This window comes from Diabrotica virgifera, chromosome 2, assembly GCF_917563875.1.
Source record: "Diabrotica virgifera virgifera chromosome 2, PGI_DIABVI_V3a".
NCBI classification, from domain to species: domain Eukaryota; kingdom Metazoa; phylum Arthropoda; class Insecta; order Coleoptera; family Chrysomelidae; genus Diabrotica; species Diabrotica virgifera.
The window spans coordinates 89,417,841-89,489,929 of NC_065444.1; the positions used below are offsets into that span (position 1 = coordinate 89,417,841).

Consider the following 72,089-nt stretch of genomic DNA (forward strand, 5'->3'; position numbering starts at 1 on the left):
TCTTAGACTACTAGTTTGGTTCACTGCATACGCAGCACTTGTTCATTGTGTACAACCCGTGGGACACAATGAACCAACGACACCTAAAGGAAAAAAACAATATTAACTCAAAAAAATTAATCTTTATTCATAACTAAATTATGTGTAATATTATTACCAATATGTGTTTATTACACTCGTACAATTTCGTGCTTAAAGGTTAAAAGGGGGCTGATATAAACAATTTTATATTTTGAGTGGTTCGTTATTGAACACATGACCCATATGACATATGACATATGACCCATATGACATATGACATACCATAAGAATAAGCTAAAATTATATTTTTTTAATTTGTAACGTATACTGTTATTTTTGTATTTTTTGGGTTCCTCAGCTCCTAGTTTAGTGATATATAATATTATCTCTAAAATGAGAGAAAAGAGATTTTCAAATGGTACAGAAACTGATCTATAACTTCTAGTTTAGTATTGCGTAGAAAAATAATCCTCTAAATGTTCATCCCATAGATACAACTATAACCTATAACTTTAAATATTTTTATTAGCACCCTACAGTGTAGGGGCTACACATTTTATTTTATAATTTTGGATATAGTCTTCCATCGTCTATTCAACACAATTTTAAAAATATAATTGGTTGGTAAGTAATCAAGAAAATATTGTTCGTCCGCTATAACTTTTCCCATGCGTCCCGATTAATGTTCAAATAAATTAAGTCAAAACATAAAGTGAAACGTACGCCGATGTTTGTAGTATATAGTATACAATATAGAAAATGTATATATACATCGACGTTCGTTTCAATTTATGTTTTGACTTAATTTGTTTAAAAATAAATCGTGACGCATGGGAAAAGTTATAGTGGGCGAACAATATCAGTTTAATTTTTATTTTTGTTAATTTAATCAAGAAAGACTTGAAGTTTAAATGAACAATAAGATAAAATTTATCCTATTGTTCCTTTAAATTCTAACTACGTTTTTGTAATAAAAATGACATGAAAAACTTTAAAAATATAACAATTAACTAATTAATATTATTTACATTAGATGTTCGAATTATTGTTGTTTACATGCTGCAACACAGGTTTCCAACCGTGCCAAAATATTTCTGGTACGTAGGTAAATCGTGCTCAATTTGTCATTTTTCAGTTTTTCACATTTTCAGAAAAATGTTTCGATTGAAGAAAAAACTTCAGATAGAAAAATGTTTAACCATTATACTATGATACTTGCTTCTACAAACATTTTTTTGTTAAATTTTTGTTATTTTTAATTTTTTTTAACCACTATCTTTTATTTTTCAAAATTTGAGCTTCGTATACATTATTATCCTCCAAATGAGTGTGTAAAAATTCAAAAAAATACCTCTTATAACAAAAGTCACAATAATTGAAAAAAATTTGCGATTAATGCAGGTTGCCATAATTTGACCTGTCAAATCAAAAATAATTAGCATTCTTGACGTTTGGAATAAAAGTATTAGGGCAGTAATAATTATATGTGTTGAAATTGTGTATAACATTTCAATGTACCTTATTTATTTTCACCTAAAAAATACGTTGCTATGATACTGATTTATGGAGAATTCCTGAAAAATAAGAGGGTTTCTCGACAATTATATCAAGAAAGGTTTCCAAATTCAGGCATTTTAAGTGAAGCAACATTTAAGAATTTGGAACGCTCAATTAGACAGGGACGTGTTCCAAAGAATAAACGAGGTACAATTGAATCCACAGTAGATGGGACCAAAATCTTAATTTATGTAATAGCATAATGTAAATTTTAATACCAAGGTACCTATCAGAACCCTCGCCAATGAAAGTGATATCTCAAGAAGTAGTTCATAGAATTCTAAATGATGTTAATTACCATCCTTTTAAAGTGCCCTTAGTTCAAGGATTACAACCTGGTGATTAACAAAGACATCTTGATTTTAAAACAAGAATAACGTTAGAATTAATGATGATTTTTATTTATCAAAAATATTTTGGAACGATAAGACTAGAATTCATAATAATGATGTAGTCAACCGTCATAATTCAAATTATTGGTCTCTCGTGAACCAACATTGCATGATGGAAACATGATTTCAAAATATAGCCCAGTAAATGAACGGGAAATTCGGCGATACCGTGTAATTTTCAGGGGCAACTCCGAATTGTATGAAAATTTGGATTTAGATTCTACTTACCCTCCACTTTAAAGTTGAAATTGTGCAATTGGTTGATTTTACTGGGGGGGTGACAGTCACCCCTTATCATGGGTGAAAAAACACACGTTCAAGATAAGACTGGAAATGGATAAATTGACTGATTTTAAGCAACTTTTGTTCTATAGAGTTTTTTACGTAAGTCAATACTTTTCGAGTTATTTGCCATTGAAAATGTTGATTTTTCGACAAAAAACTACGTTTTCAGACGGTTTTTCGCAAATAACTCAAAAAGTAAATATTATATCGAAAAACATATCCTTAGAAAAAGTGTAGCTTATGAAAAACCCAAAAAAATGGTGTATCAGTAAAGTATATCAATCAAATAAAAACAAAGTTGTAGCTCATTAAATATACGTTATTATTCGTCTAATTTAAAATCCAATATTTCAAGGTGAAATCACCGAAAAATTAAGCACTTTTCGGGAAAAACCCATTAAGGGCCGGTTGTTTGAACGCTAATCAGAAACGATCATTATCAAATATTTAATTACTGTCACAACTGTCAATCTCAACTTTGATTGGGATGCTGAAAACATAATTATTGATTACAATTATGAAACTAGTTAATCAATTATGTTAATAGTTGTTATGTTAATTGATTAACTAATCTTATAATTATAATCAATTATGTTTTCAGCAACCCAACCAAAGTTGACATTGACAGTTGTGACAGTAATTAAATATTTGATAGTAATCATGATCATTGTTGATTAGCGTTCGAACAACCGGCCTTTAAACTTTTTTAAAGTGTTTATAAAAAGCTTAACAAAAATATGAAAATTATAATAGACAAAGGACAAAAGTTAAAGAGATAGTTAAGAAAGAGAAAAAGAAAATTTGGGAAAAATTCGGAGAAAAAATGGAAGAAAACAGCACAGAAAACCTAAAATTATTTTATAGAACACTGAAAAACCTAAGAAGCAACAAATAAACGAAACTGAAACAAATAATGAACAAGGAAGGAACAATAATAAATGACGATAAAACAGTAATGGAAAGATGGAGGGAACATTTCCAGCTGATACTGAATGGAAATCAAGCAAATACAATGGAGAAGGAAAGCCACATCAAGAGAGTATCCATGAGAAACGCATCCAGAAGCTATAGAAAAAGAAGAACTAGAAGAAGCAATAAGAAAGATAAAGATTGGAAAAGCACCAGGAAGCGATGAAGTAGCACCAGAAATGATGAAATATATAGGAGTAAAAGCAAAAGAAAAATTGTTATACATATATAACCTAATATGGAAGAGAAAAGTAATACCCAGAGAATGGACAAATGCAGTAATTATACCTATATACAAGAAAGGAAACACAAGAGACTGTAAGAACTATAGAGGTAAATCACTACTATGTGTAGCAGCAAAAGTATATGAAACCATAATAGAAAGGAAAATCAGAAAAGAAATAGACATAAATTAAAGGAAGTACACAGTGGATTCAGGAAAGGACACAACGCACAAGACCATATATTCACCATGCAACAAGTAATAGAAAAAGCAATAAAGAAAAATAGAGAAATATATCTGAGCTTTATAGACATGGAAAAAGCCTTCGACTCAGTCAAAAGAAAAATATATGGGAAAGCCTAAAGAAGAAGGAAGTAAGTGAAGAACTGATAGAAGCAACAAAGAGTATATACATGAAAACAACAAATACAGTATGAATGTTATACAAGAATGTTAAATATACAGTCAGAACCATTTGAAATAACTCAAGGAGTTAGAGAAGGGGGAAGTCTCAGCCCAGTGCTATTCATAAATGTAATAGATGAGATAGTGAAAGAATGTAAGAAAACTTTCAAGAAATACTGCATCGGTTGGAATAGAATGCAAATGATAAACGCTGAGATGTGTATATTTGCAGACGACATAGTATTAATTGCGGAAACAGCAGAAAAACTGAAATACAACTTAGAAAAATGGAACCTAGAAGCAAGCAAATACAACTTAAACGTAAACAAGGAGAAGACTCAGATAATGAAAATATCAAGGAAACAAGGGACGGAAGATCAAATAGAAGTAATGATAGACCAACATCAAATAATACAGACAAATTCATACCAATACTTAGGAACAGTAATCAACAACAAATGAGACACAGAGGACGATCTTAACAACAGAATGGAAAACACAGGAAATCTATTCCAAACACTAAATAGAGGATTCCTTAATAACAAAGAAATATCTACAAAGACCAAGATGACAATCTGCAAAACAATGTATAGACCTACAGTAACATATGGAGCAGAAAATTGGATATTAAACAAAAGACATCAGAGCAGAATACAGGCATCAGAGATGAAATACCTCAGAAGAACGATCGGAGTAAAAAGAACTGATAGAATCAGAAATGAAGAAATAAGAGAAAGACTCAAAATCGAACTGATACTCGACTCAATCAAGGAGAATAAATTGGCATGGTTCGGACATCTAACCCGGATGGACAATAATAGACAAGTGAAAAGAGTGTGGGACGCCAAACCAATAGGTAAGAATAAAATACGAAGACCCATTAAAGAATGGAACAGTGACATTTCGCAGATACTGTGGAGTAAGGGTAAGACTTGGCAGGAAGCAACACAGATAGCATCCAATAAGAAGGAATGTAGAAAGTTCGTTAAGAGCTAGGACAATTCAGAAGATTGTAAAATATTGTAATTTAATGAATTGTATTATAAATGGCCCAACTCCGAAAGGTAAAAATGGGTCTACTGATTAAGTAAGTAAGTATAAAAAGCTTTGCTTTAATTGTTAACAAAAGTTTTAGCGTTTAAAATAAGAGAGTTACGCTCAAAATAAAGTTGGCCCTCTTTTTTTTGTAAAAACTCATGAAAATCTCGCCGTGTTTAGCTCCCCAAATGAAATTAATCGCTACCGCTTTACAAACAATTTACTTACCTATCTCTCTTTTATATGATCTGTCAGTCTCGCCGGTTTAAAGTGTTTATTTTTGAAAGGGTTATAATTGAGATAGCTTGAATGGGTCACTAATCAGGAGTGTATGCAAATTTTGAACAGCCATATCTTAATCAATTTTTGTGTTACGGAGAAACAAAATGAAACTAGCATATTTATAATAGGAAAACCTATATTTTTTTACTCTTTAAGATTTTTCTTGTCACTAATATTTTTTAAGTTATTTTGAAAAAATTAAATTTTTCAAAAATTTTTAGAAAATTTTTTTTAATATAAAACCAAATGTTTTCAAAAATAAGCACTTCAAACCAATCAAACTTACAGATCATATAAACAATACGTATACAGTTACAATAGATGGTAAAACCAAACGATTAATTTCATTTAGGGTGCTAAATAGAGGGAGGTTTTCACGATTTTCTTTACCAAAAAAAAAGGGGCCAACTTTTTTTCAGTGTAACTCGTTTATTTTTGATGCTGTAAACTTTTGTAAAAATCAAATAATAAACTTTTTTTCGATACTTTAAAAATGTTAATAAGGTTTTCCCGAAAAACACTTCTTTCTTCTGTGATTTCGCGTTGAATTATTCGATTTGGAATTAGACGAATAAGAACGTATTTTTCATGAGCTACAACTTTGTTTCTACTCAATTTGTAGACTTTACTGGTACACCATTTATTTCGTTTTTTTTTTATAGACTACAGTTTTGCTAAAAATATTTTTTTCGATAAAATATTTACTTTTTGAGTTATTTGGGAAGAACGGTCTGAAAACGTAGTTGTTTTTTGTCGAAAAATCAACATTTTAAATCGCGAATAACTCGAAAAGTATTGACTTACGTAAAAAACTTTATGTAACAAAAGGTGCTTAAAATAAGTAAATTTATCCATTTCCGGCCTTATTTAAACACGCGTTTTTCATCCCTCGAGAAGCGGTAAATGTCACCCCTCAAGTAAAAGCAACCAACGGCACAAATTCAACTTTGAAGTGGAGGGTAAGCAAAACGTAAATCCAAATTTTCATGCAATTCGGAGTTGCCCCTGAAAATTACACTCCAAAACGGTCATTTATTGGGCTAATATTTGTAGTATAAATATGTGGTGCGGTATATTTAATGGCCGTGCTATAGGTCCTTACTTTTTAAACGGCACTCTAACAGGTGTTCGATATTTAGATTTTTTAGAAAACATACTTTCCGATTTGCTAGAAGATTGAAGCACAATTAATTTTATGAAACAGCCCCACGCATGGAAGCCATTTGATGAAACACGACAAAGAATGGAACTCATATTGGGCCATTTTAATGTAAGACAAAAGATAGCCCCTGTTGTTTTATGAAACATGACTAATTAAGAATTGGACAAAATTCGTGCTAGATAATTTATTAAGTACCTCGGTTGCTACTGTCTCAGAGATTTTAGGGAGTGGATTCTTTAATAGATGTTATGATATATTCTTATTAGCTTAGAAAAATTAGAAAGATAGAAAAATCGAAATAAGGATGTGAAATAAAAAATAAAGAAAAATACAAAAAATAGAATATTGGGCGCCATTGGTTACCTAAGGGAAACCAAACTTTATACAAAAAAAATAGAAATAAAACAAAGAAAGATAAATTAAAATAAAACAAAGAAACATAGTCAAATAAAATGATATACATAATATACAAAATGTTATAATGTAACTTACCTCCTTTACTTTACACTCAAAATTATATACTCAGTCAATGTTTTATCGTTCTTACGATTCAAGAGAGAAGGAAAGAAATAATAAATTATAGGTTGAAAATCAAACATTATTTAATTAAAACAAAAAAATTAATCTCTGATCTCTCTGTTACAAATAGAGACCAGATTACCAATTAATCAAAGATGAAACGAACAGTTTTACAAATATAAAAATTATACCTTAACAATTAGTGTCCTGGCTTCTTCCTCGTAGCTTGATTCGAAAGTCCAAGGCGCTATTGCACTCGCGAAACACTTACTTCACTGTCGTTAATTACAGCAAACAGCAAACAGTACATTGTTTATAAACAAACATTATTATAGAAAAATTCAGCTTTCACTTGAAGATAAATAGTTTAAAAGTTCGTTAAACTGGATCAAAATTTTACTTTTACTCGAATAAAATTATTTAGTTAGACTCGAACGTGATTATTGAAAGTTCATTAACTTTGACCAAAATAAAGTATGTGAGCATACTACATGTTTTAACTGCACTGTTAAACATAGTAATGAGAAAATTGAACTCTTCTCTCCTACTTCTTATTCTGACTGCTTAAATGAAATTAGTGGATACCAAAATTGGTATAAAATGATAACGACGATTTGCTTAGAAACAGCGGGAAAATCGCCGGGGTTCACGATACACCATCACCATCGCCGGGCTGGAATTAACCTAGCCGGCTGGGAAACTGGAAAACTACATTCCTTTACACTCAATTGAACTCTACTCCATGACGATGGCCCTAAGGGAACCAAAACTCAACTTAACTCGATTATGGCCCTTGTGGAACTAAACTGAACATGATGATAGCTTATACGGAACTGATTTCTAGGACCGCTAACTCGATCCTTCTCAAACTTGGGTTTCTTCTCCCAAAAAAAGTGACTTCCTACTTAGACCAATAGGAATCATACCAGATATTTCCCTACCAATCAAATGGTCAGAAAAAACTCTCAAGACATCCCTCGAACGCCATGATGGTCCTACCTTCAACCAATTACAAGTACTTAAACTTCGCAATAACAAAATCTCTCGAGTTTACACGAAATGCGATGACTCATAATTTTACAGTTAGTTTTGAGAACCAATATTACTAAAGACATCGGCTTATTTTAGGTTGAGCCTTCCGGTTGCAATACACCCTCAATAAATTTGTGTCTGAGAAAGTCATAAAAATCTTTCATCTTCTAGACTGCAACAGCCTAACAGCATAGCAGGGGTTCTTCCTGTAGCTATTTGGATATACCGACGAACATATAACCGACAAACCAAAACTGTAAATATCATAAAAACCTTTTAATACTCTTGAGTCCCTACTTAACGTGGAACCTCTTTGAAAAATATTCCGTTTACAATTTTGTAGGATATAAACAATTTGGGGCACCTTTGTACACCAAATTTCAAAGAATCGCAAAAACCGAAATAAACATCCAAATCCCGTGAGAATTGAAAAACGCCATACTCTGCCTATGCGGAAGATCGATATACAGGGCGTAGCGAAAGTATTACTGTGTCGGAATTTCAAATATTTAGACGGAGGACTTTCAGCGTGTTTCAAGATACTCCTCTTAACGAACGTCAATAAATGTGATGGTAACCAGACAGAGCCCTTCCACACCATGCCAGAATCGTTAGCGAACACATACAAAACCGTTTTGATAACCACTGTGTAGCAAACAATTCTCCAGACATTAAACAAGGGTGAACCCCGCTCCGTGTAGCAGCTCAAATGGATACGGCATGCGCTCCCCAGTGTTGCCAACCGTCAAGCAAACTTTTACCTCAACTTACCTTAAAGGTTCCCACTTTTATGAAAAAATTCCCTCCTGTTTACAAAATCTGAGAAGACATGTTACATTATTTTCAAATATTTTGATTTGTTTAAAATATTTTACAATTTAAACTGGGGCAAAAATATCCTTTTGAGTTAACCCTCCGTGACTAGGGATGGGGAAAACCTACCGGTTTAAACCTAAAACCGGTTTTTTTACTTCGCAATAACCGGTTTTACCGGTTGTTTTTTTGTCCCGGTTATAACCGGTTTTTTCTTTTTAAAGTAAACACCGGTTATTAGGTTTTTACGGTGATTAGGATTAGGTTATGTATTATTTCGGATGCCAATAATAATCATTATTCTCAAGTAATTATTCCAAACAAAACCATAATTCAAATTTTATTCTATTTTATAAAATACAGAAGCAAACTGAAAGTGCAATCCCACATCAGCCAGAAACAATTATTAAGTTTTATTATACTATTTCCTTGAAAAGGTATTTATAATCATAATATTTACATAAGAAGTGATCTGGTTGAATTAGATGCACACATCATCTATTTTTCATACTTAACTCTTGATATTGAAAGTGGGTGAATGACTTTTTCTGATTACCAGAAATAATGCTCTCACTATGAATATCGAATTACTGATTACGAATACGAGTCTCCAAGAATTTCGCTATGTTTTCAAAACGATACACTCATACAGGAAGTATTAAATGAGTTAAAATGTACCTATTCTATGTACAAATATACAAACGTGTTAAAAGTAATACAATGTTCTTTCGATAGTACTAATTTTGATCATATTGATATCGAGTCGAATGGAGTATCGCAAAATAAAGTGTATTGTAAATGTAACTTTGTAACCTATTTTATTAAAAAAACCGAAAACCGGTTTTTCCAAAAACCGTTTTTTTTTTGAGCGGTTATAACCGCCAGGTTAAACCGTAAGCAAAAAAAAACGGTATAACCGAAAACCGGTGTTTTGTCAAAAACCGCCATCCCTATCCGTGACTCGCACACTTTGTATCTGACTGGTCTTATAGACACTTTCAGTAACTTTGATTGTAGTAGGTAGGGAACGGATTTATATGCGATCAATTTTGATGAAATATGCGCATATATATGCAGTAAAAAATTACGAAATATGCGCAAGATATGCACAAAAATTCAAAAAATGCACATTTCGAGAAACCACAAATTTTCTGTTCTATTATATTCTAGGGGGTTCTTTTATAGGGGGGCGGCAATCTTATTTATTATCTTTCAAATAAAATCGTTATTTTTTATACAATGCAATTTATTCACATTTTTTACAAAAACTGATACCAATAGTTACCTATTTAAAATAAAACAACAATATCACTATAAGTATATATCTTCGATTATAATTCACTACAATGTGTTTTTCCAAATTTTTCACGAGGAAACATTTTCTTTGATCAGATAAAATATTTTTATAACTTGAAAAACTCCTTTCAATATCAACAGAAGTAATTGGGGCGCATTAAAATAACTTGTTAAAGACGAAAATTCTGCACCAAAATCAATTTCAAAATTTCCATTAAAAATTTCGCATATATGTCCTCCAAAGTTTTAAAGCCGTTTAAAGACGGGATCTGATCTAAAGCATGAATATTTCAATTTCCGTTAGAAAATCGTAAATCTATGGTTAAATGTGTAAATTCTCTTAACAATAGGGGATTTAAAAGAAACACCAGAATTATAGGTACCTACTAAATTGGGATACAAATTGCACTAAATATAATAAAAGTAAATAAAATTCGGATTTCCCGGTAAACCATCCTTCATCATTTTAACATCCTACAATCATTTTATAACGGCGTTCTATAAGCAGTATAAGTACTTTGTGTAAAGATCGGGTATTTTCTAAGAAAAAATGAAAAGGCAGTGAATGAACCGTCTCTCTTCAGGTAGTTCTCGAATTAATAGATACGAGAGCCTGTGCGGGGAAATATTTTGTGTCGAATTAAAAAATTAAATTTTTTTTTGACTTAAATGTTTTTAAATATGCACAAAATATGCATGTTTCTTTAAAAATATGCAAAATTTAGTAAAGTGCTCGAATATGCGAAATATGCATGCAATATGCATTTAGCATAAAATCCGCTCCCTAGTAGTAGGGATTTGGAATTAGGAATAAGTAATATTAATATTGACACAAACGCATATACACAAAATTATATGATCCTGTATTCATTAAATAATATAATTGTAAACAATTTTGCAAAAAAAAGTTAAATAATTATTTACTGACTCATATTTTTGGACCCGGTGTTCTGGAGCGTGCGCGAGTATTGGATCACAAAAAATTGGCGTGAGTAACGGAAGGTTAACTACATATAAACCGCAAACCGGTTGAATTTAAGAGGGTGAGAGCCGAGCGGCGATCGCCGACGTATCCACTATGTAGAGCTGCTACACGGAGCGGTGTTCACCCTTGTATGGATACGTACAGTTATGTGGCACGTTCACTGATGTGTAACCTCTGGACTCTTTCTTTTGGGAAGCGATAATAGCTATTTCCACCTACCTCTACCGAAAGCACGAAAGTACACATTTCATGACCTGGGGTGAGAGCACGCCAAATAGAATTCTATTTTGCTGACGTCAAAAAATCGAATTACACAATGGGAGAATCGACGGTTGCTAGGCAACGTGACATCACTAAAATTGAATTCAATTTTGCGTGCTCCCACTACTGATTGTACGGAGCAAAGTCGTGCTTTTCCTCCCTAGAGAGACAAAGTACTTTTCCTACTTAGGGAGTAAAAGTAAAAGTGACGTCATGGTATGTCATTGATGAAAAAACTTATTGATCCCATATACAATATTTTATTTTCTATTACGTAAGTATCTATTCATTTTAACGTTTATTTATAGAACATCCTGTATTTTACAGAATGGTAAAAAACCGTAAATTGTTATTTTGATTTAACGATGTTTACATTAATAATTTGACTTATATTTGACAATTAACAGTTATACTGTACCTACTTGTTAGTTTTAGTTCACTAATAAATGGTGTTAGTTATATAAATATTTAAAAATGAACAAATGACTTGTTATTTGAGGAAGGTGGAAAAATCATATGTATAACATGGGAGTAAAGTGCCTTTTCCTCCCTTGAATGATTACTGCCATCCGCTACGACTCGGGTCAGGTACAGTATAACTGTCAACTGTCAAATAAAAGTCAAATTATTAATGAAACATTGACATGAAATGAAACATGAAACAAAAACATTTTACTTTTACTCCCTATGGAGTAAAAGTACTTTGTCTATCTAGGGAGGAAAAGTACGACTTTGCTCCCTACAATCAGGTCAGGAAATATAACATACTTTCGGTAGAGGTAGGTGGAAATAATATATTGTACAACAAGTGAAAAAAAAGACATATTTCTTACGAGCGCAGAAGTTTGTTGGCATGAACTGAGGCACGGGGTGAGTGCCGCAAATCAAGCGAGGGAGAAATATGTCATTTTATCACGTGTTGTACACTGTACTTTTTCTATGGATGCGTTTTTGTCAAGAGTTCAAACTTCAAAATTAAATAATTTAGGTGCTTGCATGTATATTATATGCCTAAATTGAAATAAAATACATACACTGTGTCCGTAAAGTATGGAACAAATTCTTTTTTAGCTAAACAGAGCATTTTTGGAAATAATCCTGAAACACGTCGATTTTTGATTTTAATTTACCGTATTTTAAAATAATATGCTAATATACAGGGTGAATTACTTTCGAGTAATGACGTCACCGTCATTTTTTTTTAATGGAATACCCCCATTTTATCTCAATTTTCGGATTACCCTAGCTGAGCTGATTCCAAAAATGTATCACATGTTGATTCAAATTGGTACAGGGTGGACAAAAATACAATAGTTTTGTGTGTGCTCACAATATTAAATTTTAATTAATTTTTGATAATAAATTAAAATATTAAATTAAACAATATCAAAAATTAATTAAAATCAAAAATTAATTAAAATATCAAAACCACAATAAGTATTTTTGATAAATATTGTTAATTTAACTAACGAGTTACTTTATGAACACACACAAAGCTATTGTATTTTTGTCCACCCTGTACCAATTTGAATCAACATGTGATACATTTTTGGAATCAGCTCAGCTAGAGTAATCCGAAAATTGAGACACAATGGGGGTGTTCCATTTAAAAAAAATGACGGTGACGTCATTACTCGAAAGTAATTCACCCTGTATATTAGGATATTATTTTAAAATACGGTAAATTAAAATCAAAAATCGACGTGTTTCAGGATTATTTCTTAAAATGCTTTGTTTAGCTAAAAATGAATTTGTTCCATACTTTACGGACACAGTGTATACACATAATATATGTAGGTATTTAATATTCTTAATATTTATGTACTTTATTTATTTAAAATTATAATTAAAAGTTATATTTGAACAGTTTTGAAAGGTAATCACTGGTAAGATTTGCTTTAACACATTTTGTTTAAGAACAATAATAATTGTGTTTCTATTGTGCATGTTACCATGGAAACGGCGAACATAATGTATGGAAAAATGGCGGAGATTTCGCGAGAATAGTATATTGTACAACAAGTGAGAAAAAAGACATATTTCCCACGAGCGCAGAAGTTTGTTGGCACGAGCCGAGGCACGAGGCGAGGGCCACAAATCAAGCGAGGGAGAAATATGTCATTTTCTCATGTGTTGTACACTGTACTCTTTCTATGAATGCGGTTTTGTCAAGAGTTCAAATTTCAAAATTAAATAATTTAGGTGCTTTTAGGTATATTATATGCATAAATTGAAATAAAATACATACACATAAGTATTTAATATTCTTAAGATTTATATACTAAGGTTATTTATTTGAAATTATAATTAACAGTTATTTTTTAGCAGCTTTGAAAGGTAATTCCGAGTAAGATTTGCTTCAACAAATTTTTTTGACAACATTAATTATTGTGTTTGTATTGTGTATGTTACCATGGAAACGACGACCATATGTATGTAAACCGTAGGAGAACCCGTGAGAAAAAATATTTCTCACTGCAATGGGCGACTTTTCTCACTGCCTGAGAAATTGTTCGTTTTGAGTGTATGTAAGTAGTGAGAGAAGTTGCACATTGTATAGCATGTATACAAAAAAGATATTGTTTATCAATCAAAACCGTAAAATATAGATAAATTAAAAGAAAATATAAAACAGGCATGTCACCAAATTACTCCTGCAATGTTTCAAGCAACACGTAGGTACCAAAAATCTTCTGACAGGATTCGAAATGTGTGTTGCAGCATGTGGACTACGATTGGGACATCTGATGTAAATAATATTAATTATTTAATTGGTATTTTGATTTGATTGTTTCATGTACTTGTTATTTATTTATTTTAACTGTTCTTTTAATATTTAAGGTTTTCTTGATTAATCTGACAAAAATAAAATATACTCTTCTATTTTCTTGACTACTTATGAACCCATCTTATTTTTGAAAAATCTGCTGAATGGACAATGAAAGACCACATCCAAAATTATAAAAAAAATGTACATATTGCTATTAAAAAATTTGAAGTTATTATAGAAAATAACTAGGAGATGAATATTTAGGGGATAATTTTCTCTACGCCATATCAAAATGTATTAGAATTGGAATAGATCACTTTTTGTCCCACTCGAAAATCTCTAGTTGTTTATATAGCGTCGATAAAGTAGTCTGTAAGACCCTGTGTATATAAAAAATTTGTATATTTTTGTGATAAAACCGTTTCTTGTAACATATTATGTTTATGTAAAATAACTATTGATGTGTATGTATAATATATAAAAGTATTTAAATTAAATCGTGCTTTTCTTCAGCCTCCACTTCTATAATAATTAGTCTATGCGCCAAATAGAGGTTACCGTGGCCTATTCAATTCTGATGTGCAAACCTAAGTAAGCATTTGTTATGTATACAGTGCTAGTCAAAAGTGCGTACCCCCTCGTATCTTTTGAACGGTTCTACCAATAATAGTGAAATTTAGAGGGAGGCAATAAACGGACGTAAGCTCCTTAACTAGTCATGACAGGTGACGTAATAGTGACAGATGACTTTACAGCGCCACTGTGACATAATTTTAAATGGGACCTTATGGCAAGTGACACCTCGTTTGAAAGGTATTGAAAATACCTATTCAGTCATACTAATTTTGTTTGAGTTTAAGATAATTTTGATGAATAAATGAAATAAATATAAAATTGTAGTTTCGCATTTAATTAATAAATGTTCAAAATTCCGCCTATAATAGCTTGCCAAAAAGGTTGACGTTGACGTAGAAATTACTAGAGAATTGAAAAACGTCAAATTTTTGACAAAAAAACCATACGTGGACTTTCGAATTTTTATTAATTAAATGCAAAACTACAATATTACATTTATTTAATTTATTCAACAAAATCAAAATCAACTTAAACCCAAAAAAATTAGCATGCATGAATAGGTATTTTGAATACCTTTCAAACGAGATATCACTTGCTATAAAGTCCCATTTAACCCTGGAAGATCACACATATTTTTTTTTACATAAACCGCACACATGGGTGTCAGATACCCAATGATTTTTTGTGAAGAAATAAAAAAAAGTAAATATTTTATGATTTCCAGAGACTCTCTAATCACTATTGAATACATACGAATAATTAAATCAATAATTTTATTTTCTCTCTCTTAATTGTAGTAACACAAAAGAACAAAATATTAAAAATACCTAAAAATAATTAAAAGACATTTTCTAAAAAACCGGAAACATAATTCAAAATATTTTAATTTAGTTTAACAACAAAATGGTCTTTCTAACTAAAATATAACACCTTTTGATTATAGAACTCATATTCATTTTTAGCCAGGTATTTCAGTTTCACTCATTTTAGTAACTACTTTCATAAGACAGTGTGGCTCTATGATCCATGCATTATGCTTTATAGCAAGCCGAGCATGCACGCTTTGCTTTCCCATCTCTGCCTTTGCAGAAATAACACCTAGTTTTCTTTACTAAATTTGTGGGATGTTGTGTTGTTAGGTCATTAACTTGAACGCACACTTAATCGCAAACCTCACACATGGGTGCTACATACCCTAGCCTGTATTCAATAAATTCTCGTGATTGGAAATATTGCTCAAATGAGACCGCAACTACACACCCATCCTTGGCAGACTAGAGACTGAATTTACATAAACAGCATTACCATTGAAATGCAGCTGCGCAAGCTACATGCAGTTAAGTGTCGCGATGGGTATCTCACACAAAAGTGTGAGCTTCCAGGGTTAAAATTATCGATCACAGTGGCTCTGTAACGTCATCTGTCACTATTACGTCACCTGTCATGACTAGTTAAGAAGCTTACGTCTGTTTATTTCCTCCCTCCAAATTTCACTATTATACACTCAGCAGCACGAAAACGGGCACCCCAAAAATGGTTCATTTTTGATGTCTCGTATCTCCTAAACCTCTTGTCCGATTTAAGTGATCCTTTTAATATGTTATAGCCTTATTCTCTAGCAATATCATTGCATGAATATTTTTGCTAGAGAGTTAAATTTTCACTGTGTACCGGGTGTACGAATCAAACTGTGTTTTTGTCTCAATTTTCACAACACCCTGTTGAATATTGTAGCCTTTATAAAATATTGAAATTAAATCCCAACTGTAGTCCCAGGTTTTATTAACATTACGTTTTTTTATTCATTCACTTATGTTCGATAATAAAAAAGATAGGGACTTTAACATCTAGCCAGGTTCTTTATCAATACAGGGTATTTTTAAACAAGTACGTCAAACTTTAAGGGGCAATTCTGCATGAAAAAAAATAATGAGCGATTGCTTAGTAAACCTATGTCCGCAAATGCTTCGTTTCCGAGATACGGTATGTTGAATTTTCTCTTACAAACTGACGATTTATTGATTGCTCCAAAACCGGTTGAGATATGCAAATGAAATTTTCTAGGTTTTAAGAGGTACTTATTGCGCATTTTTTGACACTCAACTAAAAATTTTATATGAAGAAAAATACAGACGTACTCTCAATAATTTAATTGTGTACTTCCGACGACCGGTTTCGCTCTCTATAGGTTGCAGAGCATCATCAGGTCAACGGTTACAAGTCACTAAATGATTCGGATACAAGGAGCTATAACCTCATTATTCTATAATATGATGTTTTTGCTTAAGTTATGCTAACGGCATATGGTGGAAAAGACGGAGAATATTACAATGGTAAACAAAGGTAAACAAGTTTATAGTATTTGGGATTTCTTGAGGGTGAAGAAATAGTTGTTGAGAGACAACCAACAAATCTGTGTATATTCTTGTGTTTGTGAAGTAAAGTAGTGGATGTCATATATACAATTTTTTATAATGTTTACTGTTTACAAAAATTTTTTGGAGGTTTTATTGGTTTTAAAGATTTAAATTTTTACTTATTAAAGAATTTGTTTTTATTATTTTATTTATATTTATTAACAGAATTCTATTTATGAATGTGTGTGTTAGTGCAAGATTGACAACGTTTGGATACAGACGGGTAGAATGAGTATAATGTATGTTAGATATGGATGTGCAGCTATAACCTAAATTGTTAAGGCTAGTACTACTTGATGTTCTAATGAAAGGAGTAGTGGTCGTGTAAGGGAAGACAAAGCAGAAAGCTTAAATACTTAAAAAGTTGTAGCTAAAATATAAATTAGCAGTCATATATTAAAACAGTAATAAATGTTAATTAATAGAAAACAATATAGGTACCTCGAACTGAGATATAAGTTAAAAGGGGGTGGAGAAGTAGAGTAGAAAATAAAAGAATAGAAAGAAAGGTAGGAAATAAAATTCAGTTGTAAGTAATTGATTGCAAATTGAGACTATGTTGAGACTATTGAGACTATTGAGACTATTGAGACTATAAACATAGTCTCAATTTGCAATCAATTACTTACAACTGAATTTTACTTCCTACCTTTCTTCCTATTCTTTTATTTTCTACTCTACTTCTCCACCTCCTTTTAACTTATATATCAGTTCGAGGTACCTACATTGTTTTCTATTAATTAACATTTATTACTGTTTTAAAATATGACTGCTAATTTATATTTTAGCTACAAATTTTTAAGTTTTTAAGCTTTCTGATTTGTCTTCCCTTACACGACCACTACTCCTTTCATTAGAACATCAAGTAGTACTAGCCTTAACAATTTAGGTTACAGCTGCACATCCACATCTAACATACATAATACTCATTCTACCCATCTGTATCCAAACGTTGTCAATCTTGCACTAACACACACATTAATAAATAGAATTCTGTTAATAAATATAAATAAAATAATAAAAACAAATTCTTTAATAAGTAAAAATATAAATCTTTAAAACCAATAAAACCTCCAAAAAAATTTGTAAACAGTAAACATTTTAAAAAATTGTATATATGACATCCACTACTTTACTTCACAAACACAAGAATAGACACAGATTTGTTGGTTGTCTCTCAACAACTATCTCTTCACCCTCAAGAAATCCCAAATACTATAAACTTGTTTACCTTTGTTTACCTTTGTAACATTCTCCGTCTTTTCCACCATATCCCGTTAGCATAACTTAAGCAGAAACATCATGTTATGGAATAATGAGGTTATAGCTCCTTGTATCCGAATCATTTAGTGACTTGTAACCGTTGACCTGATGATGCTCTCCAACCTATAGAGAGCGAAGCCGGTCGTCGGAAGTACACAATTAAATGATTGAGAGTACGTCTGTCTTTTTCTTCATTTAAAATGAACTCTCACATGCAACCCATTCAACATTTAAAAATTTTATATTAACCATTGGCGTGCATACGGGTCATATTACCCGGTCATATTACCCGCATGCACGCCAATGGTGAATATAAAATTTTTTGTTGTATGTCAAAAAATGCGCAATAAGTACCTCTTAAAACCTACCAAATTTCATTTGCATATCTTAACCGGTTTTAGAGCAATAAATAAATCGTTAGTTTGTAAGAAAAAATTCAACATCCCGTATCTCGGAAACGAAGAATTTGCGGACATAGGTATCTCAAGCAAACGGCCATTATTTTTTCATGCACAGTTACTCCTTAAAGTTTGTCGCACTTATTTAGAAACACCCTGTATTGATAAAGAACATGGCTAGTTGTTAAAGTGCCTAACTTTTTTATTATCCAACACAAGCGAATAAATAAAAAAACGGAATATTAAGAAAACCTGGGGCTATAGTTGGGTCTTAATTTCAATATTTTATAAATGCTAAAATATTCCACAGGGTGTTGTGAAAATTGAGAAAAAAACCCAGTTTGATTGGTACACTCGGTATACAGTAAAAATTACCTGTCTATCAACAATATTACTATAGCGATATTGCTAAAGAATACGGCTATAAAATATTACAAAAATTACTTACATCGGACAACAGGTTTAGGAGATACGAGCCATCAAAAATTACCCATTTTTTGGGAGCCATCAAAAATTACCCATTTTTTGGGGTGCCCGTTTTTGTGCCGGTGAGTGTGGGTATAACCGTTCAAAAGATAAGAGGGGGGGTATTGACTTTTGACTAGCACTGTATGTAAAGTGTCTATTGTTTGTTTTTTTACCAAGAGGAGTGATTCAAATTTACCGCGCCGTAATGCTTGTTTCTAATTGGTCCAACGGCAGGCGAGTTTACTCCACTAAATTATGACATTGACATTTCTGAAATTGACACTATTATTTAAAATTCAAAAATTATATCGAGTTTTTGTGTTTTTGCGTTATTCCTATAATTTTTTGATTTTTCGTCTGCATTTATTTAAAAAAACAGTTCTTTTTAGAACTATTTAGCGTCATATTAGTGTCATTACGATAAAAATATGGATTCAATGTCGAGTACTAGTGGTAATTGCCCTTCTCCACCTAAAAAACGCGGAGTGAATTTGGGTAGACATTTATCATCAAATGAAAAACAATTCATTATAAATATGTACAAACAAATAAAAATTGATGATCCTGGAATGAAAATAACAGCCATGGTAGCAAAAATAAAGCAGGCAACAGGTAAGTTTTTCAGAATACCGATTGTTAAAATCAAAGACTTACTAAGTAATGTTCTAATTTTAGGTGTTGCGAATTCAACGATTTATAGAACCATTAAGGAATATAAGCAAACTGGAACTGTAAGATGTCCTAAAAATATTGGCGGTAGACCTGCTGTACTTTCAAGATATGACGAAAAAGTTAAAACATCTGTACGACAGATAGTACACAGCTTCTTTTTCAAGAACGAAATGCCCACTTTAAATAAAATTTTAAGTGAAGTTAACAACCGCCCAGATCTTCCAAACATGTGTCGTTCAACATTATATAAATTCTTGAAGCAAATAAATTTTAAGTAAGTAAATATGGGTTAGCCACAATTAATAGTAAATAATAAGTGCAACCCAAAAAATATTCATATTATGTCTGGGTTAGGCAATCAATTAGAGGATATTTTTTCCTATGTTGTAGACGCTCTAAATGCAAATTGTTTCATTTGAAAGCTGTATAATTATTTAAACAATCTTTATTTAATTAAATAGTCTTTATTTCATCAAGGAAATATAAACACAGATGACATATATTCTTCTGAAGCGAAATCAGAGACGCTAAAACCGATCAGTCCCCGCCCGGTAAAAAAATCAACAAAAATTTTTAATTTGTTTAAACAAAGATTGTCTAAAGAATTAGACAACATTCAAATAAGAATATTTGTATTTATAACGTTAAAAAGGTACACATGTGGTAAGTTTTTCTTAAAAAGCATTCTACAACATAGGAAAAAATGTGGTTTTATTTTGTTATAAATAAATTAATTTATTATAACAAAACTAAAGCATATTTTGGATTTAATTATGCACTATTTAGGTGGCTCTACTCGAGTTACCTCAGATTAAAAAAAAAATGAAGAAAATTGCTCGATTGGAAGTCGAGAAAATGCATTTTTTTATATATACCGATTTTGAACTTAAGAAGGGTGAATCTAGGTTGAAGAAAGGTGAATTTCATAGATTTTTTTGTATTTTTATACCAAATAATCGCGGAATATCAATTGTTTTTATTATAATAATATACCTATTTTATGAGTGTTTTAAACATGAAAATTTGTATGGAGAAAGATAAAGGTAAGGTCAAAATATACATTTTATTATTTTGTAGGTACTTGAAGAGAAGTCGAAGAAGTCATCTTATCGAACGTGATGATATCATAAGATGGAGACGTCGTTACCTAACTTCTATAAAAGAATACAGAAGTCAAGGTAAACCAATTTATTACCTTGACGAAACATGGGTAAATGAAGGTCACACCAAAGAGAAAGTGTGGGTAGACACCGATATAAAAAACCCTAGACAGGCTTTTATTGAGGGGTTGTCTACTGGTTTGAAAAATCCATCAGGAAAAGGAAAACGCCTCATAGTTTTACATATTGGATCAGAGTTAGGTTTTGTTAATGAAGGACTTTTACTTTTTGAGGGAAGAAAGACAGAAGATTACCATGAAGAAATGAATGCATCTGTTTTCGAAAATTGGTTTAGTAATATCCTGCAAAAATTACCAAAAAACGCTGTTATTGTAATGGATAATGCAGCATACCACAGCCGAAAATTAGAAAAAATTCCGACAACATCATCAAAAAAGAAAGACATGCAGGAATGGTTAAAAATAAAAAATATTCCTTTCAATTTGGAGATGGTTAGGTCAGAATTATTACACCTGATACGATTAAATAAAAATGAGTATAATATGTATGTAACTGATGAGATGGCTAAAGAAAATGGTCAAATTGTACTGCGGTTGCCTCCATATCATTGTGAGTTGAATCCTATTGAGAAAATTTGGGCTCAAGTGAAAAATGAAGTGGCATTAAGAAACACAACATATAAACTGAAAGAAGTAAAAAATCTACTGTTACAAGCTCTGGACAATGTAACTCCAACACATTGGCAAAATTGTGTTAAGCACATCCTGAAAGTAGAGGAAAAAATGTGTAAACTAGATGGTATCATGGATAGTGTCATAGAACCACTAATAATTTCAATTGGCAATGATGACAGTGACACCAGTTCCTCAGAAGATGAATAATTGTATGTTCAATACAATTCATTCATCTTCTCAGGAACTTCGCTTCAATGTAATTTTGATTTATTTGAATTTTAACCACAATTTAAGTTTAAAGTTAAATTTATTTGAGATTTAAATTTTTAAAAACAAATCACATGGTATGATTTTTTTGATGGATATTCTTAAGTTGATTTTATGTTTTCGAATGAACTATCTTTCAATAAAGTCGTCCCAGGAACGCAACTCATAGATAAGTATTGGCAACATCGTTTATTTAAAGTTATTCACTTTAAAATGGATAATATAATGTCTGAACTGAGGCCATGAGAGCCAGATGAGTGGCCTAACTGATATTTAAATTACTTTACATAATCAAAGAAAATGATCAGAAGCTAACAATGTTCCATTGTTTTAGTAATTGTATGTTGACCAAGAATCATTATTGGTCAACATACAATTACTAAAACAGTCGAACATTGTTAGTTTCTTATCATTTTCTTTGAATGTAAATATCAGTTAGGCCACTCTGTCTCTCATGGCCTCAATTGTTAATATAAATGAGTCAGATAAAATTAAATTAGAAGTTTTTTTTACCAAGCACCAAAAACAAAATGTTTTGCATTTTGATAACGACTTGCGAAGTGGAAATCGAAACATATCGAAATCAAAATTAAATTTAATTGCAAACTAAAATTGTGGCTTTATTCCCACCTAAAATAGTAAATTGCATCAGATGCCACAAAAAAATACTCTCTATCTCTGCTGGCCATTAACTCTCTCCCTCCAATTCTGCACTTCTATACCTACCATCCAAATCTGCACTTTTATACCTACCATCCAAATCTGCTTATTACTTTGAACCACATCGTTCATGATATTTCTGGTCTGACTTTCCATATTATTTGTTATTCTTTTTCCACTCCTAACTCCACTAAAAATTCCCTGCAGTACTTTCGTTTTCTAGATGTCATATTTTCATTTCATCTTTCTTATTCATTGTCCAAGTGTAACAAGCATACAATGCCACTGGTCAAGTAACTTTCATTATCCCATTGCTCTGCTTCCTTTTAGTAGTATCTTTTCTATTTATTTTTCATCTTCCCCTTTATCAATTATTGTCACTCCCAAATATTTGAATTTGCTATATTCTGTTCTCCTTTGTTTATGATCATCCTTTGAAGTTTTGTTGTTTGGTGCAATGACAATTGGTTTCTAATAAGCATTCGTCAACTACGAAATCTAAGTTCCATAACTTTTCTTCCTCCTTTTTTGCATGCTCTATAATGTACATAGTTTCCAATTTTCTGCAGTGGCTTTCGATAGTTTCCTGTAAAATTCTTCTCACATCAACTAAGTTGTATGCATTGTTGTTTCTAGCTACGTCACCCTTTACTTGTGCCCATATGAACTCTTTAGGGTAGTTAAGTTGACAATTATATGAGGATAAACGAAGTACAGTTATTCCGCCATCTTTAGCTTTTTCATCGATTACATATTTTTATACTTTTGTTTGTGTTGTTGAACGCTATTCATGAGTTCTTTTTTAACCATCGTATTATCAAATGTCACCTCTTTTCATTTCAACTAATTAAGTATCTAATGCCTACATAAATCCAAAGTCGGTAGTTTTTCAATTAAACGAGAATGGTTACTAGCATTATCAATTACTATGACAGAATTTTGAGGTATGTTACTAACCATCTGAAAGAAATATTCTTGAAATAGCTCTATTTCCTCATGATAATCTTCAGTGGATCTTGTAGTAAATTTTAATAAACCACCATTTATAAATCCTCTTTCAGATCCAATATGAATAATTATTAGTCTACCTTTTCCAATAGGTGGGTTCAAACCAAACGAATATCCTTCCATAAAATACTGTCACGAATTGGTAATATTGTTATCAGCCCAACATTTTGAAACAGTTGTATTGTAATGTAATAGTTGTATTCTTGTGTACTTTTATGCAGGTACCTCAGCGTTGATTAAATTTTATTCTGAGATGAGTACTATCATTATTTTATTACTTATTTTGTTTTTATATATATCCTAAAATACTTAATATGTATCAGACCAAATTTTATAGCTACCATTACTTAACACTTGCAACTATCTAAATTGACGAGGGGTAATATTACTTTTCGAAATTGATGTAAAAGTAATTTTATTACTTCACCTTTCAAATTCCTAAACAGCTTCACTTTTTTTATTTGTTAAGAGGACTATGTCATCTGCATAAATAGTATATTATGTATTGTTGTTTACATGTGTAATTAATTTTATATTGCTTTGTCAAATAAACACTTATTTAAAAGGAGAAAAACTCGTACTCATTTATTTTAACATCAAATATAAAAAATACATGTTGAGAAGTAAACTAAAAAAGAAACTACATATATCTCACATTATACAAGGATGCAATAATGTATTCTCAGAATAAATAAACAAATTCTAGTGGAATATAGATAGAAGAGAAAGACAGATTACTATATAAATTCAAAACATATATAGTGAAAGTACAATAATAGACTAGCAGTAGACAAGTAGATAAAATAAACAATAACAAAGCACTGAAATCAGGCTAAATAGCATCTAACATAGCAATACGTTCATAGCCAATTAAAGTTACCAGGGCTCGATCAAACAACCAAGATAAGATATTACAAGAAAAACTAAATGTCAATTGCACAAAACCTTAATACATCCAGTATTTACATATGAATCTGAAATCTGGTTACTTACTTAAAGTGAAGACGACCAATTGGTTACTTAGGCAGAAGAATCTTGACACATATACAAAGAAGAAAAAAAAAAGAGAAATTGAGAAGAAGATATAAGTTTGAACTATACAGGACATACCAGAATCTATATACTAACATTCATCAAAATAGGAGCACATAATAAGAGGAAAGATGGAAGAACATGAAATATTTTCCAAAATAAACAAAGAAATATCAGCTGGACATTAACAGGAGGAAGACCAAAGATTACATATAGGCAAGGAACAAATAGGATAAGACATTGAAATTTTAAAAATAAAAAATTGGAAGAACAAAAAATCAAAATCTTCAAATAGATTAGAATGGAGAAGTAAGTATTCCTGAAGGGACCAAAACTCAAACAAAAAGAGTTGTCAAGCCAATGATCATGATATTTGAGAAATAATAGGCAAAAAATCCCAAAGAAAGACGACCCATTAAATATTAAAAAAAAACATTTAATATATTACAAGTATTCAATAATGTATTCTCATTCTCATGCAAAATATTGTCGATAAAAATGCCTCCTAAAATTTAAACATTGTTCCACATCATTAACATTTCCATTTACTGACAAATCAAGATTTTCTACAAAATCATCATCACCATCATGATTTTCTCTTGCACCCAGATTATAACTTATAAGGTACTGTTGTAGCACATATTGCAAGGTATGTATTTAATTCGGTTTGTAGACCTTTTGAAGACATGGAAACTGTTTTTTCCAGGTTCCAAATAGCTTTTTGGCAACATTTCTTGTTCTTACATGTGCACTATTGTATCTATTTTCTTGATCATTACCTAAAAAGATATACATATATACCTATATATTATACTTACTACAATCACAATAAAGATGCATTAGAAATAAATAAACCAAGAAACATTGAATGTTACGAGGTGCACTCCTAAATAATAATTTACAATTTATATAAGTACATTGTAAATCCCAAATCCTGATTTTCAAGGTTTATATATTTTTTGTATAAATCATGATTAGGGAGTACTCCTCGTAACATTTAAGTGTCTTGGTTTGTTTATTTCTGGTGCATATTTATTGAACAGAATCGCAGAAGTCAATCAGTGATGCAGACTTTCGCTAAACACTAAGAAAACAGAATGTATGATGATCTCTAAGAAGGAACAGCAATTTAGACGAATCAGTGTGAACGGTCAACAAATAGAAAGAGTAAATACATACACCTACCTTGGTACGAACGTCAATGAAGATTGGGATCATTCCATAGAAATCAAATGTAGGATAGAGAAAGCAAGATCTACATTTCAAGCAATGGCTAAGTTATTCAAATGTCATGATTTGTCGATACCCATAAAAATCAGGTTACTATGATGTTATATCTTTAGTGTACTGTTGTATGGACTTGAGTTGTGGACTCTCACAGATGGCACCTGCAAGTATATTGAGGCTTTTGAAATGTGGCTTTATCATCGAATCCTGAAGATATCTTATAATAACCACATTACTAATCAGAGTGTTTTGCTGAGAATGCAAAAAGAAAAAGAGCTAATAATCACAATAAAAACAGCCAAAATCGAATACCTCGGTCACATCATGAGGAAAAGTAAAATATATTGACTGCTGCAACTAATCTTTCAAGGATAAGTAGAAGGAAAACGGGGACCAGGAAGGCAAAGGATTTCCTGGCTGAAAAATCTACGTATGTGCTTCAACACAACAACCACAAATCTTTTTAGAGCAGCAGTGTGCAAAGTATAGATTGTCATGATGGTCGTCAACATCCGAAACAGATAGGCACTACAAAAAGAAGAAGCATCTTTATTGTGATTTTAGTATATTTATCTATCAAATAACCTACTATTTATTTAGGCCAATTATCAATAAATACCTGGCTGTAATACTGAAGTAAATAGATAGTATTTGCATGCATATCTACTATTGTCAATTAATAATCCTGGAATTTCATTCTTTCTCATGATACCTCTTAATGCACTTAGATCAAATATTAAGCTAACATAACTTGACCCTGTTGACCTTGTTGTTCACCAACAACCAACAACATTCATAATCTCGCTTCTAGAACATGAAAGAGCTACAATTCATTTATGTAATAAGGGCCTGAATAACAAACGTAAGTCTGTACCTGTAATTTAAAATGGACAACTTCATAAAAACTGGTTATATTCCTATAAAGTAGCATAAAATCTTTGTTGTTTAAGTTATTGCAGCTGATGAAATTCAATATTGTAAAATTCCATTGGATTTGATATAATTTTATCACATGGCTTTCGTATACTTTCCGGGCGATTTTCTTCTACAATATAAGAAATAAACTCTAAAAATTCTTCAACTTCTTCATACCAATCCAACATTTTTTATTGTAATTTGAAAAACAAAAGAAATATATACCTACATATTATTGGAAGTACATAAATTGGAAAAAATTATTCAAACAAACCAACAACAAGCATAGTGAGAGTGAGGTTAGAATCGACGTGTTCTTCTTATTTACTCTCGTTCTTGGCTTGCATACTTGTGACAATCGACGTGTGAGGTTCTCCGATCGTGATTACTGAATTACCGTAAAGCCGACATAATCAACGAAAAAAGAAGATGAATTTGGTGACTTTTCTTGGGTGTGAATCTGTCTTCTTAGTTTACTCCTCTTGGTAAAAAAATAAACTATAGTCCGTTGAAGCCATTCTAGTAAACTTTGAAAAGTTTCTCTTCTTGGTTGTTGTCTATCAGGGAATTGCTGATGGTAAATAATTCTTAATACTTCTTCTTGTAGTGCCTATCCGTTTCGGATGTTGGCGACCATCATGGCAATCTGCACTTTGCACACTGCTGCTCTGAAAAGATTTGTAGTGGTTGTGTTGAACCACGTTCGTAGATTTTTCAGCCAGGAAATCCTTCGCCTTCCTGGTCCTCGCTTTCCCTCTACTTTTCCCTGCAAGACCAGTTGCAGCAGTCCATATCTCTCACTGTTCCTCATGATGTGACCGAGGTATTCGATTTTGGCTGTTTTTATTTTGATTAACAGCTCTTTTTCTATTTTCATTCTCAGCAAAACACCCTCATTAGTAATGTGGTCGGTATAAGATATCTTCAGGATTCGACGATAAAGCCACATCTCAAAAGCCTCAATTTTCTTGCAGGTCGCGTCTGTGAGAGTCCACGACTCAACTCCGTACAACAGTATAGGAAATATATAACATCGTAGTAATCTGACTTTTATGGGTATCGACAAATCATGACATTTGAACAACTTTGCCATTTTTTGAAATGCAGATCTTGCTTTCTCTATCCTACATTTGATTTCTATAGAATGGTCCCAATTTTCATTGACGTTCGTACCAAGGTAGGTGTATGTTTTTACTCTTTCTATTTGTTGACCATTCACACTGATTCGTCCAAATTGCTGTTCATTCTTAGAGATCATCATACATTTGGTTTTCTTAGTGTTTAGTGAAAGTCCGTATCTCTGACTGACTTCTGCGATTCTGCTCATTAACTCCTGTAGGGCTTCAGAATTGTCAGCGAATACCACAGTGTCGTCTGCGTATCTTATGTTATTGATACATTCTCCGTTAATTCTAATTCCGGCTTCAACATCATCCAATGCTTCTTGAAAGATTTCCTCAGAGTAGATGTTAAACAGCAGTGGGGATAGCATACATCCCTGACGGACCCCACGTTTGATTTTGATATCGTCGGATTCTCCTGCCTCTGTCCGGATAGATGATGTTTGATTCCAGTACAGATTGCTGATAATCCTTAAATCACAGGTGTTTATTCCAATATTGGTTAATATCTCCATCAGCTTGTCGTGCTTTACTGTATCGAACGCTTTATGGTAATCAATGAAACATGCATAAATATCGCAATTCACGTCTCTACATCGTTGAAATAGTACTTGTATACTAAATAGAGCCTCTCTTGTACCCACTGCATTTCGAAAACCAAACTTTGTTCGGCTGATTTTTTCTTTGCACAGTCTATAAATATATCCTTTGATGTATAATTTTTAGAAATAGCTTTAAAATATGGCTCATTAAGCTGATGGTTCGGAAATCACTGCAGGATACGGACTTTGTTTTCTTTGGTAAAGCAACAAACGTCGACTTCAACCATGCTTTTGGTATTACTCCGCTTAAATATATGTCGTTAAATATTTTGGTTAGGCGTTGAGTACCGTCGGTTTCAAATAGTTTTATGAGTTCAGCATATGCATTGTCAGGTCCAGGAGCTTTGCCATCTTTTAGTTGTGATATTGCTCTTTCCACTTCACCTGATGTGATTGGTAAGTGGTCATCACATATGTAGGATGGAAGTTGTTCGGATCTAGTATCATCAAAAAGTTCCTGTATGTATTTTGTCCATATGCAGATTTCTTGATTTCTGTCTGTGATGATATTCCCCTGTTGGTCTCGCAATTTGCTAGCTGTGTTGGATTTCTGAAGACCAGCTGCTTGTTTCACCTTTTTATGCATGTTAAACGTATCATGTTTTTGCTCTAACGACTCTATCTCTTCACACTGTGATTTTAACCAATTTTCTTTGGCCTTTCTTATTTCAGTTCTTATTTGTCTCTGAATCGTGTTGTATATTATTTTGTTGTTTTTTGATTTTCTTCTTTCTTCCATAAGTTGTAGTATATTGTCATTCATCCAACTTTTTCTCATCTCTTTCTTTTCTATTAGATGTTCTTCTCTGATGTTGTTAAAGGTTTCACATATATTTTTGTTATACCTTTCTAAAACAGAAACCATACTAATCACTAACTAATTAGAAAAATTCATATTAGTATTGGTAACAAAGTAACTGAAACTATAAAAATAGTACAATGTTTAAGCAAAGCAAATGTTTAAGCAAATTTAATGTCAAAGTCATAGCCAGCTAGATAGAATATTGTATGATTTTATTAATATTTTACGAACCAACAATCTTATCTACGTAAGTATTGGATTAATAAGGATTAGTAAGGATCAGGATTAATATCTATTTATTTTAAAAAAATTATTTTTTATTGAACATTTTCACGTACATGTTATAAAAATTTCAAGTACTTTTTTTGTAATTAATGTTTGGCTTCAATAGTTACGAATATCTCACAAATTAAAATAATTAGGAATAGGGAATGCTCAAAAAATAAAAAATATCATAAAATATCATTTCATTAAAATGTTAAAATACAGAGTGTTCCATTTAAGAAAACTCAGAAAATACCCATTCGGAGTTTCGACCTACCCTGTATACTAAAATTAAACATTTCGATATATTAATAATCATTAACAATAGTAGACTATGTTAAAAATCATCTGAACATAAATAGAGTTTTTGACGTCAAATCAGTATAATTTTACAGGGTATGAATATCTATTGCTACGAAATTAATAAAAAAAACGTAATTATCCTTTAAACTACCACGTATAACATTACAAAACCTGAAATTTTAAGAAAGAAAACATTGAGGAGGATTCAAAGATGTAAAAATATATAGGGCTCCCGTTAAAAAAAAGAAGTTATAAGCAACTTCCGTTATAACCGGAAGTAGCAAAGACCGAAAATACTTTCACTAAACAGCTCACTTTTCAAAATCCCTTCAATCCAATTTTCATGATTCTGCTACCTTCAGTTCTTAAGATATTTCTAATTAGCCGTTTATCTGCCTCGCCCTGTATAGAAAATGAGTTATTATCGAACAATAGAAAAAATACTAATTTTTGAGTATATTCCAGAAAATTATAGAGGTATGTTTACATAAATAATAATATATCAAATAATTGTATTTAATTTTGAAAGGGATGCAAAATCATACCAGACTATATTTTTTGTTAGTAGCGAATAAGTATAATATATATACATATTATATAGCCTTGTATAAAATATGTTTTAATTGGATTAATTAATTATTAAAATCAAAACAGTAAATTTATTTGTATTAGTATGTATTATACAATATATGTATTTATAATATTTGTATTGCATTTTATGTGTATAAGTATTTGTTAGTAAAAGCATAATATTTATATACTCATACAGAATTAAAAAACTTCGATTTGTATAATGGTATAAAAAGTTTATTAAAAAGTACTAGAATGTAATCCAAATGGATTGCAAAACCTTTTCGATCTAAATCAGATCATCTTCAATGCGTTCTGCTTAGTAGATGAAATTAGCACACAATTATGAAAGTGGTAACATTGAGATAATATGATTTACATAGTAAGATTATAAGAAATATAGCGAAGTCGATGTTAATATATTATATATAATATATTATATTTGTTTTTATTGAAAAATTTACCGCTTACACCATGAGGTGATTAGCGGGAATGCAGTGTAGGAATACAGTTCAAATAACTTATAATCTATAATATAATCTTATGAATTTTAAACAGTTAGCGAATATTATCATAATTACAGTCTGTGTCTAAAAATCAGGAATACAGTGTAGGTATAAAATTCCAATACCTTCAATTCTATAATATAGCACTATACATTTGAAATAATTTGCTATAACTATTATCATAATGGTAGGGGAGCCCAAGCGGGGATTTTTGCAGTAACTCGAGCGCGTCAGATTATCATATGGGGAGAACCCTGGTACCCTGTATATGTACCTCTACCATATATTGGCTCTAAACACAGGGGAGTTCGTTAAGGGGGAGCCGAAAAAAAATATCTATCCTTAAAAAAACCGAAATTGTCAGATTAAGATAAGGTAGTTAAGTACATGCAAAACAGCGTATATTTAAAAATTATGACGATTTGGGCAGGGGCGTAAGGAAATGGGTGAGTCACAAAATTTCACAAGAAAAAAGCGAATATTTCGCGAAATGAACGATAGATTTAAAACTAAAAAATACGTGCTCATGCCCACGGAGAGGGTGGGGGGTAAATTTAAAATTTTAAATACGAACCCCGCGATATTTCGCGAGATGAACATCAGATCGAAAAACTGAAAAATACTCTTATTCAATATGTTTGAAAAATCTATCGAATGGCACCAAACACCACCCCCCACGGATGTGGGGTGGATACTTTAAAATTTTAAATAAGAGCCCCCATTTTTATTGCAGATTCGGATTCCTCACGTAAAAATAAGTAACTTTTATTTGAAACATTTTTTCGAGTTATGGATAGATGGCGCTATAATCGGAAAAAACCATTGTTGGAAATGGAAAATTAAATTAAATATGGAAAGTCCCCACTAAAATGGAAAACTTTACTTAACCTTTATTGGTTTTAGAACCTACTCTTCACAACCCAATAATAGGTCCCCAAAGAGCTCGAGTGACTGCACATTTAGCATACTTTCCTCCCCTACTATAATAACAATCTGTACTTAAAAGTTTGTTGATGTTGTTAGGAATATTGAACCTGATTCGTTCATTTTTAAAAAATGTTCAGTCAATTAAAAAATGTTGTACATTATTTATTTCATCACATACCTATTTCACATTTAAGGGGATCGTCTCTGGTAAACAGGTGAGAATGCGTGTATCTTGTGTGACCTATACGCAGACGCGTAAAAACAGATTGAAGTTTTCGGGTTCGTTTTCTCGGTAGCTGCGGGTAAACATTATCTTTGATTGTTCTTAAAGTTGTCTGTGAATATTTCCATTCTTGGTTCCACTTACACGTGATTAGATTTCTATAAGTACGATTTAATGTCACCTGCGAGATTTCTACACTCCGTTACCTCTGTTTCGACACTTTCCAACAATTTACGGGAGGAATGATCTGCTTCTTCGTTTCGCTGGAATTTTCTTGAGCCTGTTCTAGTTCAGATTTTACAATTCGAAGCATGGGTAAACGATGGAATAGTCCATCAATATTCCACTGTAATATAGAGTTGAAAATTCATTGTCAGATATATTAGGTCTGGATCCCGCGTATGAAAAAAAAGTTGATTAATAGCAAGCTGAAAATTTGTTAATAGCTTAAGGGTGTCTAGTCAGATAAACTTTGATATATGGGAACACTGGAACAGGGGCAGTTTTAATTGTGGAACAGGTTAAAAATTTTGAACGGTCACACCACTAAAACGGCACATTTATTTTGTCCGACAGAACAGACTTAAACTCTCCGAACAGCGATTAAACTCTCATGCAAAAATCAGACTGCTATTTATCACCTGTCATAATTCCTGGCCTTTGACATATTCTACATGTTCCACTCATTAAAACGCCCGTTTGGTGATAAATAGCAGTCTGATTTTTGCATGAAAGCTTAATCTCTGTTCGAAGAGTTTAAGTCTGTTCTGTCGGACAAAATACATGTGCCGTTTTCGTGGTCTGACCGTTCCAAATTTTTAAGCCCTTCCACAATTAAAACTTCCCCTGTTCCAGTATTCCCATATATCAAAGTTTGTCCGACTAGACACCCTTAATCTATGAACAAATTTTCAGCTTGCTATTAATCAACTTTTTTTTCATACGCGGGATCCAGACCTATATCTTTACCTAGATCGTGATTCAATTTATTTTAAAGTCGGGTGAATACGCCTGTCAACGGGAGCAAGAATAGGATATTACCTCCGAATTCTATCCTACTGCATGGATTTTAATGAAATTTTGGGAATAGTCTCTACTTATCTTCTAATTCAAAGTCTACCGTATGCCGATGTGTGCTTTTATCTTGGGGGTGGTTCCCACCCCTTCTTGCAGGTGGAAAATTTTTCGGTTAAAATAACCACGGAAGTGGTTATAGAACCTAATTCTAAGCAAAAACTGTACTAGATTTTTTTTCGAGAACAATACTTTTTGAGTTATTCGTGGTTGAAAATTTGCCATTTTCATTAAAAAATGACACCTTTTCGAACGGTTTTTTGCGAATATCTTAAAAACTATGAATCTCACTACAAAAAACTATATAAAACATTTTTGTAGCTTATAACAAAACAAAGAGACTCGCTTCGTCATAAGTCTTCTAGTTATAATACAGAAAGAGATATGGTTGATGAGAAGAGTTTGTTTTTTTGGCGCATGCTCAAATCGGTGTATTTAACTTGAAATAACAGAGAAACGGTCCATTGTAGATGTATAATGCTACCAATACCTTTTGTAGTGCTTAAAAAGACCTTTAAAATGAACAATATTAAATGTCGAGTACATTCAAACTAAGCGAGATATGCTGCAAAAAAATTGATGACTAATGTATTTTAAGAAAAAATGAGAAGTTTATTTAACCCCTCATCCACCAGAATTTAAACGCATCGTTTTCCTTTTACTATACCTTTTATTATAGTGTTATTTCTATGTTCAAAATGTTGGACGGGTTTAAAATAATTGGTTTTTGAAAAAAAAATAAGATGAAATTATAGAGCGCATTTTTAAACTTTCTTAAAAAGCTTCCTTTTTGTCCTGTAACTTAAAAACAATAAGAGATACAGTAATGAAAAATAAAAACAAAATTTTTTCCTAAAAAAACCCTACATTTTTGTTTGGTATCTTTTTTTCGTATCTCTTATCATTTTCGAGTTACATGGAGAAAAAGAAGATTTTTAAGAAAATTTAAAAATGCGCTCTATAATTTGATCTTATTTTTTTTTCAAAAACCATTCATTTTAAACCAGTTTAACTTTTTTAACATAGAAATAACACTATAGTATAGAGTATTGTAGAAGGGAAACGATGTATTTAAATTCTGATGGATTAGGGGTTAAAATATACTTCCCATGTTTCTTAAAATACATTAGTCATCAATATTTTGCAGCATATCTCGCTTAGGTTGAATGTAATCGACATTTAATATTGCTCATTTTAAAGTTCTTTTCAAGCACTGTAAAAGCTATTGGTAGTATTATACACCTTAAGTCGACCGTTTCTCTGTTATTTCAAGTAGAATACACCGATTTGAGCATGCACCAAAAAAACAAACTATTCTTACCTACCATATCTCTTTTGTATTATAACTAGAAGATTTATGAAGGAACGAGTCTCTTTGTTTTTTATAAGCTACAAAAATATTTTTAATAGTTTTTTTAGATGCATTGTTTTTAAGGTATTCGCAGAAAACCGTTCGAAAAGGTGTCATTTTTCAATGAAAATGGCCAATTTTCAACCACGAATAACTCAAAAAGTATTGTTTTCAAAAAAAATATACAGTTTTTGATTAGAATTAGGTTCTCTAGTCACTTCCGTGGTTATTTTAACCAAAGAATTTTCCACCAACGAGAAGGGGTTGGAACCACCCCCAAGATAAAAGCGCACATCGGCATGGGGTAGACCTTGTTTCCTGATCTATTTCCTACTTACTCTGAAAATACCAAGTAAATCGATGTAGTAGGATGGAACTCGGAGCCAAATATCCTCATTGACTGCCCTAGAAGCGATGTTTTGTAGTTTTGTCTGATAGATATTGATAAGATATGGTTAATAAATTTATTAAACCGGGGAAATCGGTGGTGTATTCCTTAATAATCTCTATGGGTGAATTTTTACCTTGGGTATTTTCAATTAGCAGCATTAGTTGATCTTAGCTTAATAGAAGTGATGTAGAATTTCCATTCATGAAAAATTTAACTGAGTCAGGGGTAGGCGCGGTGTGTTTAGGTTTTGTGGGCTTTTGGATGTTGGTTTTATGATATGTTTGAGGAAGAGCAAACATTTGATTATTAGTATTCAGATTTTCGATAGGAGGAGATAACGTTTCGTCAATACTTCTTTTCACAGATGTGCTTGATGATTCTCCCATGATTCCGAGTGAAGCTTATTGATCCATTACTTTAGAGGTTTTTTCACATGGATCCTTAGTGGGAATGTTCTCTTCGGTGGGAATGACTTTGCTCGCTTCAGTAGTTGGGAGTAGAGTTTGAGGAGTAGAAGAAATTGAAGAGGGTTTTTAAATATTTATGTTGTTTGGATCACCTTCACCAGCTTGATGTGATTGCGAATTATTATCCGTGGAGGAGTGGGAGATCAGCGTTGAAGTAGGATTCTGTAGAGTTGAAATTTGAGCTTGAGTGGAAGATGTTGTATTGTTGTTGTTTGGGCATTTGTTTAATATATAGCCTGTTTGCTTACACGTATAGCATGTAAGATTGTCTCGAGATATAAAAATTCTGTAGGTGACGCTTTCGTAATTTATTACAATAAAATCTGGAATCATGATGCTTTGTGGGCTGACAAATACTTGTCTTCTGAAGCTTAATATGTGGTTGTATTGAGGTAGAGAAGCACCGATTCTTAAAAAGGTTATGGGGGAAACGAGATATAGGCCCACTTCTTTCAATTCCCGGATGAGAACATCGTGTGGGATTGTCGGGCAGACACTGGATAATACCAATCTTTCTGAAAGGGGTTATAAGTCGTCTAGCTCGTACGGTTTCTCCTTGTACTTGTATAGAACCATAGTTCTCCATGAAGTTATCTACGGGGAATTTGCTACTTAGATACATACATATTCTGTTATTGGATAAATTAGAAGAAAATTAAATATTTTTTGTATCTATTAATGTGCCTAACGAAATCAGGTAATCTTGAATAGGGGCATTATTTATAGCACTAAATATTATCGCCTGTCCTTTCGTGGGAAAGAAATTCTTCTGGTAGGTAGTTGAGGAGTACGATTCACTCATTGAAGACAAGTTCTGTATACAGTCAAACCCGTTTATTAGAATCCCTGTTATAGGAATATCCCGGTTTATGGAATATAAATTCAAGTTCCCGAAACATTTCCATTTATTCCTTAATAAATTTATCTGTTTATTGGAATAGGATCTAATTAGATAATACCGCTTATTCGCATATTTTGCAGGTCAAAGAATATTTTTTTTACAATTTACTAAAAATTTAAATTATGTTTGGTATTATGGTTTGTCGTCAACGGCCGGTAGTGCTGGATTAGATATTATTAGGGTAATAAATATTTATTACTTTGTTAGGAATACCAATTCGATCTTTAGCATAGCCGACAAATGCATGGGTCATAAAATAATTTTTATTTGTCTACACAAAGGCACTGTTGCCTGTTATAAAATTGTTAGAAGCAGTTTAGTTAGAATTCACTCAGAGAGTACCTACTTGTTTGCAAGATGGAATTATGGCTTTGTTAAATTCGAAAAGAAGAGAAAAGAACAAGAATGTAACAATCCATTTCTTGACGCCAATAAAACTTCTATTCAACCAATGGACTAAGGATGACCACACGGATTAACAACGAAAAAGCTATAATTACCAATAATTTCTCAAGAAAAAAAAAGTAATTTTGTTATAATATATGCATTTTAATAAGAAAATATTTACATATCTACATATTGCATACATTTCATATTAATTACCTAATATATTCATTCACATACATGTAATGTAATTTGGTATTTAACCCTTAACTACAGACATCCCAATATTATCACGTAACTACAGACTCCCGGTATTTTTTACCGGTCATTATAAAATAGAGTCAAAATATAAAGTTAATAATAAAAAACAAAAACGTTTTGCATTATGTGTTTTTATGGAGTCTCTAGATATGGGAGAAATGGTAAAATGGGTGATTTTAATAATATAATACAAGATTTTTGAAGAATAATCTATTAAACCAGAATTTTGGTAACATTTTTGGTCTATTGAAACAAACGGCCATAAATGCTATGGACAAAAATTTAAACTTTTTTTTAACAAATAAACGTAACATAGAATCACAAAGGAAATATAAAATAGCATCCACGAAAATTTTTACATCCATGAAAAAAAATCTGCAAGGGGTAAAATTGTAATAAAATTAAATGGCAATTCCATTTTTGCAAAGTGGCCTCAAAATTTTTATCTTCAAATTTAACCTTCATTGAAGGTCCAGGATCTCTTCCAGAGTCCATTTCTTTACTTTTTCCCCAAAAACACAAAAAAATAATGTAAACATTTCAGATTTACAAATATAGTACTCATATAAAAATATTCCCTTAACACAGACATCCGGTAATTTTTACCGGTTAAGATTTTTGATGTGTACCAGAAAAGAAAATATTGACAATACACAATACACGCTTTGATTAGCATTGTTATACAAACTGCCCGAGAGGTACAGAGACACATGAACTTGTAAGTTGTGAGGTTACCACGAAATCCACATTTTGGGAATGCCCGCCGGTAAAAAATACCGGATGTCTGTAGTTAAGGGTTAACACATACATAGATAAGTACTAATTACACTACTGTATTATTGACGTAAAAAGACCTAAAACCATTTACATACACTGAATATGTAGGTACATATAATATGATATACATATTGGCATAGTATGTAATAAAACTACATATTGGTATAGTATGTAAAACTACACATTGGCACAGTATGTAAATAATATTATTACGTATATTCGGTAACACCTATTTCGACTAGCCACCAATGATCGGTTATTAGAATATCCCGGTTATAAGAATATTTTTGCCTTGCACAAAGGCTATTCCAATAAGCGGGTTCGACTGTAGTAACATCGGCAGACATATCCATTAGTTATTTTTACGCAGTCACATAAAAATAATACCTCTATGTGGCAGCAAAAAACAATAATGGTAGTTGTTTATTATTTATAAATTTTGGTTATTTACGGTAAATAAAAGCTTATGAAAAACCAATAGATCCAGTTCAGAATGCGAATTTAGATTTAACTAATAGATAATATTATAACTTACAGTCTTAAATGCTGTTGGTTCACATTTTTGATTGTAATTAACACGTTAGATATTCGTAATTAAATACAAAATATCAAGAGCCGAGACAAACAGCTGTTTCTACTTATTTATCAGGCAGATAATGTATTATTAGTGCTTAAAGGGCAACATGGTTCTCTGCTCGAATAGAACGCGTGATTCTTGCCAGTTCAATGGACACATACCAAAAGTTGGTATGTGTCCATTGAACTGGTAAGAACCACGCACGCTATTCCAGCAGGGAACCATATTGTTCTTTGAGCACTAACAATATAAAAATCTGTTAACATCGACTTGTAGTCGCTATATTTCTTATAATCTTACTATGTAAATCATATATCTCGATGTTACCACTTCTAATAGTGTGCTAGTTTCATCTACTAAGCAGAACGTACTGAAGGTGATCTAATCTAGATCGAAAACCTTTTGCAATCCATTTGGATGATATTTTAATAGTTGTTAATAAACTTTTTATACCATTATACAAATCGAAGTTTTTTACTTCTGCATGAGTTTTTAACTATGGTATACAGCCAGCTACTGGGATTTTCCCATTGATTTTGCATAATATATATATTTTAAAATATTTTATGTATTTGAAATTTTCATTTAGTTAACTTTATATTTAAAAAAAAAAAGTAATTAGACTTCGTAAGTCCTAGGTTTTCACCCAACGTGACCATAAGTAGAACCAAAAGTCATTATTTGAACTCTTCGTGTAACTTTTTGTCGATTGTTATACGATTTCACTAATTTTGAGACATTTTTGCCTTTCCGTTATAGCTTTCGATCATAACTTTTAAACCGGAAATGACGTCAAAACCGTAACTAAAGACTCAAGCACGACTTTTCATTATGAGTCTCTTGATACACCCCATGTACTATTTCTGCAACTATAATATGGAACTTTCGATTAGAGCTTTTTAACAGGAAATCATATAAAAACCAAAGCTGCATCTTCCTAAGGTGCATCGAATAATATATCGCTTGTACTATTTCGGAGACTTTCAAAACACTACTTTCTAAAACTGAAAGTCCGAGGTCACATTTCTTACATCTAATACCATCTTTGAGGTATAAGCTCTGATTCGACACCTCAATTATCATTTTATCTGTTTTAGTAACTGAGGAGTTATATTCGCGGGCAGACAGATGGACGAACAGACAATCATGAAACCGGAAGTATACCTATATTTTTTTTAGCTTGCTAAGGCAGGTCGAATCCTATATTGCTTGTACTATGTGAGCGACTTTAAAATAATACTTTTGGTTACCTATCTAAAACCTTGAAGTCAAATTTCCCACCTCTAATACCATCTTTGGGCTATAATCTCTCATTTGACACCTCATTTGTATTGTCTGTTTTAGTAACTTATGGGTTATATTCGTAGACAGACAGTGGTGATACATATATCGCTTATAATATTTGGGTGACTTTAAAACAGTCCATTCGGTTACATCTTGTAAACCGGAAGCAGAAGGTCAAATTTCTCACCTCTGGCACCATCTTTGTGTTGTAAGCTCTCATTCGACACACAGTTTGTCATTTTATCTGTTTTAACCCATTCGCTGCCTATGGAAGAGGATGGAACTCGGCTAGGAGTCATTCTGTTGAACGTTACCTGACTGAAGTAACCATATCACGCGCTGGCGCGTGATCGGCAGCAAATGGGTTAATAACTGAGGAGTTATATTCGGACAAACAAGCATGAAACCAGAAGTATACCTATATTTGTTTTTGGTATGCTAAGGCTCGTAGAATAATATATTGCTTGTACTATTTGTGTGACTTAAAAAAAATAGTACTAGCGGTTACATATTATCTAAAACCGGACGTACGAAGTCAAATTTCTCAAGTCTAATACGATTTTTGGATTAGAAGCTCTTTTTTGACACCTAATTTGATATTTTACGATACACCTATGTTAAGGGTCTCATATATAGGTAGGTATACAGCTCACAACTAACGTAACTATTCTCCAGAGGCTAATAAAAGACAAAGAAATTATTATCACCGTAAAGAACAGACTATTGGCCTACTTTTATTATATATGCGTAATAGTAAATACCGGTTTCTACAGTTGATTCTATGAGGCAAAATTGAGGACAAGAAGAGCCCTGGACGTAGATGTATATCCTGGCTTGCCAATCTTAGGAAATGAACCTGTATAACCCATGTTACTCTATTAGAATGATATGGGTCAATGTGGTTGCCAACATCTTTAGAAAATACTCACCTTTAGAAGAATAATATTGATCCACCCTGCCACTATTTAGTTTTGAAATCAGAAATATAACACAACATTTTTTGCAGTGTAAAAGCCTGACAAAAAAAATTTTTGGAGAAAAAAAAGCGTCTCTTATATTCTTATTAAAGGTAATAGTGAATTCCAGTAGGTTTACTAGGTAAATAAAATATTTAGGAAATCGATCTGGCATTGCCTTGATGTGGAATAAATAACAAGCCCGTGCCGTGTGTATTTTACCGGCATTACAATCCCACGAAATACCCACGCCAGTATCTACATTCACTTTTCTACAGGGAAATACAGATAAAAATAACGCAGGGCTAATTGTTCACGGGGTGTAATGTTATAAGCGTCACATATTTATGAAGTTATATTTAAATAATCATGGTAGGGGAGCCCAAGCGGGGATTTTTGCAGTTACTCGAGCCCGTCAGATTATCATATGGATAGAAACCTAGTACCCTGCAGATGTACCTCTACCATATATTGGCTCTTAACACAGGGGAGTTCGTTAAGGAAGGCCCGAAAAGAAATATATTCTTAAAAAAACTCGAAATTGTCAGATTAAGATAAAGTAAGTTAAGTATATGCAAAAGAGTTTATATTTAAAAAATCTGACGATTTGAGCCGGGCGTAAGGAAATGGGTGAGTCCCAAAATTTCACAAGAAAAAAGCGAATATTTCGCGAAATAAATGATAAATCGAAAAACTAAAAAATATCTGTTCAATATTTTTCAAAAATCTATCGAATGATACCAAACACGACTTTCCACGGAGGGGGTGGGGGGTAAATTTAATATTTTAAATACGAATCCCGCGATATTTCCCGAAATGAACATAAGATCGAAAAACTGTAAAATACACTTATCTAATATTTTTGAAAAATCTATCGAATGGCACCAAACAGGACCTCCCACGGAGGTGGGGTGATGGGTTACTTTAAAATCTTAAATAGGATCCCTCACTTTTTATTGCAGATTTGGATTCCTTACGAAAAAATAACTAATATTTATTCGAAATATTTTTTCGAATTATGCATAGATGGCGTTATAATCGGAAAAAACGATTGTTGGAAATGGAAAATTAAATTAAAAATGGAAAGTCCCCATTGAAATGGAAAACTTTACTTAACTTTTTTTGGTTTTAGGACCTACTCTTCACAACCCAATAGGTCCCCAAAGCTCTCGAGTGACTACACATTTAGCATACTTTGCTCCCCTACTATAATGTTTCAATTTTTATTGATTTTATTCATTTATTAACTTTCTGTTTTCTTTTATTCTTTTTCCTTCAAAAAATACTTGGCGTCCTCTTTCTTTTATCAGCTAAATATTCTATACTTATATTTTTAATTATCTTCTGTCCTTATCTTTCCCCGCATTGAAACGCAATAGCTACAGCACACGAAAACCATATCAGAACGGACTTGACGAGAGACTTAAATGTGCTCATATATAATAAACCACGACATGCTTTATGCCCTCATATTATAGCCCCAAAATGGAGCAGTATATGAACCCTTGGAAAAGAAGAGAGAACCTACCGACGCGACGAACAAATAAGAGCATAGTAGTCAGTATCACAAATAGCGTATATCCCAAGAAGTATACGATAAAAACCAATATCGCAATTAACAAAGAATTTTGCGAATATAATTTCACCTTTATTAAATCAGATAAAATGACAAATAAGGTGTCGAATGAGAGCTTATAACCCAAAGATGGTTTTAAAGGTGAGAGATTTTACCTTCGACTTTCAGTTTTAAAAATGTAACTGAAAAATACCAAAATTGTATAAGCGATATATTATTCGAAGCGACTTAGCAAGACGAAAACAAATATACTCACGTACAAAAATATTGCATATGCATGTGGAATGAAATTTTTTGTGCCGCAATCCTTAGCCCCCCTGTATCATAGGAATAGGATTTATTTTCCGAATGCGATGTTTTAAAGTATTACATAAATGCTATAATCGGATTTAAATCTGATCTAGGCTATATCTGGCCAGTATAATTTTTGAATTGAATCTGATCAAGGTAAGTATTCATTATGCTAGCGACATGAAGGAGTGCATTAGCACCAATATATCATATTCAATATGGCTTTCAAATGGCAAAACATGATCTTCTAAAATGTTTTCAATGTATGCACATATCAGTTGGCATTCGCCTAATCATCTTTACGGGTTCGGTATGTCCTTTCAAAGCAATTTGTCCTCGGTTTTCCGGTTCCAGAGTTGCAACCGGAAGTACTATTTTAAAGTCGCCGAAAGAGTACAAGCGCTATATTATTTGACGCGCCTTAGTCAGATGGGAACAACATGTATAGGGTTGATTTTTATATCAATTCTTGTCAAAAACTTCTGACAGGAAGTACCATAATGATAGGGGAGCCCAAGCGGGGATTTTTGGCAGTTACTCGAGCGCGTCAGATTATCATATGGGAAGAAACCTGGTACCCTGTAAATGTACCTCTATCATATATTAGCTCTTAACACAGGGGAGTACGTTACGTGGAGGGCGAAAAAAATCTATCCTTGGAAAAACTCAAAATCGTCAGATTACGGTAAGGTAAGTTAAGTACATGCAAAACAGTGTATATTTCAAAAATCTGACGATTTGAGAAGGGGCGTAAGGAAATGGGTGAGTCACAAAATTTCACAAGAAAAAAGCGAATATTTCGCGAAATGAAAAACAGATCGAAAAACTAAAAAATACGTACTCAATATTTTTCAAAAATCTATCGAATGATACCAAACACGATTCCCCACGGAAAGGGGTGGGGAGTAAATTTAAAATTTTAAATACGAATGCTGCGATATTGCGCGAAATGAACACCAGATCGAAAAACTGAAAAATGCACTTATTCAATATTTTGGAAAAATCTATCGAACGGCACCAAACACGACCCCCACGGAGGTGGGGTGGGGGGTTACTTTAAAATCTTAAATGGGAGCCCTGTTTTTTATTGCAGATTTGGATTCCCTACGTAAAAATAAGCAACTTTTATTCGAGATATTTTTTTCGTAATATTGATGGATGGCGCTATAATCGAAAAAAAAAACGATTATTGGAAATGGAAAATTAAATTAAAAAATGGAAAGTCCCTACTAAAATGGTAAACTTTACTTAACTTTTTTTGGTTTTAGGACCTAATCTTCACAACCCAATAGGTCCCCATAACGCTTGAGTGACTGCATATTTAGCACACTTTCCTCACCTACTAATATAGTCACAGAAATAATACTTTTGCAAAACAAACGACGAGACAACAACTTTATATTTCAATTAATGACAAAGCTATTAATACAAGAATACGAGAGATGAGTCTAGGTGCTAGTTAAAAAAAACGGAACACATGTGCATAAGAGTTGCAAACGATGAACTGAACTTAGAAGATGAAAAGCTAATTTCATCATGTTCCCAATATACAGTATGGTGCAAATGAAATGACTTTAAAGAAAAATTCCGAAACAGGTCGATTTTTATTTATAAATTATGATATTTTGACATATATGTCACACTAGTGACGTCATCCGTCTGGGTGTGATGACGTAATCGATGATTTTTTTAAATGGGAATAGGGGTCGTGTGCTAGATCATTTGAAGTATCATTCAATTTTCTATTTAGTAATATAAACATTTATATAATTGTTTGTACAGGGTGTCCAAAAAAAATTTTTTTAATTAAATTATTTGACAAAAAAAAAGAAGTATGTATGTAATTTATTTAATTCAAAATACATTTTACTGTTGCCCAAAAACAAAAAAAAATGTTTATTTCACAAATAAACATTGCTTTTCGATTAAATTAAATGTTCGTGCCAGCTCCCGCCAACCACCTGCATCTTGGCAAGTTTGAACATTTAATTTAAGCGAAAAGCAATGTTTATTTATGATATAAACATTTTTTTCTGATTTCTGACAGCAATAAAATGTATTTTGAATTAAACAAATTACATAGGTTCTTCTTTTTCTTGTCAAAAAATTTAATTTAAAAAAACTTTTTTGGACATCCTGTATAAATAATTATGTAAATGTTTATTTACAATACTGAATAGAAAATTGAATAACCTTTCAAATGAGCTAGCACACGACCCTATTCTCTTTTAAAAAAATCATCGATTACATCATCACGCCCAGATGGATGACATCACTAATACGACATATATGCCAAAAAGTCATAATTTAAAAATAATAATTGACCTGTTTCGGAATTTTTCCTTAAAGTCGCCGATTTACCAAATAACGAATTTATTCCTTTCATTTCACCATACTGTATGTATATCCATTTGGGGGGCAAAGATGGAAAGAAATGGACGCATTGAAACAGATATTGAAGAACGGATTATAAAAAGAAAATAGTAGGCGCACTGAACTAATTAATCTCATCAAAAACTCCAAGTACTGCGCCAAATTTTCAACGCCACTTGGTATATAACGAATCACAGATTATACCACGATCTACAGTTACGAAGAGTTAGCGAAGCAATATTTGCTGAAATTCTGCATACAAGACCAGACTATTTTGCCATCCAAAACCGCTGGCCACGTATCTTCTCAACATTTCGCATGAAAGAAGATCTAAAGACCAGACTGTTCTCGATTGCTTTTAGATTTTAATACTTATATTATTTGTGGTGGTTTATGTTTATCTGTATTCAAATTTGTCTTAGTAACACTTATTAAAGCAATAATTATTTCAGACAAATAAGTTGCTGCAATTGCACAATCTTAATCAAGTAATTACACGGAAGGCTTTCTCTAATCCCTCAATTACTACTACATCTGCAAATTGTACTATTATTCTATTACCGATTTCTCCTATAGGAACTCAAAACCTAATTAAATTCTCCATCATCTGGCATATTCATGTAAACGCATCCATTATGCACGAAAGAAACTTAAAAAATGAATAACAGCCGCAACGTCACACATACAGACACACGAAGAGAGAGAGAGTTACTTTCCTGCTGGATCGCAGCAGTGCATAGCGTCGACGCTTTCACGGTACGTACCTGTAAGTCGGACCAGTTCTACCGCGACGCTCCTGAACAAGAGGTCGTATAAGCCCGCGGGCTTCACGTTTAAAAACAACTGCTCATAATTAATAATTTTATTGTGTTCACAGTCTGGGTCGAGAGTTTCCTCTGTCCATCCCCTAGTGGACAAGTGTCCACTTGGAAAGGTACTTCAGGCTTGTATTTGGATGAGATATGGTCAGAAATAATCATCATCCATTCGGCATCCTCAGTTGCATTTATTATGTTACTATGTCCTGATTTAACCCTTACGTTGCTCACGTTTTCTCGCAGTACATAATATCTCCCGAATCTCCGCTTATCTTATTATCTCTTATCGATAATAGAAACAAGAATGTGTGTGTACTTTGTACGCGCGTAAGAAGTTATACTTCTATTATATGATTATATGATTATAAACGAAATTAATATACTTTTTATTTATATTTTATTTAAATATTAAACTAATTTATACTTACTACTTCTCAAATATTTTTAATAAAACAGTGCCAAAAATTAAAATAATAAAAGAATAAAACACACACAAACACATTAAAAATGCCACAAATGATTTCTGAACATTAATTGTCGGAAAATTTTTTAACTAAATACGTATTTTCTGAAAATAAAATTATATAATAAATATACTTACAATCATAAAATGTATAATAAAAATAAAAAAATAAAAGTTTCTATTGGGATTCGAACCAACTTACCACGCGGCTGGTATTTGCGTTGTATTGGGGTTCACTCGCAATAAAAGCTTCGCCACAGAGACAGTTTGTCATTATGTGCGAAGATCGACTAACTAAACGGATTAAACTTTTGACATTTTTAACTTATGTAAATCAAATTATTTTGATTTTGAATTGAAATGATTTAGAATTGAAAAAATTTAACAAAACATAGAGTAAGAAAACAATATATTAGGTGAATATTGATAGAAATTTTGATGGTAATCAAATTATGTAAATAAAAGAATTACATACTATTTATAGTCCATTATTGCACGGTTTTTGCTCTAAATTTTAAAGAACCGTTTGGATTGACATGAAATTTGGCATACGTATAGCTTACATGTCAAAGAAAAAAAGAGATATTGTGCCGATGTGTGCTTTTGCCCTGGAGGTGACTTTCACCCCCTCTTTTTGGTGAAAAATATATGTCCAAAATAAGTTTGGAAATAAGTAAACTGAATAATTTTAAGTAACTTTTGTCCTATAGAGCTTTTTCGCCAAGTCAACACTTTTCGAGTTATTTGCGAGTGAATAAGGTAATTTTACTACAAAATAGCCACGTTTTCAGACGGTTTTTCGCAAATAACGTTCTTAGCAAAAATATAGCCTATAAAAAAGTAAAAAAAATGGCCTACGCGTTAGGTCTCTGGATCTCGTAGAACCAGAGTTATAGCTAATGAAATATAGATTCATATTCACCAAATTTCAAATAGAATATTTCGACGTGAAATATCCAAAAAGATAAGCACTTTTTGGGGAAAACCCATTATAACGTTTTTAAATTGTTTAAAAAAAGCTTTATTACTGTTTTTACAAAAAGTTTCTAGCATTAAATTTAAGCAAGTTACGCTTAAAATAAAGTTGGTCCCTTTTGTTTTTGCAAAAAAAAATAGGGAAGACCACCCTCTAATTAGCAACTTAAATGAAATTAATCGTTACCGCTCCACAAATTATTTTACTTATGTTGTGTTTATATGATCTGTAAGTTTCATCGATTCAAAGTGCCTGTTTTGAAAAAATTTGGTTTCAAAGTAAAATTTTTAAAAATTTAAATTTGGAAAAACATGTTCTTGTTAAATTTGTTAGAGATACCAAAAATCTCGAAAAACAAAAAAGTCAGATTTGTCTTTTTGAATATCATGTATTTTTTTGTTTTTCTGTTAGACAAAAATTGATTAAGATTTGGTGTTTCTAAATTTGCATACATTCGTGATCAGTGACTCGTTCAACCCCTTTTAACTACAGCCCTTTCAGTAATAAGGACTTTGAACCGATGAAACTTACAGATCATATAAACAATATATACACGAGTCAAGAAACTTGTGAAGTCGTAACGAATAAGTTCATTTAAGATACTAACTAGGGGGTGACTTTCTCGATTTTTTACCAAAACCAAAAGGGATTAACTTTATTTTGAGCGTAACTTGTTTAATTTTGATGCTAGAAATTTTTTTTATAAAACAAAAATGAAGCTTTTTTTAAACACTTTAAATAAGTTGTAATGAGTTTTCCCCGAAATGTGCTTCATTTTTGGTTATTTCACGTTAAAGTATTCCCATTTGGAATTTAACGAATATGAACCTATTTTTTATTAGCTATAACTCTGCTTCTACTAGGTGTAGAGACATGATATATACACTACTTTTTTAAATTTTTTACAGGCTATATTTTTGCTAAGAATGTTTTTTCGACAAAATACTTACTATTTGAGTTATTTGCGAAAAACCGTCTAAAAGCGTGGTTATTTCGTTGAAAAAATGAACATATTCACTGCCAAATAACTCGAAAAGTATTGACTTAGTGAAAAAGCCCTATAGAAGAAAAGTTACTTAAAATTAGCCAGTTTATCCATTTCCTGACTTTCTTTGGACGAATATTTTTTCACCGCCAAGAGGGGGTGAAAACCACTCCCAGGGCAAAAGCACATATCGGCACAATATCACTTTTTTTCTTTGACTTATTAGCTATGTGTATGCCAAATTTCATGTCAATCCAAGCGGTTCTTTAAAATTTAGAGGTTTTGCAATATTTTACCGTTAAAGAACGGACTATTATGTATTTTGGTAGGTTCAAATCGGAGCCCGTATAACGACTAATAAATTTCGCAATCACTTGCATCGTGCAAAGTGGCTATGTTCAAATATCATAACAAAATTTGATCAACTATTTATAAAACACTTACCAGTGTAAGATTCTTTAGCTTTGAATAAGCGATATCTGCGGCACTAATACTAGTCACAGTTTGATGGGCTTTCACATTGGCATGCAACAATCATCTCTTCTATGTAAATAAGTCCAAAAATATAATATGACAACTATTTAAAAAGGCGGTATAACCATTAACTAACTTTTTGTTTGTTGTTTCTCTTCCTACAAATTTTAAAACGCAACAACCATACATTATAACCAAACCACAGTCCCACAGCTGTGCCACAGCTGCCATATTGAATAATTTTTGTCATGTCATTTGAACATCCAATCAGAACAAAGTTATAATGCGCATGCGCCCGGTCGCTAGGTTTTACCATATAAAAATTCACCGTCATTACGCCCGTAAAGAAGTATAATTTCAAAAAGATCCAGTAGAGCCTCTATAGCTGCCGCTGGTCTGCCCTGTGTAGGTTCTGTGTTTCCGAGTCAAGCTAGTCTTTGCACCTTGCTTAATTTGAGGATGGCTCATTTTTGCTGCACTGTGTCTTAATCCACACATTTTTCTATGAGTGCCTCTGGCTACCATTAACGTAGTAACCGCTCTCTTGGTTATTCGTTATACTTGCTGATTCTAAGTAAGTCTTGGCTCTAGATTACCCCAAGATGCTTTACTTACTTTACTAGACAAGAAATTACTTTACAAGAAATTCCTAAATACTAAAAGAAATAAGATATTCAATAAAAATAAGTAAAAATAAATTAATAATTTTATTATTAAAGAATCTAATTCCTTGTAATATTTCTCCAGTCGCTATTTTTTATAGCCATTGATACTTGCCTTAATAAATCCTATTAAAGCAATAATTATTTCAGATAAATAAGTTACTGCTAATGCAACAACTTATAGAACAATTAAACGGAAACCTTGTCTCTAATCCCTCAATTACTACGACATCTGCAAATTGTACTATTATCGATTTTTCCTATAGGAACTCAAAACCTAATTAAATTCTCCACCATCTGGCATATTCATGTAAACGCATCCATTCTGCACGAAAGAAACTAAAAAAAAAATGAATAACAGCCGCAACGTCACACACACAGATACACGAAGAGGGAGAGTTACTTTCCTGCTGGATCGCAGCAGTGCATAGCGTCGACGCTTTCACGATACGTACCTGTAAGTCGGACCAGTTCCACCGCGACGCTCCTGAATAAGAGGTCATATAACCCGGCGGGCTTCACGTTCAAAAACAACTGCTCATATTTAATCATTTTATTCTATTCACTAACAGTTTGGATTAAAGAAACAGACCCTAGACGGCAACTGTCGGTATTTTCCTGTGGCGTATTTCGCGATTCTTGGACAATCAGTGATAGTTCTAATCAACCCCTGGATAAATTTTGTTATAAATAACAACAAACGGTGCTGAGGTGAGTTTTCTTTAAGCCGTTCTCAACTTTGCACCTCCATTCACCTATTGACCCACCAGGCAAAGTTATATATTATATTTATTCATTGTTGTTTTTTATAAATACTAATAATAGTAGAGACTATTGAAGGTCTTTAAAATAGTCTTATTGATTTAAAAGTGATCGATAAACTGAACAATTATAAAGACATTGAATGTTTTACAGTTGGCATATCCCAGCTAACGATTTTTATTTTGTTTACCCTGGTTGAGTTTTTTGTGGTTGACATTGATAAAAATAGTGACATTTTTTTATTATTGTGTTAATTTTGAGTGATATATACGAATATTTATTATATGTTTTTAATATGTTGGTTATTTAAATATTTTTGATTATACGTATATGTGAATGTTATTGTTTTCTTTCTTTTAAGTGTTTTTAAATTTTTCCAAATAACGCACACATACTCCAAATATTTACTAATTGATTTTCGATGCTTGAACACATGATAGAAATCCGACAAAAAACAGAAGATAAATAATATAGTTTTAATAAAATCGTAGATAAAATTAGCTTTCTTGGAAATTGTGAAAAAATAAAAAGTGTTCAAAAGCTGTTGCTTCCTATCCTTTAAATATAAGAGGATATAATTTTTCCTATATAAAAAATAATATAAATCTAACTATTGAGGATTCTCTTTTTTTTTTAATAAACAACATTAATATGTGCTTAAGAACATTACAATCTGATCAAATATTAGGATCAATGAGCAAATTATTTGTAACATAAACTACAACTAAAAACTTAAGACTAAGGACAAACTCACTAGTATCCCTTAGGGTCTGTTAATTTATTGCACAAATATTAACCTGCACTAGCACTATCACTGGCACCGTGTTCTACTTTTCACTTAAATAACTCAAGGGGTTTCTTTCTCTTGAGTTGTCGAGTTGTCTTGAGGCTAGTTGTCGAGGAACTGGATGGCGTCAACATTAACGTATTGAAGAGGTCGTTGTTCGTGAGTCTTGGCAAATTTTTCAATGGTCTTGTTAACAGTATCCATGTCTAGGTCCCTATGGAGGTCACTGTTTCTATACTACCAAGGGGCGTTGAAAATCCTCCTTAGCACTTTGTTTTGGAATAACTGGATGATGTCTAAATTACTGTTACTAGCACAGCCCCCCTAGCTGGATGCCATATGTCCATATAAGTTTTAGAATCTGTTCATACAAAAGTAATTTATTGTAGATTGTCAGAGTGGATGATCTTCTCAATAGCCAATACATATTTTGTACTTTATGCTAAGCTGTTCTCGTTTATTTTTAACATGAGCCATCCAGCGTAGCCTAGCATCAAATGTAATACCCAAATATTTTGCGGTAGCAGCATATGATATCTGGGTATTATTTACGTTAACAAGAATGTATTGTTTTTTCCTGTTTGTAAAATTATTATAAGCACTGACTTCATTTCATTTAATTTAATTCGCCAACATTTCACAAGATTTCACCTACGGCAAAACGGCAGTGTCATCAGCAAAGGTAGCTATGTGTTATGATCTACTCCAGGGATATTACTAGTGTATACGAGTAATAGGTATAGGACCGGTCCTAGCACACTATCTTGTGGTACACCTGCATTTATTTCTTTTAGTTCCGAATAGGGTCCTTCTTGATAAACCCTAAAAACTCTTTCTGATATATAAGATTCGAATAATTGAGTGTATTGTTTTGGCAAATTCCTGCTTAATTTGTATTCAAGTCCTTCGTGCCATACTTTATCAAAGGCTTCTGCCACGTCGAGGAAGACAGGGGAACAAACTTTCTTTCCTTCCAGCGACTTCTTTATTATATCCGCTATTCTATGGACTTGTTCGATAGTTGAATGACTTTCTCGAAACCCAAACTGGTGTGATGGCTGGATGAAAAGGCTAAGGATAATATAAGCAAATAAAAATTAACTCTTCATTATTTGTCCAAAAGTACAGTATGTTTATTAATATGTATATATTTTGCATTATTTCTTAAACCGTTTCACATCTTCTTTGTACGCGAACACCAAGTCTGTTTTCATATTTATTTTTTGATGATTCAGCTGGACAGCGTTCATTTTTCACTTGGCATCTCTTTATCATTTTTAAATTTTTTTCAAGTCCTCTTCCTTTTTTTTAATTGGATTGTTGGTTATTTAAATTCTTCTTCTTTCGATGTCTATTCATTTAGGATACTGATAATCATCATGACCACTCGTATCTTGTGCACCGCTGCTCGAAACAGTCCAGTAGCTGTCATAGAAAACCATATGCGTAAATTTTTAAACCATAGGATTCATCTGCATCTTAGACCTATTTTGCTATTACATTTCCTTGATTTTAAGACCAGCAGTAACAGTCCATAGCGTTCGTTTTTTCGCATAATATATCCCAATGCTTGAATTTCTGTGCCTTTTTATTGTTTTATATTTCAGATTATATATTTCTAGTACGAAGTACTTCTTTCTTTAAAATTTTGTTCTCCCAAAATAATACTTTTATAAAGTCACATTTTAAATGCTTGAAGCCTCTTAATTGATGTCTCTCTCAGTGACCATTCTTCTTCTTAATATGTAAGTATGGAAAATACATACCATCGAAGTAACCGTATTTTGTCATTGAGGTTAAAGTCCCTACCTCTTCTCTAATTCTCTAATTTCTGCATCCGCAGGATGGCACTTGTTTTTCAATTCTAACCTCTTCTATCCTTGGACGGCTGAACCAAACAACACAACTGGCCAATATAATAAAGAGACGCAAGCTGGAATATTTTGGTCGCATTATGAGACCCTGAAAAATATGATCTTTTAAATCTGAGCATTCAAGGAAAGAGCCAAGGTAAACGTGACCTTAGTAGAAGAAGAACATCATGGATAAAAGATATAAGGCAATGGTACGGAAAATCGATAGTCAGACACACTTCTCCGTGATGTCAGTCACTCTACTGGTTGAGCTATCCAGTCCACAGACAGCTGTGTATTGTTCTATTTTATTTTGTATTTTATTTCTTATTTTCCTGTTCATTTCGTTTTTTTGAAGTTAAAATATATTTATCGTAAATAAGTAAACATGCAAATAAACTCAACATTATATGCTTATGATGCAACTGTTCCAAATGATACCACAAATTACCGAAAACATAATGCAACTTACCATGATACAAACAGGACCTCAACTAATGCAATGTGCACAGCCACAGACGCTCACTAAACAACAACAGATACAATGTAATGTACCAAACTTTTTCTCTATACCTAGACGTACAATAAACAGTTAACCCAACAACCCCAAAACCTTAATCACGAAAGACATAAAACCTGCCAAACAAAAAATAGCAACAGAAACAGACGTGGTAAAAGAACTGTGAAGCAAATAAAAATAAATAATTCAATAAACACTATTTCTAAAATAGATTTCAAGGTGTAGATACTTATTTGGAGAGAGAAAATGTCAGCAATTTACAGACAGATGTTACTGAAAAACATAAAACCGCTTAACAACCTAAAATTTTTATTAGTGGAATTAAGAACTTCCTTAATAAAATTTTTGGACGAAATGTCCACAGGTGGCTACGAAATAAATTTCTTTAGCTTAGCGCAAGTCAAAGTCCAACCAGAAGCACCGGAAAAATAAGGGATAATATCTAAAGTCCTCACAGATATTAATTTGTATTTGTGTATCCTATGATACACATTTTCATACATACAAATAAAGAATTAGCTAAAAGAACAAAGTAGCTTCCGAGTAGTACTGAAAAATATACCTATTTTCAGTTAACGTAACCATATAAAAGAAGCTATAAGAAGAACATGTGTGCCATACTGTGTAGAAAACCTTTGGAATATCAAACATTATAGAACTAAGAATCCACTACATATAGGATTTTATATTGATCTTAAACCAGCACCGAACATCAAAACCCTATATGATTTAGCTGGAGCGTCTGCTCTAGTATAGCCAAGTCACCCAACTCTGTCAACATTAAAAAAAGAGACTAACAGACCACCCCAATAAACTACCTAAAAAATTAATGACACAACCAATCGGATGAAGGTTAAAATGACGGACCCCAGCTGACCAGTTTACTATTAGTATGGTATAGTTAGACCCAAACCCAGACATCCAAAGTGAAAGTTATCCTCCAACACCAAATTGTTCTATATGGCCCACATAATGTTCAGAAAAAAGTCACACCATTTTGAGCGTCGGGTATGGGGGGAAGAGGGGGAGAAATCTGCAAATTCGTAGTTTTTTACGTTTTTCGTCAATATTTCTAAAACTAAGCGGTTTAGCATGAACAAAGCTCTACAGAAAATTGTTCTACATTAAATTTGAAATAAAAAAGGCCCTATGCATAACCCTTCTAAAATGAACGGTTACAAAGTTACGGAGGTAGTATAGTGTAATTGGTCCAAAAAAGGCCTAACCCAGACATCCAAAGTAAAAGTTTTCCTTCAACACCAAATTGTTCTATATGGTCCACATATTGTTCAGTAAAAAGTTACACCATTTTGAGCGTCCGGTTTGGGGGGGAGATGGGGGAGAAGTCGGTAAATTAGTAGTTTTTTTACGTTTTTCGTCAATATTTCTAAAACTATGCATTAACGTAAGGAATGTTCTATAGAAAAATGTTTTACATCAAATTTAAAACAAAAAAGGTTCGATACATAATTGTTATAAAATCAACGGTTCCAGAGTTACGGAAGGTGAAAAGTGGAGATTTTCGATACTTTTTATATTTACCGATTTCTCCCCCCTCTCCCCCCCCAAACCCGACGCTCAAAATGGTGTGACTTTTTTCTGAACATTATGTGGACCATATAGAACAATTTGGTGTTGGAGGATAACTTTCACTTTGGATGTCTGGGCTTTTGGTATAGTTATATCATAAATATTGCCCAAAAAATATAAAAAGTATCGAAAACCTCGACTTTTACCCTCCGTAACTCTGGAACCGTTGATTTTATAACAATTACGTATCGAACCTTTTTTGTTTTAAATTGTATGTAAAACATTTTTGGTTTGGTCCGGTTTTGGGAGGGAGATGGGGGAGAAGCCGGTAAATTAGTAGATTTTTTAAGTTTTTCGTCAATATTTCTAAAACTATGCTTTAGCGTAAACAATGTTATATAGAAAAATGTTTTACATGAAATTTAAAACAAAAAATGTTCTACACGTAATTGTTATAAAATCAACGGTTCCAGAGTTACGGAGGGTGAAACGTCGAGGTTTTCGATACTTTTTATATTTTTTGGGCAATATTTATGATAAAACTATACTAAAAACCCAGACATCCAAAGTGAAAGTTATCCTCCAACACCAAATTGTTCTATATGGTCCACATAATGTTCAGAAAAAAGTCACACCATTTTGAGCGTCGGGTTTTGGGGGGAGAGGGGGCAGAAATCGGTAAATATAAAAAGTCTCGAAAACCTCCATTTTTCACCCTCCGTAACTCTGGAACCGTTGATTTTATAACAATTATGTATACAACATTCTTTGTTTTAAATTTTATGTAGAACATTTCTGTATATAACATTGTTTACGCTAAAGCATAGTTTTAGACATATTGACGAAAAACGTAAAAAAACTACTAATTTACCGGCTTCTCTCCCATTTCCCCCCCTTCCCAAACCGGACGCTCAAAATGGTGTAACTTTTTACTGCACAATATGTGGATCATATAGAACATTTTGGTGTTGGAGGAAAACTTTTACTTTGGATGTTTGGGTTAGGCCTTTTTTTTGGACCAGTTATATTATACTACCTCCGTAACTTTGGAACCATTCATTTTAGAAAGATTATGCATAGAGCCTTTTTTATTTCAAATTTAATGTAGAACAATTTTGTATAGAGGGCTGTTCATGCTAAACCGCATAGTTTTAGAAATATTGGCGAAAAACTTAAAAAACTAGGAATTTACCGATTTCTCCCCCCTCTCCCCCCCCCCCCCCCTCCGAACCCGACGCTCAAAATGGTGTGACTTTTTTCTGGACATTGTGTGGTCCATATAGAATAATTTGGTGTTGAAGCATAACTTTCACTTTGGATGTCTGGGTTATGCCATCTTTTGGATCAACTATACTATACTATATAAACTAGTCGCAGAGACGCAAGAGAATTTAGATGCAGAAGCCCAATCAATCCCTAAGACCTATTTGTATGATTCTTGGGCTTTTAATAGCACCACAGTCAAAAACGTTAAGTGACTGAAGGAGCTATGGAAAGGAGAATGCTCAACAATAAGCTCAGTGATCGAAAATCCAATGACAAGGGTAAGGACAAGTAAGAGAAGTAGAGGCAGGCCTCAAACCAGTTGGATTGATGGCATCAAGCGAATGGCTTACCACGAATGGATGCAAAAAACAGCGAACACAATTGAATGGACACACCTAAGGAAGGTCTACATCCGACGATGGATGAAATAGCCATTGATAATGATCATGATGATTTGTTACTGTGATATAGTCAATTTAATAGTTGCACTTATATTATAGATTGTCAATACAGAGTTAGGATAAAGTATCTTCTTCTTCTTCAGGTGCCATCTCCGCTACGGAGGTTGGCAATCATCATAGCTATTTTAATTTTTGAGGCAGTAGCTCTAAATAGTTGTTTTGAGCTGCATCCAAACCATTCTCTGAGGTTCTTCAGCCATGAAATTCGTCTTCTGCCGATGCTTCTTCTGCCATCTATCTTTCCCTGCATTATGAGTCGCAGGATGCCATACTTCTCGCCCCGCATCACATGTCCGAGATACTAAAGGATAAAGTATGGAACCAAGCAAATATCTTCGAAACGAAAAGAACAATATTTATGAAACTGTGCGTGCAAGTACAGTGACGCCAAAGGTATATGACGCCATATTTTTTGTTATTACTTCACTTTCGGTTTCACGGGAAATGCCCTTAACTTATTTACTTTAAATGGTACACCCTGTATATTTTTGCAGATTTTAAAAGAACTTGTTATTTTTAATTCATACATACCAAGTTTGGAAGAAAAAACTATTAAAATAAGAAATTAAATTTCTTTACAGTTAAAAAATAGGTTAATTTATTTACGTTAGACCAATGATATTAAAAATAAAAAAAATAATTTCAAATGTTGAAAATGCTTGCCATTCACCTCATGAAAACATGCAAGCCTATAAATAAATTCGTGAGTCACTCTTTGCAAGATTTCTCCACGTATTACCTAGTTCACATTCATCAATTATTATTCTTTATCCCAAATCCTGCGCGCATGTTGGTCGCCTAACGTAAACACGTGATTTTAGATAACCCCAAAGAAAAAATCTAACGGGTTGAGGTCCGAAGAACGAGCGGGCCGCTCTATGAAACCTCTACGTCCAATCGATAAATTTGGAAAATTTACCTCTAAAAATTGAAAGTTCACCATAACCGATTTATCATTGATATATCTATACGATCTTTTTCGCTTGAATGAACCATTTTTAATACAACTTATTTCTGTCAATTAGTTGAGTAACGGTTTTACCTACTATACTAATTTCAAATAAGTTATGCAGTGCATGTAAACAACAATTTTAGTATAGAGTATATATGGTACTCGTTTATTTCCTAAAAAAATTATCTACAGACACTTTTTAACAAATTTTTTCTTCCAAATTTGGTATGTATGAATTAAAAATAACAAATTCTTTTAAAATCTGCAAAAATATACAGGGTGTCCCATTTAAATTAAATAAGTTTAGGGTATTTCCGGTGAAACCGGAAGTGGAGTAGTAACAAAAAATATGGAATCAGATGCCTTTTATATCACTATACTTGCATGCAAAGTTTCATAAATATTGTTGTTTTCGTTTCAAAGATATTTGCTTGGTTCCATACTTTATCCCAACCCAGTATATTGATATGTTAATGTATATTTTTCTACATTTTTATATCTTACTGATCTTCGATCATCCAGGATTGAGATATTATTGGCCATCCATTTTTAAAAATATAGCTACATTCGAACTAATACCATGTATGGTAAATCCGATAAAATTTAAGACCAGAATATATACGTATTTCTTTTGAAACACAGTTAGATCAGGGCGGATCTGTTTTGAGGTTGATGTGAGAGGTGGCATTCGGATTTTTGCAGATAAAATTAGGTGACAACTTCAGTAATTATAATTGACTTATGGTCCTTCTCAAATAATATGCCTGGAACATTAATAAAAAAATTAAAATATTTCGAAAAACATCGATTATTTTTTCAAATTTCATTGCTTATAAATTTAAAACGATTCATTTTGAAACAAAGTCGTAAGAGACAAAATAAAGATAATTGAATTTTATATGATATACGACTGGTTTAAAATGTCTTAAATTATTAGCTTTTCTGCAAAATAGCAATAAATACAAAATAAGGGGGCAAAATAAGCTTGTTGTTATTCAATGTTTTTTAACCACTTTGGTGGAACTTAGAACCTTAGTAATTCGCTTAGAAAATTCTTACAACATATTTAATCCGTCCACCAAATTTCATTAAAATCGACATAATAGATTTTGCATAATAATTTTGCAATCTAATTTTTTTTAAGTTCAAATTTTTAAAAACTTTCTGAAAAAAAAGTAGATCACTTAGAAGTTTGCTAATTTTTTTTTGGTTATCAAGGGGCACTCTACCTACCTAATACACTTTACAGAATTAAAATCTGATTATTTAAGCGGCCTCAGAAGTGTTTTAAAATTATAAACAATTTTTTTGCACGATTGATCATTTTTGACTGTTTACCGTGACAGATTTTACGTCAGTAGGTGACATTTACTAGCAACTCGACGGTAAGTAATCCAACTCGACGGTAAGTACTCCAACTCGACGGTAAGTAATTCACTTACCGTCGAGTTAAAAATTCTCTTAATTTTAATTTATTTTTTGAAAGAATAAAGAAAACTAACGAATAATTTATTAATATTGAAACTTTTGGTACAATTTGTTAAATTATTTAATGAAATCCCACTTGTTTGGGCTGTGGTTTCACTTCTAACAGAAACTCCTGCAGAATCGCATACATTAGTAGTATCCAACATTTTTTCTCTTCAAATACGCGATCAAAGTTGAAAGCTTGGAAATATCAATGCCATAATAAAGAAAAACGGTGGATTTAATCATTGAATATTCTGCCCAGAGGCTTCCAGGAGCTTTCAACTGCATATGTCTTTGAACGAAATATGCCAATAGAGTCTGTTCTTCGATTCTTAAATTCTTGCCTTCGCACCTTGATAAAATGAATGAAACTAGTCAATATGACGAAAATGTTTAATTTTATAATTTATAATGGTATCAATCGTGCAAAAAACGTTATAAGCATGTCGAACGTTAAGGGTAACCGATCTCAGACAATAATTGGAGTCGTCGCTCCGCTGCTCCTCCAAACAATTGTCTTCGATCGGTATAAAACCCTTACCGTTCTCCATACTTAATATACTATTTGGCTTATAAATTAATATAGTGAGGACGTATAAGTTGGAATAAATTCATTTTCTCGAGAATGGACGACTCTGGAGATAAATCCCGATAGAGGTCGATTTTTATATTTAAATTATAATTTTTGGGCATATATATATATATATATATATATATATATATATATATATATATATATATATATATATATATATATATATATCATGCTAGTGACGTCATCAATCTGGGAGTGATGACGTAATCGATGATTTTTTTAATGAGAATAGGGGTCGTGTGCCAGCTTGTTCGAAAGGTTATTCAATTCTCTATTAATTAATATAGACATTAACATAATTATTTATACAGGGTGCCCAAATTTTTTTTTAATTAATTGAGACAAAAAGAAGAAAGTATATAATTTATTTAATTCGAAATACATTTTACTGCTGTCCTAAAATAGAGAAAAATGTTTATTTGATAAATAACTAAAAAATGAATTTATTCCAACCCACACGTCCTCACTGTATTTGTTTATAAGCCAAAAAATTGTTTATAACTTTAAAACAGTGCTGAGGCCGCTTAAATAATCAAATTTTAGTTCTGTAAAGTATATTAGATAGGTAGAGCGCCTAATGCGTAAAATGAGCACAAAATGAGCAAAAATATGTAAAAAATGAGCAAACTTCTAAACGGTCCACTTTTGTTCAGAAAGTTTTTAAAAATTTTAATTGTTTTAAAAAAATTTAGATTGCAAAATTATTATGCAAAATCTATAAAGTCGATTTTAATAAAATTTGGTGTACGATTTAAGTATGTTGTAAGAATTTTCTAAATGAATTACGAAGGTTCTAAGTACAACCAAAGTGGTTGAAAAACGTTGAATAAAAACAGGCTTATTTTGTCCCCTTATTTTTTATTTATTGCTATTTTGCAGAAAGGTTAATAATTAAAGACATTTTTAACCGGACGAATATGATTAACCGGACTGATACGAGTAACCGGAAAAAATTCAATTATCTTTATTTTATTTCCCCACGACAATTTTCCAAAATGAATCGTTCTAAAGTTATAAGCAAACAATGTAAAAAAAATCGATGTTTTTCGAAATTTTTATATATTTTAATTTTTTTATTAATGTTCCGGGCATATTTGAGAAGAAGCAAAGTCAATTATTATTATTAAAGCTGTCACCTAACTTTATATGCAAAAATCCGAATGCCACCTCGCACATCCAATAAGAGATGTTTTTCACAGGTCCGCGCTGGTCTAAGTAGTTATTTTAACCGGGAATGAGCTTTTTTTCTTGCGCTTTATCCATTCAGCCTATTGTAGCAGGTAAATAAAAACGAGATAAAATGTGTATAATACAAGAATAAAAAACTGTTAAACGCGGTAAAAATGAGTGGCGCACTCAATATTCCAGCTACTAAAGAGCTGATATAAATATTACGTGGCTCAAAAATGTGCATTTTGATGGAAAATAAAGTTATAGTTTCATTTTGAAAGATTTTTACATAGTAACTGCTAAATTTGGAGTAAAACGCGCCACAAAATAGACTCAAACTGTAAACTTTAATAAAGGAACTGTTTTGTGGCGCGATTTACTTCAAATTTAGCAAACACTCTGGAAAAATCGTCCAAAATAAAACTATAGCTTTATTTTCCATCAAAATTTAAGCACATTTTTGCGCCACGTAATATTCAAATTAGCTCTTTTGTAGTTGGAATATTGAGTGCGTCACTCATTTTTACCTGGTTTAGCGGTTTTTTATTCTTGTATCAGGAGTTTTTTATAAATTAAATGTATGAACTTGACGGTTAAGCGTTATAAATGGTCGCCTTTGTCACATTATCGCCCAAATGGTCTAGTGGTTAAAACACTAAACTTGTGATAGGGCAATACGAGTTCATATCCCAGCTATCCCAGTAAATTTTGGGTACTGTCGACAAACCAAAATTTTCAAAGTTGAATTTTCAATTTTATTGGCTGTACTGAGCCGTGTGTATGTCCTATGCTGACCACTTAGACACCATTTGAAAGCTGAAGTGCTGTTTTGCTGTTTTCCGTGTCTCTTTAAATCTGCGATAAATTTCCCATACAAAAATATTCATTGCTGTACTTACACAGTCCTTTAGCTGGCTTAAGGGTGGTCAAAAGTTACAAACCACACCAGTTCTGAATCGGCCCCATATTGTATGTTTCAAAATGGACCCCGACCCCCTTTTGAAACATACAATAAAAATTTAGATCGGTGTAAATTTCCACATGCATATATACAAACTTTTTTCAATTTTAAATAGAAATTGAGTCAAATTTCCGATTTCGGTCACTTTTGAATGGTATATAGTGCAGTCACTGAAGGTTTTCACCTCCGATTTCGTTGAACCTCGATCGATTTTCATGAAAATTGGTGAGTAATTAGAGGATACCTCAAGAAACAAAGGTGATATGATGCCAACTTGCGCTTTTATCCTGGGTGTGGATGCTACCCCTTCTAGGGGGTGAAAATTATTATATTAAGAATAATACCATAAGTTGATAGAGGAACAAATTATAAGCAAAATTTGTTATATTCAGCTATTAAAATAAATCAACACTTTTTGAGTTATTAAAGACCAAAGATTTCATCTTTTCGTAAAAAAATGCATGTTTTAAATCGGGTTTTCACGTATAAACCAAAAATTATAAGCTTTTACAAAAAAGTTATTATTACTGAAATTGAAGATAATAAAAAATTGTATACACTCCTCACATAAAAAACTAAACTAATGTTAGTTCAAAGTGAGTTATTGGCAATCGAATGTGTATTTTTTTCGACGAATACTCAAATCTACGTATTCAAGCTTAAATAACGGGAAAACGATGCAATGTATAAAATATTCCTGTTGAACATTTGTCAAAGTACTTCGGAATACCTATCAAATGAGCTTCAGAACAAGGTAATACCGTAAAAATTAAGCAAGTTGTGATGAAAATAAAAGAACCGTTTCGATTTTTTTGGGAAAAAGTGAAAAATAAAACATACGCCATTTCCACAAAAATTAAAATTTATAGTAATCCTTACAAGAACTTCTTTATGTTAGCATAAGTAATGTTTTCGATAATTTTAACCGGTTAAGAATCCAAATTTTTGAAAAAAAGGTATAATTTAAAAAAATCATAATTTTTAAAATTATTGTAATTCTCATATTCTTTTGATAATAACCCCAAAAATACTCAAATTTCAGTTTTTTCTTTACCAAATATTTTACCTGTTTCACTATTTCTCTAGGGTAAAAAATAACCGAGATAGAAACGTTTAAATCTTAAATTTTGCTGTGGGAACCATGCAACCGGGGTCATTTAACCTTTTATTTTTAAAAAAGTAAAGAGTTTAAAAGATTAGGTTTAACTTACTTAAATAGCACCTGGAATTAGGTTTCAAATAGTTTTTAGAGAAACTTAATATCGTAAGCAGGAACGGAGTTATTAAAAAAAGAACAATAACATTTTTTGGAAAAATTATTAAAAGATAAATTTTGAAAAAATTTTGGAGCATAAATTTTAACGCTGTCAACATGTTCGGGGTCTCATTTGATAGTTATTTTTAAGTACTTTGACAAATGTTTAATAAGTTTATGTTATAAAATGCATCAATTTCCTGTTATTTTAAGCTTGAATACTTAGAGTTTTTTACTCGCCGAAAAAAATATACATTCAATTACCTATAACTCACTTTTAGTTAATATTAAAAGGTTTTTCTAGTAAGGAGTTTATTTAATTTTTTATTAGCTTCAATTTTGATAATAATACATTTTTTGTAAAAACTTACAGTTTTTGAGTTATTGATAAAAATCGGTTAAAATCATGCATTTTTCTCAAGAAAAATTAAAATCTTTGATCGTTAATAACTCAAAAAGTTTTGATTTATTTTAATAATTTGATAGGTATAAAAAATTTTGCTTAGAATTTGTCCCTCTATCGAATTATGGGGTTATTTTCAATAAAATAATTTTCACCCACGAGAAGGGGTGGCATCCACCCCCAGGGTAAAAGCGCAAGTTGGCACCATGTCACCTTTGTTCCTTGAGATATCCTCTAACCTCTCACCAATTTTCATGCAAATCGATGAAGGTTCAACGAAATCGGAGGTAATACCTCATATCCACCTTCAGTGACTCCACTAATAGGCAATGGTTGGAAAGGCAATGATCGATACTAGAAGCCACAGAGGTCGTACTTAAATTTTCGAAAAGTTTAGGAGTTTTGGCGACGAGAACAAAAAATAGACCCCGACCCCAAATGTGGAGGGCCGTAAAACCCACACACTTGGACCAAAATAGATGGTTGACATATGGATTGGCGGGTCTTCTCCTAAACTTTAGGACGGAATTTGGCCCATTTTTTAATTCAATTAGGTTGACAAAATCGAAAACTTCGGGTAGTATAGTGTGTATGGGGGAATGCGTCACTGGCGAGAAATGCCGTTCCCTGGGATTGTGTACAGACAGAAAAAGGTACATAATAAGTAATAGCGAAAACTAAGGAAAAGGCAAGAACTTTCTCGCCTCTCGTCTAATGCCCTATCAAATACTTAATTGGGACAAATTAAACAAAAGACATAAGAAAATGTGTTTACTTTCACATTAATTGATGCAATTACACACAAAATCTGACAAATGACTCAGGGCTGAAGATAAAAGCTGAATGGACACTGGGGCAGTGGTAAGCAACCGTAATTTAATCAAAACATAAAAAAAATTCAATAATATCTCACACATATTTTGTTTTATTTAAATTTAAAGATAGAAAGGGATTATAATAGTAGGGGAGGAAAGTATGCTAAATTTGCAGTCACTCGAGCGCTTTGGGGACCTATTTGGTTGTGATTATTAGGTGCTAGAACCAAAAAAAGTTAAGCAAAATTTTCCATTTTAGTGGGGACTTTCCATTTTTTAATTTAATTTTCCATTTCCAACAATTGTTTTTTTTTTCGATTATAGCGCCATCTATCCATAATTCGAAAACATTTTTCGAATTAAAGTTGCTTATTTTTACATAAAGAATCCAAATCAACAGTAAAAATTTGGGGCTCCTATTTAAGATTTTAAAGTAACCCCCACCCCACCTCCGCGGGGGTCGTCTTTGGTACCATTCGATAAATTTTTCAAAAATATTGAATAAGTGTATTTTGCAGTTTTTCGATCTAATGTTTATTTTGCAATATATCGCGGAATTTTTATTTAAAATTTTAAATTTACCCCCACCCCTCTACGTGGGGGGTAATGTTTGGTATCATTCGATAGATTTTTGAAAAATATTGAATAAATATTTTTTAGTTTTTCGATATGATTTTCATTTCGCCAAATATTCGCTATTTTTTGTGATATTTTTGACCCTTCCATTTCCTTACACCCCGCTCAATTCGTCAGATTTTTGAAATAGACACTCTTTTGCATGTACTTAACTTACCTTATCTTAATCTGACAATTTTGAATATTTTTAAGGAGAGATTTTTTTTTCGAGACCCCCTTAACGAACGCCCCTGTGTTAAGAGCCAATATATGGTAGAGGTACATCTGCAGGATAGCAGGATTCTCCCCATATGATAATCTGACGCGCTCGAGTAACTGCAAAAATCCCAGCTTGGGCTCCCCTAGCATAAAGGAAGGGTTGATCGAATAAGAAATTAAATAGTTTTAAATCGAATAAAAAGTACAGAAATTACAAAAACGATAAAAATTCGAAAGTTACAATATTTCGGTCATGTAATGAGACATCCCGAGATATACAATCTCCTACTTTTCATAATATAAGGCAATCCTACACATACAGAGGCCCAGGCCGAAGAAGAACATCCTGGCTCCAAAATCTCCGGGAGTGGTATCAAGAGACCACCGCCAACATGTCTAGAGCTGCCGTAAATAAAGTTGTTACTGCCAATATGATCACCAACGTTCGATAATCGGACAGGGTATTGAAAGAAGAAGGAAGAGATTAATTAAAAACCCTGTATTACGTAAGCGCATCTCATTTATTTATGTAATTTAGTTTGTGACGTAATTTAAATAAAGTTGTTTCTTTTGTTTCAGTTTCAAAATAGCTTGATAAAATATTATATAACTTTCTAATTAACATTTTTTCCGAATGCGAACTAGAAATACGAGCAGCATCAACTTCCACAGCTTAACGAAGCTTGTCTCATACTTTAAATTCTTGTAGTTGCAGTAAAATACATGCTATAAAGCGGCTTATTTGCTAAATCTAAAACATAAATTTTCCAGCTTACCTCATTCAGAATTGCTTCCGGAAAATGTCATTTAAAATTATTCTGTATTTTCTTTCAATAGTACTTATAACTTTGAAGTAAGTATTTTAAAGTATTAAATTTGTCTTACGTATATTGCAGTTAAACTGTTCCAACAGGAAATAAATTAAGAAGTTTAAATATATAATTATGACAAGCTATAAAATAGTTATTTATGAAACAGTTCGTGAAGTATGCTTTTTGCTAACGCACGCGATGTTTAGAGCACGAGCGACAACGGAGCGAGTGCTGTACATCGCGTAAGTTCGCAAAAGGTACTTCACGCACAGTTTCATACAATATTTTATCTATGATGTACAAATAAAAAAACTGTAACACTTCGTCACTGTAATTTGTTTCTATTCTACAATTTTTAGAACTTTGACATTTAAAAACTCTAACTTCTTTCAAACCACAAAACTGTCAAAACTTGTGTCGTAATTTATTGCTCATTATGGCATCACCACAACAACGCGAAAGTTAAGGATATTTGATTATATGATAGTGTGTCAAAAACAGTGCGAAAAAGTAAGTTCCATTTAAAATACATTGTTACTTCACGCATACTTCAAACACTTCACGCACTGCTATCTATAATGACAGTTTTCACAAACTAAAAACTTATACATAATATGACATAGAGTAGATAAAGTATGTTTTACGACTTTTTTTGTAGTTATACTTTAGACACGATTGAAAAAATTGTTGGAAGTGAATTTTTATAAAACCGACAGTATGAACTACGCACACACAGACAGTATGAAGTTAGTTACTAAATCTTTTAAGTTACGTATGTATCAGTGCAAATAAAATGTGAAAAAATATATTGGTGTTTTTAGTAAATATATTTATTATAATTTTTGTGTCTTTGGATTTGTCTTCATCGGGAATAGGATAATAAATATTAAAATTTTTGAAAGGAAATTTAAAAAAAATCTTAGTATTAATTTGTACAATCTGTCAAAATAATTTATGGTGCCAGACGAATTAACTCTAATGCTAATACGAGACATTGTTATGAAATAGAAGAATATTAGATTGACATATTTCTGACAGCGGCTGTGCTGTTGTGCGAGTAGTGCAGGATTGATAAATTTTGGTGGAGGTTTATCTACATGTACCTATGCGTAAAATGTACGTTTTTGGGGACCAACTGAGTTGGTCTGTGCCCATTGAACTGGCAAGAACCTAGCAGTTTCGAGCAGGGAACCATGTTGCCCTTTGAGCATGTATTCTATTATATCTAACAACATCGACTTGTAGTCACCATATTCTATTAAAATAAGATACGTATACCATATTATGGGGTTACCACTTTAAATAGTGTACTAGTTTCAAATTACTCAACAGAATGCACTGAAGATGTTCTGAATTAAAACGAAAACGTTTTGCAATCCATTTGGATGACTTTTTAGATAGTTTTTAATAAACGATTTTATATCAGAAGAAAAGTTGAAGTTTTTACTTCTGTATGAGATTTTTAAACTATAGTATACAGCCAACTATTGGGATTTTCCCATTTATGAAAAAATTAATCTTTGCCTATAAAACATTTCTTATATCCTTTACAAAAAGACGGTTACCGTTTTTTTTTCTTAAAAAGTTCTGAGATTCCTAACTAAAATAAACAAATGAATTTATGAAAATCAGGGAGTTACTGAAGTGTGCTCAGTCTAAACTAGATCTGCAAAATAGTTTGTAATTTATTACAATTATTGTACTTGCCCAAACAGTGACTCTAGAGGTACTTACTCATCAGATTTTGTTTCACGCTATACTCGGTGCAGAGTACAAAATGATAACGGTTTAGATGGGTAAACTGCTGATGCTTTAGTGGAATAGATTCCTAGAATCGCCCGATAGTATGGGTATTAGGGTGCATCTAAAAAATAAAAGTTGGAAATGTTACATGTAATAGCGTGAAAAAGTTGCTAGTGTTATTTTTTAGCATACTAGTATTTTTAAATTTTTTTTTCTAAACAAATCTTCTGCCCTTTGTATGGACGAATAATTAGAGACCGCATTGAGAAGGAGTACAAAGACCAAGAGGAAGAAAAACAATCCGGTTTTCGAACAGGAAGAAGCTGTACTGATAATATCTTCTGCCTCAAACAACTAATAGAAAAAAAATTAAGCACAAATCAAGAAACCCACCTCATGTTTATTGACTTGCAGAAGGCGTACGATACAGTTCCTGTAAACAAACTCTGGAACGTGTTACGACAGACGAATATTAGTGTCACCTTAATGAAAGCCTTAAGAAATTTGTATGAAGGGTCAACATCACAAATAAAAACTGGAAACAGATTATCGCAAAGCTTCCTGGTTAATAAAGGTCTACGTCAGGGGTGTTGTGTATCACCGACCTTATTTAAAATATATGTTGCAAAAGCATTGAAAGAGTGGAAACGAAAATGCAGAGGCATGGGCGTAGACCTTGGAGAGATTTGCTTATATACATTGCAGTTTGCTGATGACCAGGTTGTTATAGCAAACGATAAAGATGATCTAGAGTACATGGCAAGGAAATTACAAGAAGAATATAGAAAGTGGGGATTAGAAATTAATACAGAAAAAACAAAATACCTGCCAATAGGTACCGAACTATCGAACATCACATTAGAAAATAATGAAATCATCATGCCCTGCGACCATTACACATATCTAGGAATCGTTTTTGACACAACGGGGAAAGATGATGAAGAAATAAAGAGAAGAATAACACAATCCAGAAAAACAATAGGTTGTCTAAACAGCGTACTATGGAGTCATGAAATAGGAAAAAGAAGAAAACACAATATCTACGAATCTCTTATTAAAAGCAGTCTATTGTACGGAGCAGAAACTTGGCGGATAACCGAAAACAACAGAAGAAAACTGGAGGCAGTAGAAATGGACGCTTTTAGAAGATCAGTAGGAGTGTCACGCAGAGAGAGAATACGTAATGATGAGATAAGACAGCGAATGGGGGTTGACGGCTCTCTAACAACAGACATAGAAAGAAAACAGCTGATATGGTACGGACACGTCCAGAGGATGGATAACTCAAGACTCCCTAAAATAATTATGCAATGGGTACCACCAAACCGCAGAAAGAGAGGAAGACCCAAGAAATCTTGGAGAGAGGGAATAACGAAGGCGATGAGCGCAAGAGATCTTAGAGAGGGCCAATGGGATGATAGAGTGTCATGGAAATTAGGCATCGGACAACGTCGCAAGACGTTTTAAAACCGATTGATGTATATATATATATATATATATATATATATATATATATATATATATATATATATATATATATATATATATATATATATATCTTCTGCCCCCCAGCGACCTTGAATTTTATTAAATATCTGATTTTTACGGAAATTTCAATTTATTTTATTTGGAATAAAATATGTGCTAACTCGATCTAAGATCAATTAAAGAAAACATGAAATGTTGTCAATTGCAAATTTAAACGATATTTAAAGTTTTATTTGTGGTTTCAGTCTCCCGAACCCCTTTGAAATTTCCCGCTTGGTAAGTCCGTGCGTGTAATTTTCGATTATATTTGATGCGGTGCTTTACTTTGTTATTATTATTGTTTGTAAATTAAAGATTTTTAACCCTTAACTACAGACATCCCAATATTATCACGTAACTACAGACTCCCGGTATTTTTTACCGGTCATTATAAAATAGAGTCAAAATATAAAGTTAATAACAAAAAACAAAAACGTTTTGCATTATGTGTTTTTATGGAGTCTCTAGATATGGGAAAAATGGTAAAATGAGAGATTTTAATAATATAATACAAGATTTTTGAAGAATAATCTATTAAACCAGAATTTTGGTAACATTTTTGGTCTATTGAAACAAACGGCCATAAATGCTATGGACAAAAATTTAAACTTTTTTTTAACAAATAAACGTAACATAGAATCACAAAGGAAATATAAAATAGCATCCACGAAAATTTTTACATCCATGAAAAAAAATCTGCAAGGGGTAAAATTGTAATAAAATTAAATAGCAATTCCATTTTTGCAAAGTGGCCTCAAAATTTTTATCTTCAAATTTAACCTTCATTGAAGGTCCAGGATGTCTTCCACAGTCCATTTCTTTACTTTTTCCCCAAAAACACAAAAAAATATTGTAAACATTTCAGATTTACAAATATAGTACTCATATAAAAATACTCCCTTAACACAGACATCCGGTAATTTTTACCGGTTAAGATTTTTGATGTGTACCAGAAAAGAAAATATTTATAATACACAATACACGCTTTGACTAGCATTGTTATACAAACTGCCCGAGAGGTACAGAGACACATGAACTTGTAAGTTGTGAGGTTACCACGAAATCCACATTTTGGGAATGCCCGCCGGTAAAAAATACCGGATGTCTGTAGTTAAGGGTTAAAATAGATAAACCAGGACCTTGGGTATAAAATCAAGATGTGACTTATTTTTGGGGCGATCCACAAAATATATTTGGTACCACCAAATATACCTGAAAATGTTTTACCGAAATATACACAAGTGATGAAGTTTTCTGGTTGATTGAGGATAAAAAACTCATCAAGACAGAGCCAGAATTTTCTGGTATTGCCGAACAGGTTGCAATTAAATTGGAGGAAATATGGAAAAGGCTTTAATCCCAATAATTTAACATACAAGAATTATTTAGCTTTTAAAAGCCTATCATGAAAAATATATGAAAATTATGAAACCATTTAAGAACATGCAAAACAGTATATTTTACAAAAATAAAATTCAATGCTTTATGAACAAAAGTAAAACTTGCAGCATGCAAATGTGACATTCTGATTAATTGTCTTTGTAGCAATTCTCAAAAAGTGCCTCTGGATGACCGCGAATTTCTATTAACTCAAAGAGGTCCCAGAAAAATGGTGATAAGCTCGATTGATAGGGAAAACAAAAACAAATATAATCAGAGAGAACAACGGTAAAAGAAAAAAGTTACCGACGCAAAGACAAATCTTTAGCTCAAGTAAAAAACATTACCAAGTTTTATGGTCAATCGATCGTGAAAGAACACATAACACTTGTGCATAAGCCAGGGTGTAAATATTCCGGATATGGGTATCCGCTGTCTGGTATATCAGAAAGTATCAAATCTATCTGTTGCATATAACGAAACAGTCGTAAATACTGGCGGTTAATGGTGATGAAATACGGATGTTAGAAGAACATCTTAAAAAACCGCTTCAGTGGTTTGTATGTCTGCTACATTCAAATGATCTAATCCTTGGACATCAAAAGAAGTTTGCCAGTGTCCAAATCAAAAAACGTTTGGGTCTTCAAACTTTCTCCTATAAAAATTTTGATTCAAATGACTACTTTGAGTTAATTAACTAACAAGAATATCACCTTACAGAACCGCCTATATTCTCTAGATTTTCGAGTGAAAATCTGCGAGATTTTATTAAGAATCCTAACTTAGACCCGTTTAACATTGAGATTGAGAAATATCACTGCCACAAGCAATGTGTAGAACGATGTGTCAAGCTTGTGACACAAGCTTCTCTAGCAGTTTGTGGAGCGTATTCGAGGGATGGATTTATAAAAACTCGAATTGATTCCAGAAAAACTATGCCTCACTTTAATGCTAAATCGGAAGACATCTTCGAATAGAATGCTTTTACCATATTTTTTTGTAATATTTAGATACCTAATGTTGTACTTTGCTTTATATTTATTTTAGTATTAAAAAGCTTGGGTGACGTCAGGGAGACGGATAAGTTAGGCTATTTTGTTATAAAAAGAATGTTTTAGTATACTTTTCTTAAGTAAAATTTTTAATTGCCTTGTGAAACCAGAAAATATTTTCCAATTTAAACCGAATTTATTTATTCAAGTTCTATAAGGTATTAAATTTCCCTTACAAAAGAAATTTGCATATTAACGTATTTTTTATAATTTTTAGTTGCCGTGGGGGGCAGAAAATATTTTTTTATTCCAACGCAATTTTACTAAAATACTAAATAGTGTGTTAGGCAACTTTTGTAAGCTATTAGTTAACAATTTTTCAAAATTTTTAATTGTCTTGGGGGGGCAGAAGATATTTTCCAATTTCAAAAATTTTTTACCAAAATACTTAACAGTTGATTGGGCAACTTTTTTGAGGTATTACTTTTCCATCGCAAAAAAAAAATTTTATTCGCATTTTTCGATGCGCCCTAATGGGTATGCCTCGGTTAGCTGTTTACTTATGGCTTACTAACTAATGGCTTATAAATAACTAGGTCGTGAGATTAGCTAGGAACAAATTTAATAACCAAACCGTTGAGCTTCTCCTTTGTATAAGACTGACTTGGGCAGCCTTCGGCAAACTGAACCATATTTTCAAATCGTCTGTCTTCAAAGAACTATGATCAGTGTGTTTGACCAGTGTTGACTTACGAAGCGGAAACGTTGACCATGACGGGGAGAGCAGTGAAAATTATCCGTGTGTCTCAAAGGGTGATGCCGCGTGCTATGTTAGGCATTTCAGAGACAAGATCCCAAACTGACAGCTACGACAAAGATCAGGAGTGACTGATGCAGTAGAGAGAATAGCAACACTGAAATGGAACTGGGCAGG

The 72,089-nt window shown here is 32.3% G+C and overlaps 1 protein-coding gene and 1 long non-coding RNA gene across 3 annotated transcripts; one reads left to right on the forward strand and one right to left on the reverse strand.

Moving 5' to 3' along the window:
- The first annotated feature begins 19,291 nt into the window (after positions 1 to 19,291).
- On the forward strand, positions 19,292 to 22,752 carry LOC126879557 (uncharacterized). 2 transcript variants are annotated; one of them, XM_050642711.1, is made up of 3 exons: positions 19,292 to 19,744; positions 19,808 to 20,078; positions 20,882 to 22,752. In XM_050642711.1, exons 1-3 carry the CDS (start codon positions 19,561 to 19,563, stop codon positions 21,804 to 21,806), a joined length of 1,380 nt encoding a protein of 459 aa, XP_050498668.1. In that variant the 5' UTR covers positions 19,292 to 19,560; the 3' UTR covers positions 21,807 to 22,752. The 2 variants fall into 2 exon arrangements, with proteins under 2 accessions (XP_050498668.1, XP_050498667.1); XM_050642710.1 differs by having other exon boundaries at positions 19,292 to 20,078.
- Positions 22,753 to 23,038: 286 nt separating this feature from the next.
- Positions 23,039 to 27,207, reverse strand: LOC126879558 (uncharacterized). Its single transcript, XR_007696118.1, has 2 exons — positions 25,752 to 27,207; positions 23,039 to 25,345 (listed from the first exon to the last, which is right to left on the reverse strand). It is a non-coding gene; the product is annotated as an uncharacterized LOC126879558 (long non-coding RNA).
- Positions 27,208 to 72,089: the final 44,882 nt, after the last annotated feature.

Excerpts from the sequence above, each read along its gene's own strand:
- LOC126879557 (XM_050642710.1), top strand. The coding sequence starts at position 19,561 with ATGGATTCAATGTCGAGTACTAGTGGTAATTGCCCTTCTCCACCTAAA. Across the intron at positions 20,079-20,881 it reads TTGAAGCAAATAAATTTTAA|GTACTTGAAGAGAAGTCGAA; the intron begins GTAAGTAAATAT and ends ATTATTTTGTAG.